General features: G+C 35.7%; 2 protein-coding genes, 1 non-coding gene and 1 pseudogene across 3 annotated transcripts; all 4 read left to right on the forward strand.

Annotated features, from left to right (window-relative positions):
- Nucleotides 1-11,709: 11,709 nt before the first annotated feature.
- On the forward strand, nucleotides 11,710-11,817 carry LOC148561729 (small nucleolar RNA R71). Its single transcript, XR_015886976.1, has one exon. It is a non-coding gene; the product is annotated as a small nucleolar RNA R71 (small nucleolar RNA).
- Nucleotides 11,818-28,779: 16,962 nt separating this feature from the next.
- LOC148561730 (uncharacterized) lies at nucleotides 28,780-30,431 on the forward strand (annotated as a pseudogene).
- A 546-nt stretch (nucleotides 30,432-30,977) lies between these two features.
- On the forward strand, nucleotides 30,978-32,312 carry LOC148561731 (uncharacterized). The gene is made up of 3 exons (XM_088489738.1): nucleotides 30,978-31,369; nucleotides 31,462-31,525; nucleotides 31,611-32,312. The coding sequence occupies exons 1-3, from the start codon at nucleotides 30,978-30,980 to the stop codon at nucleotides 32,310-32,312; spliced, it is 1,158 nt and encodes a 385-aa protein (XP_088345864.1).
- Nucleotides 32,313-32,783: 471 nt separating this feature from the next.
- On the forward strand, nucleotides 32,784-35,859 carry LOC107646995 (uncharacterized). The gene is made up of 7 exons (XM_088490785.1): nucleotides 32,784-32,791; nucleotides 32,885-33,271; nucleotides 33,353-33,479; nucleotides 33,932-34,216; nucleotides 34,302-34,419; nucleotides 34,530-34,555; nucleotides 35,662-35,859. The coding sequence occupies exons 1-7, from the start codon at nucleotides 32,784-32,786 to the stop codon at nucleotides 35,857-35,859; spliced, it is 1,149 nt and encodes a 382-aa protein (XP_088346911.1).
- Nucleotides 35,860-72,089: the final 36,230 nt, after the last annotated feature.

Genomic DNA, 72,089 nt, shown 5'->3' on the forward strand with positions numbered 1-72,089 from the left:
GTCATCAAACTTGGGAGTCATAGCACATGTACAAAAGAAATCTAAACTACAATTAAGTATTGAAAGCAAGTAAACTATCTACACTATTCACATATTCACATAACCAATATCAAGGCATACGTTGCAACCATTCCCCGGCAACGGCGCCAAAAATTTGATGGGTTGACTACTGTCGGTAAGAAATTTCACAAAATATTCACGTTGCAAGTATAGCTCTCAACCGACAAATAATCCTCGAATCAAATTTTAAGGAATTGGTTGTCACAAATTCAACCCCAATAAAAGTAACCAAAGTATTTAAACTCCGGGTCGTCTCACAAGGAATTGGCAAACATGTTCATCAACATTGGTTAGAATTCTGGGGTTGCAAGTCATGAGTAAGAAATTAAACTGAGAGGCTTAACAAGTAAGAAATCTTAAGGTGCAAGAAACTAATTCAAGTAACTAAAGCAAGGTATGAGCAAGTCCGAACTAATAAGAGAACATCCAATATGATTCTACTCTAAAACTAAACAAGTAACTATAACTAAGACAAAGCAATTGGAATTTTGGGTTTCAAATATGAATAATAAAAGCAACTCTTGGCTGGGCATGGAAATTGGGATCACCATCCTTGTCTAATAACCATATCTTGACAATTATGAGGAACTAAACTCACTAGGTCTACCTCCAAGAGCTTTAAGTACGTAATATTTACTCCTAAGCTTGAGGTACGTCAATTGGCTTGATCAATCTCAACTCATAAGTCCCAATCCAACTACCAATTGACTTAGTAGTGGGTTAGTGTCAATGGGTATCAACTTGACCACTAAGGGTTCTCAAATCACCAAACTAATTAGACCCAATGACTCAAATTTATCCAATTCCCTTAGCCTAGGCCAAGAGTAAAGAAAACTACTCCATAATTAAAGGAAACATTTCATCAAATACATGGTAAGCATTACTAAAAGACATATTCAAAATGCAATTAAATTGAAATCAAAAGGTACCCACTAACAATTATCAAGGGAAAATCACTCAAACAACACAATTAATCATGGAAATCATCAATGTAACATTAACAATTCAAAATCCACAAGATTCGCAAAATGGGTAGAAAATGACAATTGACAAGAAGACATAAATCTAACACAAGATCTAAGCAAAATTATACTAAGGAATTCAAATTAAGTCATCAAAACTAGAAATCAACAAGATCCAATTCAGAATTCAACAAGGGAAGATCAAATCAAACTAGATCTAGAGAGGAACAAGGGTTTCTCCCTCTAGAAGAACAAAAGCCAAAAAAACTAGCTAAAATTGTGCCTAAGTGTGTAATGAATGATCCCCCCTTTTCCTCCTAGAATTCTTGGGTCTTTTCCATGCAGAACCAGCTTGAATTTGGGCCTGTTGAGCCTCAGAAATCACCAGGCACGATTTCTTTTAATGAGGTCACGTGCAGCTCGTCACGCGTACGCGCCATGCACGCGTGCGCGTCGATTGAATTTCGTGATCCACGCGTGTGCGTCCAGCACGCGTGCGCGCTGATGGAGATTTTGCTAGTCTACGCGGATGCGCCAATCTTTGTGCACTGTTCCCAACATTCTGCACCCACGCGTGCGCGTGAGGTGCGCGTGCGCGTCGATGCGGAATTCCCAAAATCTAATTCTTCATGTTCCTTCCGCTTGTGCATGCTTTCTTTCTCTCTTCTAGGACATTCTTGCCCTATAACTCTGAAATTACTCAACAAACACATCACGGCATTGAATGGTGATAAAAGAAGATCAAAATATGGCAATTATAAGGCAAAAGAAGCATGTTTTCCATCATGAAGCAATATTAGGAAGAGAACACAAAACCATGCAATTCTTGTGAATAAGTGTGGAAAATATTGACAAAACCCTCAAATTCTACACAATATAAACCACAAAATTGGGGTTTATCACCCGGTGCTGTGCGAGAGAAAGTGAAAATGGTCAAAAACCTTAGAAAAATGCAAAACCGGGCATTAATTTTAAAGGTTTGGCCCAAAGTTGGGCCGAACGGGCTAAAAACGCTAACAGGTTGGGCCGGACCCAAGTTAGGTCGAAGCCCAACACCTAAATAGGTTCATTTAGTGAACCCATTCAACAACAACACTTAAAACATAACACTCGCACACAGATGAGAAGAGAAGAAGGAGAAACCCCCATGAACAGTATTCACTCTCATCTTCTCAAGCTCATATCTTGAGCTACGGAGCTCCGATCGCTGCACCGTCTATGGCCACGCGTTCCTTGCGAAGAGCTCTACAGAACCCATACAAGAAACTATTAAGAAAATCATAGAATCTTTTCAGTTCTTCTATCCAAAATTTCGAATCCTATGTTGTTTGATTAAGTGAAATTTTGTGATTTTGGGTGTTTAGGTGCGCTCTAGCCTTTGATTAGCTTTGGATTTGGCATCCAAAACTGTTGGGTAAGGTGAGTTATTCTTGAACCCTTGTAAATTGATTTATGGTGAGTATTAGGTTTTGATTTATGTGAAATATGTGATATTAGCTTGAATATTTGAGCTTGTTGGTGATTGTTGGTGCTTGTGGGAGTTATATTGGTAGCTTGGATTGTGGTTGGAAGCTAGCTTGTGCTCATTTGGGGTTTTGGTTCATATTGAGAATCGACCAAGGTATGGTTGCAGTTTTCTATATCTAGTATATAATATTCATGGACACTTAGGCTAGTGACCCATAAGATATGTTTGAATTAAAATGGTTGTTGAGTTGTTGAATGATGATGTATGATGATTTATGATGGGTTGATGATTTTTGAGTTTAATTATGATGATTGATAATGATATGATGATGATGAATGATTGTGTGGATTGAAAAGTGGTTTGGTATGATATATGTGGTATTGAGGTTGATGAAATGGTAATGTGGATGGAAAATTTGAATGAAGATTGATTATAGTGTTATACATTTGATGTTGAGGTTGAGAATAATGCAATGTGAAGGAAAATTTGGTAAGAATAGTGTAATATGATACAAGGGGTAGACTTTGATGTAAAATAGAGTTTGGAATGATTTTATTTGGTTTTGGTTGAGTATTGCAAGGAATTGAGAAATTTGTAGAAATTGGTAAAAACTGGTTTTTAGTGAACTTTGACAGGTCATAACTTGTATCTCAATTTTCAAAATTGGTTCAAATTTGTTTGGAATTAAAGTTTATTGAACGGTCTTCAAATTGATATAAAGTTTGTAAAATTTGGATTTTCATAGAGGAAGTTATGATCATTCAAAGTTTGGTGTCAAAATCTGAGATTCTACAAAGTTGCAGAATTTTGTGATTTCTGTTATGTGCGGATGCACAGCCTTGTGCGTACGCACACCCTTGTGAAATTTAAACATGTGCGCACGTATAGCCCTGTGCGTACGCACAGGCAGGGGAAGGCTTCTTATTTAGAGCGCTAGCACAGCTTGTGCGCGAACATAACCAATGAAGAATTAAAGCCCTATGCACATGCACAGGTTGGGAAAGGCAGTCTGTTGAAGGCGCTAGCATAGCTTGTGTGACCGAACAAAATTGTGAAAATTTGTACTTGTGCGTACGCACACCCCTATGCGTATGTACACGTTTAAAAATTCTCTTGGGCGTGCGCATGCATAGCCCTGTGCGTACGCACACGCCCTGTTTTATAACTTAAACTTTGTTTTTAAACTATTTCACTTTCCTAACAAGCTTGTAAGCTTCTGTGACACCATTTTAAGACTCTTGGGATTATTTTTGGGAATTGAAACATGGGAAAGGTCTTAGGAGAAATGATTTGGTTTTTTCTTTGAAAATTAGAGAATGGAGGCTTAGGTTTCTGGTATACTGAGGATGGGTTTGGTGGATTGAGAAGGGCAAAAGATGTATGAATTGAGAAAGTAACGAACTAATAAGTTTGGAATGGAAATGTTGAATTGACAATGGTTGAGATGAGTCGAGGACTCAAAATGAGATGATGGATCCACGATATACTGAAAATGTTTTCTGAAAACCACTGATGTATCATTTTATATTGAGATTGTTGAGACGCTATGTGCCCGGCAGGGACGGTGGTTAATCCCGCCTGTCGAGGTAGCGGCGGTAGCGTAAGGACCGTGGTTAATCCCACTTACATTGAGATGTGAGGTCTGTGGCAAGAGTATCCCGCTTGCATCCCTTCGGATCAATAGAGTGTGCAGGCACAAAATTCTAGATGGTGATCCGAGCACCATATCTCGGGGGTTCCCAATGATGATTCCGAAGGGCGACATCTCCATGGAGATGTGTCGGGTTGGCAGTTGAACCGACAATGTGATATCACAGCCAATAGGACAGGCATTCATCATGTGCATCTTCTACCTGTTTGTTTGCTTTGCCGACTTGTAATTGTATACCTAATTGTATAATATGCCTAATTGCTTACTTGAATTACTTGTCTTATATACTTCTACCTGTGTTTTACTTGCATTGAAATTATCTGTGTTTTTTACTGGGATTGAGGAGGTTCGAATGGCGGTGGCGATGGGATCGCATGGAGGATAGGTTGGTGAAGGCTGTGGGACAGCGGAGAACTGTTAGACTAGAAAATCCTCTAAGTTAGACTAACCTTTTAATATGTTAAAGTTTAAGTTATGTTAAGGTTTTGTATATACTTTACTATTTTTAGTTATGTCTTAAGATTGAATCTTGGGATGGATATGAAGTCTAGGATTGCCTTTGGCATCCCGGGGTCTTATATCTTACATCAATGGGTACTGTTACCATACTGAGAACCTCCGGTTCTCATACCATATTTCTGTTGTGTTTTTTAGATGCAGGTCGTAACCCACCTCGGTGAGTTGCTCAGATGGCGACAGACACGGAGGATCATGGATTCTTTTTGGAGTCTTTTTGATTATTTTATTTACATATCTCTCACTTTTGTATTTTGTTTTTGCCTAGAAGCTTAATTTGAGAGAGAAAAACTTGTATAAGCTATTTTTAAACTTCAGTTTCTGTTTGGTCTGTGTATATGGCTAGCTGGCTTAAACTCCGTGAGCCGTGGCTAGATTCTTATGATATTAGGCTCTTATCTTTGTTATATTATATCTATATCATGTGCTTTAAGTTAATAGCTCCGTTAGTATGTTTTGCGCTTTTCAAATTCTGTTTTTGAGCTATACCCTTCATCGGACTTCTAGAATATATTATTTCTTTCTATATATTATATGTCTGATCGTAGAACTGTCGTAACCTTTGATTAACCTTTGCTTTACGACGCGAGGTAAAGCTTATGCTAATTAGGGTGTTACAGTTGGAATGGAGTAAATGCTCTAAGTGTAACCTCTGTTAATGCGTTAATTTCAAGTTTTATTTACACTATAAGTTTCATATCCATACTTATCTCTCCCCTGAACACTTTTAATTCAGTTTGGTTTGTGTTTCCTCAGGTATCGACTTAATGTTGTAGTCACGGATGGGACTGGATGCATTAATATAATGCTTTGGAATCAAGAGGCAAAAATCATTCTCGGGAAATCTGCTAATGACATAAGGGATCTAATGGTAAACTATTATGCATTTTACGGAGCGTATTTGGTTATTTATCAATACTTGGACTATCGGTGTGTTAACCAACTAATGAATCCTTTTTTTCATGTGGAGAAAGATGCTAATGAGAATCCCTGCTTAAAAGTTTTTGAACCTATAATTGATAGGAAGTTCCTTTTTAAATTGTCTATTTCACACAAAAATTTGACCTCTATGGACCAAGCTTATAATGCTGTTAAGAGTAGTGATGATGAGGCATTGATTGGTCTCTATTCATCCCACAGTTCTTCTATAGATATTGGAGTTCGTATTTAAATTATGACTCATTATTAAAATGTCCATTGCAGTTTGCATACTCTTAAAGGGTGTATTCATAACTAAAATAGGAATTTATGTGGTGTAGGGTGTTGAACAAGGCCTTTCAAATGTAGTGCCTACAACTGGAAATAATGACCTCGACTCAAATGGGAATGGAGCGTGGTGTGCGAAATCGTGATCATTCCATTCCTTGGTAACGGCGCTAAAAACTCAATACGCACGTTCATGATCTTATATCTGTTTCACAACTTCGTACAACTAACCAGCAAGTGCACTGGGTCGTCCAAGTAATAAACCTTACGTGAGTAAGGGTCGATCCCACGGAGATTGTCGGCTTGAAGCAAGCTATGGTCACCTTGTAAATCTCAGTCAGGCGGATTAAATTGTATTAAGAAATTATAGTGGATGAAAATAAATAAAATATAAAATAGGATAGTGGTACTTATGTAATTCATTGGTGAGAATTTCAAATAAGCGTATAGAGATGCTTTTGTTCCTCTGATCTCTGATTTTCTGCTGTCTTCATCCAATCAATCCTACTCCTTTCCATGGCAAGATTTATGTAGGGCATCACCGTTCTCAATGGCTACATCTCATCCTCCTGTGAAAATGGTCCAATGCGCTGTCACTGCATGGCTAATCATCTGTCGATTCTCGATCATACTGGAATAGGATTTACTATCCTTTTGCGTCTGTCACTACGCCCAGCACTCGCAAGTTTGAAGCTCGTCACAGCCATCCCTTCCCAGATCCTACTCAGAATACCACAGACAAGGTTTAGACTTTCCGGATCTCAGGAATGGCCACCATGGGTTCTAACTTATACCACGAAGACACTAATATGTCGGACTCGGTCCCCTGTATTAGATATCCAAGAGATACTCATTCTAGCTTGTTTGCATGTAGAACAGAAGTGTTTGTCAGGAACGCGTTCATAAGTGAGAATGATGATGAGCATCACATAATCATCACATTCATCATGTTTTTGGGTGCGAATGGATATCTTAGAAGCGGAATAAGTTGAATTGAATATAAAACAGTAGTACTTTGCATTAAATCATGAGGAACAGCAAAGCTCCACACCTTAATCTATGGAGTGCAGAAACTCTACCGTTGAAAATACATAAGTGATGAAGGTCCAGGCATGGCCGAATGGCCAGCCCCCATGTTCTAAGAACTAGACGTCCCAAGATGAAAATACAATAGTAAAAAGTCCTATTTATACTAAACTAGTTACTAGGGTTTACAGAAGTAAGTAATTGATGCAGAAATCCACTTCCGGGGCCCACTTGGTGTGTGCTTGGGCTGAGCTTGAAGTTTACACGTGCAGAGGCTTCTTTTGGAGTTGAACGCCAAGTTGTAACGTGTTTTTGGCATTCAACTCTGGTTCGTGACGTGTTTCTGGCGTTTAACTCAGACTGCAGCGTAGAACTGGCGTTCAATGCCCTTTTACGTCATCTAAACTCGGCCAAAGTATGGACTATTATATATTGCTGGAAAGCCCTGGATGTATAATTTCCAACGCAGTTAGAAGCGCGCCATTTTGAGTTCTGTAGCTCCAGAAAATCCACTTTGAGTGCAGGGAGGTCAGAATCCAACAGCATCAGCAGTCCTTCTTCAACCTCTGAATCTGATTTTTGCTCAAGTCCCTCAATTTCAGCCAGAAAATACCTGAAATCATAGAAAAACACACAAACTCATAGTAAAGTCCAGAAATGTGAATTTAACATAAAAACTAATAAAAACATCCCTAAAAGTAACTAGATCCTACTAAAAACATACTAAAAACAATGCCAAAAAGCGTATAAATTATCCGCTCATCACAACACCAAACTTAAATTGTTGCTTGTCCCCAAGCAACTGAAAATAAAATAGGATAAAAAGAAGAGAATATACTATAAATTCCAAAATATCAATGAAACATAGCTCCAATCAGATGAGCGGGACTTGTAGCTTTTTGCCTCTTGAATAGTTTTGGCATCTCACTTTATCCATTGAAGTTCAGAATGATTGGCATCTATAGGAACTCAGAGTTCAGATAGTATTATTGATTCTCCTAGTTCAGTATGTTGATTCTTGAACACAGCTACTTTATGAGTCTTGGCCGTGGCCCTAAGCACTTTGTTTTCCAGTATTACCACCGGATACATAAATGCCACAGACACAAAACTGGGTGAACCTTTTCAAATTGTGAATCAGCTTTGCTAAAGTCCCCAATTAGAGGTGTCCAGGGTTCTTAAGCACACTCTTCTTTTGCTTTGGACCTTGACTTTAACCGCTCAGTCTCAAGTTTTCACTTGACACCTTCACGCCACAAGCACATGGTTAGGAACAGCTTGGTTTAGCCGCTTAGGCCAGGATTTTATTCCTTTAGGCCCTCCTATCCACTGATGCTCAAAGCCTTGGGATCCTTTTTATTACCCTTGCCTTTTGGTTTTAATGGCTATTGGCTTTTTGCTCTTGCCTTTTGGTTTTAAGAGCTTTTGGCTTTTTCTGCTTGCTTTTTCTCTTTCTTTCTATTTTTTCGCCATTTTTTTTCTTTTTTTTTCTGCAAGCTTTCTGTATTCACTGCTTTTTCTTGCTTCAAGAATCAATTTTATGATTTTTTAGATTATCAAATAACATTTGTCCTTATCGTCATTCTTTCAAGAGCCAACATATTTAACATTCTTAAACAACAACTTCAAAAGACATATGCACTGTTCAAGCATTCATTCAGAAAACAAAAAGTATTGTCACCACATCAAAATAATTAAACTAGTTTCAAGGATGAATTCGAAACCATGTACTTCTTGTTCTTTTGTTTTTTAAAACATTTTTCATTTAAGAGAAGTGATGGATTCATATTCACTACTTTAAGGCATAGACACTTAGACACCAATGATCATGTAATAAAGACACAAACATAGATAAACATTTAACATAGGAAAATGAAAAACAGAAAATTTAAGAACAAGGAATGAGTCCACCTTAGTGATGGTGGCGTTTCCTTCTTGAGGAACCAATGATGTTCTTGAGCTCTTATATGTCTCTTCCTTGTCTTTGTTGCTCCTCCCTCATTGCTCTTTGATCTTCTCTAATTTCATGAAGAATGATGGAGTGCTCTTGATGTTCCACCCTTAGTTGCTTCCAATAATTGTGTGGAGGAAAATGTATCCCCTGAGGTATCTCAGGGATCTCTTGATTTGCAGTCAAATGTTCTACCACTGAGCTATAGACCCTTGAGATGAATTTCTCCATCTCCTATGACTTGGAGGTGGAAGCTTTTGTCTTTCCTTTCCTCTTTCTAGAGGTTTTTCTGGCCTTAGGTGCCATCAATGGTTATGGAAAAACAAAAAGCTATGATTTTACCACACCAAACTTATAATGTTGCTCGCCCTCGAGCAAAAGAAGAAAGAATAGAAGAAGAAGAAGGAGATATGGAGGAGAGGGAGAGAGGTTGTGTTTCGGCCAAGAAGAGGAAGAGAGGGTTGTGTTGTGTGAAAATGAAGAAGAATGGAGAGGTTTATATAGTGGAGGAAGAGGGGTTAAGGTTCGGCCATATGGGGATGAGTGTTTATTGGGAAGAGAGGATGAACATTGAGAAGAGGGAAGAGTATGAGTGGAGGTAGGTGGGGATCCTGTGGGGTCCACAGATGCTGAGATGATCCTGTGGGGTCCACAGATCCTGAGGTGTCAAGGAATTGCATCCCTGCACCAATTAGGCATGTAAAATGCCATTGCATGCAATTCTGGCATTTAAATGCCGAATTGATGCTTGTTCTGGGCGTTCAGCGCCCAGATGCAGCATGTTTCTGGCGTTGAATGCCAGTTCTATGCTTGTTTCTGGCGTTCAGTGCCAGCTTTCCTCAGTGTGCATTCCTGGCGTCTGAACGCCAGGATGCTGCTTGTTTTGGGTGTTCAGCACCAGATCCATGCTCTGTTCTGGCGTTGAACGCCAGCCAGATGCTTCTTATTGGCGTTTAAACGCCAGTAAGTCCTTCCTTCAGGGTGTGATTTTTCTTCTGCTATTTTTGATTCTGTTTTTAATTTTTTGATTTATTTTGTGACTCCACATGATCATGAACCTAATAAAACATGAAAGAACAATAAAAATAAAAATAAAATTAGATAAATAAAAATTGGATTGACTTCCAACAAGTGCTTTTTAATGTCAATAGCTTGAGAGTGGGCTCTCATGGAGCCACACAGGTGATCAGGTCAATTTTGTAGACTTCCCAACACCAAACTTAGTGTTTGGATATGGGAGTTCAACACCAAACTTAGAGTTTGGTTGTAGCCTCCCAACACCAAACTTAGAGTTTGACTGTGGGGGCTTTGGTTGACTCTGCAGTGAGAGAAGCTTTTCATGCTTTCTCTCCATGGTTACAGAGAGAGATCCTTGAGTTTTAAACATAAGGTTGTCCTCATTTAGTTGAAGGGTCAATTCTTCTCTGTCCACATCAATCACAGCTCTTGCTGTGGCTAGGAAAGGTCTTCCAAGGATGATGGATTCATTCTCATCCTTCCCAGTATCTAGGATTATGAAATCAGCAGGGATGTAAAGGCCTTTAACCTTTACTAACATGTCATCTACTTGTCCATAAGCCTGTTTTCTGGAATTGTCTGCCATCTCTAATGTGATTCTAGCAACTTGTACCTCAGAGATTCCCAGTTTCTCCATTACAGAGAGTGGCATGAGGTTTATTCCTGACCCAAGGTCACATAGAGCCTTCTCAAAGGTCATGGTGCCTATGGTACAAGGTATTAGGAACTTTCCAGGATCCCATTTCTTCTGAGGCAATCTCAGTTGATCCAATGTATTTAGTTCATTGGTGAACAGGGGAGGTTCATCTCCCCAAGTCTCATTACCAAATAAATTGGCATTTAGCTTCATGATTGAACCAAGGAACTTGGCAACTTGCTCTTCAGTAACATCCTCATTCTCTTCAGAAGATGAATACTCATCAGAGCTCATGAAGGGCGTAAGGAGGTTTAATGGAATCTCTATGGTCTCTAGATGAGCCTCAGATTCTTTTGATTCCTCAAAGGAAAACTCCTTGTTGATCACTGGACGTCCCAGGAGGTCTTCCTCCTTGGTATTCACGTCCTCCCCTTCCTCCTTGGATTCGGCCATGATGGTCATTTCAATGGCCTTGCACTCTCCTTTTGGATTTTCTTCTGTATTGTTTGGGAGAGTACTAGGAGGGGTTTCAGTGATCCTTTTACTCAGCTGGCCCACTTGTGCTTCCAGATTTCTAATGGAGGACCTTGTTTCATTCATAAAACTTAGAGTGGCCTTAGATAGATCAGAGACTAAATTTGCTAAGCTAAATGGATTCTGCTCAGAATTCTCTGTCTGTTGCTGAGTGGATGATGGAAAAGGTTTACTACTGTTAAACTTGTTTCTTCCACCATTATTAAAGCCTTGTTGAGGCTTTTGTTGATCCTTCCATGAGAAATTTGGGTGATTTCTCCATGAGGGGTTATAGGTGTTTCCATAAGGTTCACCCATATAATCTACCTCTGCTATTGCAGGGTTCTCAGGATCATAAGCTTCTTCTTCAGAAGATGCCTCTTGAGTATCGTTGGATGCAGCTTGCATTCCATTTAGACTCTGAGAAATCATATTGACCTGCTGAGTCAAGAGTTTGTTCTGAGCCAATATGGCATTCAGAGCATCAATTTCAAGAACTCCCTTCTTCATAGGCATCCCATTACTCACAGGATTCCTCTCAGAAGTGTACATGAACTGGTTATTAGCAACCATGTCAATAAGTTCTTGAGCTTCTGCAGGCATTTTCTTTAGGTGAATGGATCCACCTGCAGAAGTATCCAATGACATCTTAGCTAATTCGGACAAACCATCATAGAATATATCCAGGATGGTCCATTCTGAAAGCATGTCAGAAGGACACTTTTTGGTCAGTTGCTTGTATCTCTCCCAAGCTTCATAGAGGGATTCACCTTCTTTCTGTCTAAAGGTTTGAACATCCACTCTAAGCTTACTCAGCTTTTGAGGAGGAAAGAACTTGGCTAAGAAAGCCGTGACCAGCTTATCCCAAGAGTTCAGGCTATCTTTAGGTTGAGAATCCAACCATATTCTAGCTCTGTCTCTCACAACAAAAGGGAAAAGCATGAGCCTGTAGACTTCAGGATCTACTCCATTAGTCTTAACAGTATCACAGATCTGCAAGAATTTAGTTAAGAACTGAAAGGGATCTTCAGATGGAAGTCCATGAAACTTGCAGTTTTGTTGCATTAGAGAAACTAATTGAGGTTTAAGCTCAAAATTGTTTGCTCCAATAGTAGGGATGGAGATGCTTCTTCCATGTGAATTAGAATTTGGTGCAGTAAAGTCACCAAGCATCCTCCTTGCATTATTATTATTTTCGGCTGCCATATCCTCTTCTTGTTCGAAAATTCCTGTAAGCACTACAAGAAAAATACCCATTCAGCCACACTTTTTTTAAGCTACATTTGAAAAGCGTAGCCTATTCATAGAATAGGCTACGCTTTTCTCCGTGTTGCCTTTTTATAAGAGAAAAAGATACACAAATGCGGTATCATTTAAAAAGCGTAGCCTTAGGTATTATAGAAATCACTTATAAAGCGTAGCCGTAGGTTGATATCTATAGGTTCACTTTTCGTATCAAAGGAGACGCTTTTAAAAGGTAGCCTATTTGTTAAATTTTAGGTGCGTTTTAAAAGTGATGCCTAATGTATTTAGAGCAAAAAACTTAACACTTAGTAAATTTTTTCCCTCTTTTTCCTGAAAGCAAACTGATGACACATAGTAAAATTTTTACTAAGTAAATTTTTTTATCCATTATTCCCTCCAAATCTCACTCAAGCCAAAGCACCTTCATCGTCCCCTTTCAGAAACCCTGGAAAGGTCACTCACTACTGCACCGTCGCAAGGAAGAAACCCTGCCTCCAAAGCTCACTATCGTCGCCCCCCACTCACTCTCTTCACTCTCGCCATTGACCCTCTTACTATCGCTCTCATCATTGACCCTCTCACTCTCGCCATTGACCGCCGTCGCCCCCACGCACCACTCACCCACACTCACCACTCTCCACATTGCTGCACTACTGACCGTCGCTGCGCCGCCATCACCATCGTCGCTGCGCCGCCCTCACCACCGTTATCACCCCCAAATCAGAGAAAAGCGTTTGCCATCACCACTCACCACTGACGGCATCACCACTCACCACTCCAGGAAGACTTTGCGCTCACTCATCTTCCCCACTCATCTTCATCGTCGCTTCTCTTCGCTGCGCGGTCACATCACGAAGACTCTGCGCTCAACTAAAAGCTTTCTTCATTCGTGAGGTTAGGGTTCTGATTTTAGGTTTCAATTTGGGGGTTTTGGTACAATAATCTGTGACATCGTGAATTTAGGGGTTTTATTCCATAAACACAGGTGAGTTTGTCCATGATTAGTTGCTGCGCAGGAATACCAAGATGAGTTGCTTATTATGTTTGTTGCTTATTATTAGTTTTCTTTTTCTTTCAATTCTATTAATTAATGGTTTCAAGTATTGTGTAGTTTCAATTCTTATTATTAGGTCTCAAGCTAAATTTGTTGGATTCTTGATGAACTCAAATAAAATAAAATATAGCTGTGAAAGTCTGATCCCTTAAATAATGTGTGACATTTGTATTGTTGTATTTAGTTAATTAGATTCGAGTAATTTGTTTGGTGTTTTGTTCACGGCATCTGAGGCCAATTCTGCATAGTTTTGATTCCATCCAAACTGCATAAAACACTTGAATAGTTTTGATTCCATCCAATACCCAATTCTGCATGCAAAATTATTGTCTTACTGTTAAAAGTTCTAATCTTTATGGATTAATTGAAATGAGTTTTGGTGCTGTTGCTATGTTAATTTTAATTTTTGCTTGATTCTAGCTCATTGTTAGTTCGGAAAATTGATTCTGGGTTTGGAAATTTGAGCTTTTTGCTATAAAAATACTAGATTTGAATCCCTAGAATCGCCTAAATTCCATGTAAGTTAGGTTTTGTGTGTGACCCATTGGTCCGAGTTGTGTATCTTGTACTTTCTTGCTTTTGTTGTGTATCTTGGTCTGAGTTTCAATTTATCTTATACTTTCTTGCTTTTGTTGTGTATCTTGGTCCGAGTTTCAACTAGTCCACCTGCTATTCCACTGTTGTGATGGTTTATAATAGGTTATATACTTAAATATTTTATATTTATGGTCTGTGAGTGATTGATCAACACATCAAGAATCAGTTTTTCATCCATGAACATTTTTTTATATATTTTTAGTAAAAAATAACAAATTGGTTAATGTTAGTTTGACTGATATTTATTTAAAAATATGATTTTTTTCCTTGATCGACTTATGGAGAGAAATACTTGGGTGACTTTGTTATTTTATACTGTTCCAAGTTTTGTCGTTTTTAGTAATTTCTGAATTCACGATAATTAACTTTACTTGATTGATCTGCTATACTCTTTGTTGACGCCACCATATCTTAACCCATCGTTTCGTCTCTTTCTGAATTCACGATAATCACTTTTTGAGCAGTACCCTTCTCAGGAATTTGGAAAAGATGATGACTTTGATGGGATTCACTGGTCACACTTTAGAATTCTGGAAGAGTTTCCAATGCCTAGTTACTCATCAAGCTTGACTGGTTTAGGATATGGTACTGGTATCAGTGGTAATGAAGTTGATAGTTCAGTTGATGATGGGATCATGCTTCAGAAAGGTAATTTTTTTTTCTTCTTGAATGGTTTGGGGCCTGCCCCAAACTTCTGCAATTTTGATAAATTCTGATGATTATCTTTCACTTGTATAGTAAGTTGGTTATGCTTTTCTTATCTTATTGATCTTCCAGCCCTTACTTCTGAGGGAAGTACCTTTAGTTAGTTGTGTGCTATAATTTCTATCACATTAAGCCTTTTACTACATATAGTGAGGATAGTTTCTTTCATACTCAGTCAATTGTAGACTTGAGCCTTGTGTTTCTATGGTTACTAATATGGAGTATACGTATAAGATTTAACTGTTAAGTAGCATGTGGTTAACAAAGGGAATTTCTGAGTCGTTATTGTTGGTGAAAATGGTAATTTGCAGCTTGCACAATTTCTAAGCAATGCTAAGAGTTGAGATTTCAATTTAGTTCACCTACAAATGTTAGGAATTACATGCACTGAAAAGCAACTCACTAGTTATGCTGTTGCCTTCATAATTAAAATTTCAAAATCACTCATATGTCACTTGTATGCAAAGAATAACCATAAATTTTGTGGGTTGAACAAAGTAATGAAGGTTTCTCCCAGGCCTTTGTAAATACTGCATATTAGAATTTTTAATACTTGAAAGACAAGAAACTTGTGCATCTCTGCTTTTTAAAAATTTTGGTGCTTAAAAGACAAGCAATTTATTTGTTTCAGTGTATTTTTATGTTCTTTAGACTGCTTAAAGATAAGCTACGTTCTGAGTGTGTTTGTGTCTATAAAGTGGTAGATTAGTATTTCTCTACTACTATATAGTGAAGAAACATTTGATTTTTCATATCAAGTAGCAATATTATTGATTGTGTTTTAGGAACAAGACTTGCACTCCTATTTATACATTAATAATATGAGTAACTAACAGCTTTGCCTAATATGAAAAATCTATTAGATTCTTAATTGCCTTAACAGTTTTATTAAGTCACAAGCTAATTAACCATTCTCTACACTACTATCCTTTACAAGGCTCAATTTCATCCCTCCAATATAAAATTCTAAACTCCAAAATGAAAAACCACATTCATCTTCATCTTCTATTCCGTTTCTGTTAACTGCTACTGCTACTCTTGTACTTGTTTTGCTTTTTGAGTAATGATGGGCGAGTTATTCCATCATTCATAAGTCAACTGCTTTCTTTTAACATTTCCCTATACTTTGCCAATACTTTGCCAACTTAGTTTATTGAAATTTGATTGTTTTTAGCTTTTTTTATACTACAATATCTAGGAATATCAATATGTATCACTTCTCCTTTTGTTCATGGTTGGTTTTTTCATTAGTTTATTCATTGATACTGAATCCAAATGCATGTTGAGGATTAATAATTTTCTTCGTCCGAAATTGTATTTCCTTTTCAGGAGCAAAATTTGGTGGCTGCCATGAGCTTTAGATTGTTTTGATCACTCTCTCTCTGGCTCTTTGATCTCAACAGGAAACGCAGTGTTTGAGTAGGCACACCCGTGTCAATAAACTTGCTCATTCTGGTAAACCTTTTTTTTTAAATTTTCCCCACTTAAATCACCTCAAGTGAAGATATTTCTGGTGCTTTTTCCAATTTTAATCTGTACCCCGGACTGGGTATTTCAATTTGATTAATTTATTTATTTTTCTTATATTAATATAATAATAATAGTAGTTTTTTTTATTATGGTTATGAAATCTGGGTTCTGATTTTCTGGTCTTCTGAAGGATATGTGTGTGTGTGTGGCTTTTTTCCCTTTTTTCTGAATTACTTAAAATGCACAAGTGTTAGCTTGGATTTTTGTCTTTTGGTTGGTCATCCTAATGCACAAGTATTAACTATTAAGTCATTTTAGCTAATATAACAAGAAGTTATTTTCTTGCAATGTTTTAGAGTGAAACTGTTTCTATTATGGTAAATTGGATTAGTGGTTGAACTACTCCTTAACTTTTGATTTTAGGCAAGGTTGGAGTTCCCTGGCAATTGTTTGTAACAAAAAATCCATCTACTATCCCTTATGAAATCACTAAGGCTGGGATGAAGTTACCATTAGGTACCTATCTTTATTTTCTCATTGAGGTCTGTACTTTCTTTTGATTAGGGTGATGATTATTTAGAACGTGATATGTTTTATTAACTGAGATATATGTAGCATTTCAGAAACAAGCCAATCAACCAGGGTAAACAGAATCTATACATAGACATTTTTTTATTGTTGTTATGTTCCCATATAATTCTCATATAGTTTTTTTCTGGTCTTCTGAAGGATATGTGTGTGTGTGGCTTTTTTTCCTTTTTTCTGAATTACTTAAAATGCACAAGTGTTAGCTTGGATCTGTCTTTTGGTTGGTCATCCTAATAAATGGGGTTTGCTTGGTGGTTTAGTATTGAGGGTTGTTCTACCTGCTCTGTTTAACTGTTTTGAGGGTACGGTTTATAATATTAGGAGTATGTACGGTCTATTCCAAAGAAATTTTCTTATTATGATTTTGCCCATGAAATTTTCTAACTCCAGTTTCTTTTCATTGGTTTAGGTGGATACCTTTTTGGATTATGATAATTTATCAAAGGGAATTGTCTTTACTACAGATCGGCCGTATCAACCAGGTGAGCAGGTAAACATAGATTGAAAGATTGGAATTTGTTATCTAGGATAAAGTTAGCACAAAGCAAACAAGTTCCAAACAAAATGATAAGCTATTAATTGATTAAAGGTTTATTTGATCGTGATATTTTTCACCAGTATGGCATCATCGGAGTAGTTTAAGCGCATCATACTACCTAGGTGTTCATTTCATATGGAAAAAAATCAAATGGGGAGCTTCTATTATCGTATGGGTTTGTTCCAAGGGAAGGCGCCAATCCTTGTGATTCAGTTGAGTTGTCAGTGTCACTCAAGAAATCTGATCAATCCTACAAGGAGAAATTAGAACTCTTGAAGAAGTATGGATTATCAGGGTGACTAATGATTTTATTAGAAGATACTTTTATTGGCTAAGTGATATTATGGTTTTGATATGGCTATGCTTACTTTAGTTTGAGATGTATGAAATTTTCCGGTTAACTTCATTCATGTACTTTTGGATCAATATTATAAATATATTTTGGTTAGAGATAATTTTTATTTTGTAATATTCAACTCATTTAAATAAAAATGCAGAATTGTTACACATGTAATCATATTAACTATTATGTTGTATTAATAATTATTAGATAATTATATATATATATATAGAAAAAAAAAGACCTAAAGCTACACTTATATACAATAGCTATAATATACAAAAAAAAAAAACGAGACCTAAGGCTACACTTATATACAGTAGCTATAGTATACAAAAAAAAAAAGAGGGACCTAAGGCTACGCTTATAAAAAGTAGCTATGGTATACAATGTGGCTACGCTTTACAAGTGATGCATTAGTGTTGAAAAGCGTAGCCTATTCTGGAAAAATGAAAGCTGAAAAGCGTAGCCTTTGGTCCTGGACAGCATCACTTGAAAAGCGTAGCCTATTCTCAAAGGCCAAAAGCGTAGCCCTTGGTGCAGAAAAGCGTAGCCTTTGAGAATAGGCAACGGCCGAATAGGAATCACTCCAAAAAGCGTAGCCGTAGCCCAAAAAGCGTAGCCGTAGCCTAAGGCATCATTTTTTTTTACTTTTGGCTACACTTTTCAAGTGTACCTGAATGGGTGTTTTTCTTGTAGTGAAGGTTGTCTCTGGATTGTTGTATTTTAGCTTCTCTTAGTTTCCTCTTTAGAGTCCTTTCAGGTTCTGGATCAGCTTCAACAAGAATGTTCTTGTCCTTGCTCCTGCTCATATGAAAAAGAAGGGAACAGAAAAATAATAATAGGGATCCTTTTTACCACAGTATAGAGGTCCCCTTGTTGTTAGTAGAAGAAGAAAGGGAATAAGAGTGAAGAAGAATGGATAATCTAAACACAAGGGTGAGGATAGTAGCAGTGATTTGAGATGAAGAGAAGTGTTAGTAAATGAATAAATAAATAGAATAAGATGAGAGAGAAAGGTTTTCGAAAATAAATTTTGAAAAGGAGTTAATGATTTTCGAAAATTAAAGGAAGAATACAATTAAAATTAAAATTTAAAATAATTAATTAATTAAAAAGAATTTTTGAAAAAGAGGGAGGAATTTTCGAAAATTATAGAAGGATAGTTAGTTAGGTAGTATTGAAAGAGATAAGAAACAAACAAAAAGTTAATTAGTTAGTTGAAACAAATTTTGAAAATCAATTTTTTTAAAAGATAAGAAAATAAGAAGTTAGAAAAGATATTTGAAAAATATATGATATGAAGAGGTATGATTAAAAAGATATGATTTTGAAAAAGATAAGATAAAAAGATATTTTTGAAAAAGAATATGATTTAAAAAAGATATGATAGAAAGATATGATTAAAATTAGTTTTGAAAAAGATTTGATTTTAAAAATCAAAATTAATGACTTGACTCACAAGTAATCACAAGATATGATTCTAGAACTTAAAGTTTGAATCTTTCTTAACAAGCAAGTAACAAACTTGAAATTTTTGAATCAAAACATTAATTTTTGATGATATTTTCGAAAATTATGAGATAAAATTAAGAAAGAGATTTTTTTTTGAAAAATATTTTTAAAATTTTCGAAAATAAATAAGAAAAATAAAAAAGATTTGATTTTTGAAAATGATTTTGAAAAAGATAAGATTTTTAAATTGAAAATTTGATTTGACTCATAAGAAACAATTGAATTTTAAAAATTTTTTTGAAAAAGTCAATCCAAATTTTCGAAATTTATGAGAGAAAAAAGGAAAGATATTTTTTTTATTTTTGAATTTTTAATGATGAAAGAGAAAAACAAAAAAAAATGACCCACAACATGAAAATTATGAATCAAAACAAATGATGCATGCAAGAACACTATGAATGTCAAGATGAACACCAAGAACACTTTGAAGATCATGATGAACATCAAGAACATATTTTTGAAAAATTTTTTATGCAAAGAAAACATGCAAGACACCAAACTTAGAAATCTTTAATGCTTGGACTCTAACAAATGAAAAATGCATATGAAAAACAAGAAAAGACTCAAAACAAGAAAATTTAAAGATCAAACAAGAAGACTTACCAAGAACAACTTGAAGATCATGAAGAACACTATGAATGCATGAATTTTCGAAAAATGCATAAATTTTTAGAAAAAATGCAATTGACACCAAACTTGAAATTGACTCAAGACTCAAACAAGAAACACAAAATATTTTTTATTTTATGATTTTATGATTTTTTTGTATTTTCTTTTAAATTTTTTTCAAAAAACATATAGGAAAAAGAAAATAAGAAATTCAAATTTTTTTTATAAGAATCCCAGGAATCTTTCAATGTTGGCCTAAAGCTCCAATCCAAGGGTTGGGCATGGCTTAATAGCCAGCCAGCTTTAGGCTATAAATCAGGCATGCAACAGCTGATATTCCAATTAACTTGCCTCTATGCTGATGGTTGGAAGCCACTATCCAAAAGAATTAGACCCGGCTTTACAGCCAGCCAGGTTTCAACATGCTTCATGAAACACTAGAATTCATTCTTAAAAATTTAGAATAATTTTTGAAAACAGATGAGAAATTTTTGAAAGATTTTTGAAAAATTTTTTTTTTTGAAAATAAAACAACAAGAAAATTACCTAATTTGAGCAACAAGATGAACCGTCAGTTGTCCAAACTCGAACAATCCCCGGCAACGGCGCCAAAAACTTGGTGTGCAAAATTGTGATCATTCCATTCCTTGGTAACGGCGCTAAAAACTCAATACGCACGTTCATGATCTTATATCTGTTTCACAACTTTGTACAACTAACCAGCAAGTGCACTTGGTCGTCCAAGTAATAAACCTTACGTGAGTAAAGGTCGATCCCACGGAGATTGTCGGCTTGAAGCAAGCTATGGCCACCTTGTAAATCTCAGTCAGGCGGATTAAATTGTATTAAGAAATTATAGTGGATGAAAATAAATAAAATATAAAATAGGATAGTGGTACTTATGTAATTCATTGGTGAGAATTTCAGATAAGCGTATAGAGATGCTTTCGTTCCTCTGATCTCTGCTTTCCTGCTATCTTCATCCAATCAATCCTACTCCTTTCCATGGAAAGCTTTATGTAGGGCATCACCGTTGTCAATGGCTACATCCCATCCTCCTGTAAAAATGGTCCAATGCGCTGTCAATGCATGGCTAATCATCTGTCGGTTCTCGATCATACTGGAATAGGATTTACTATCCTTTTGCGTCTGTCACTACGCCCATCACTCGCGAGTTTGAAGCTCGTCACAGCCATCCCTTCCCAGATCCTACTCGGAATACCACAGACAAGGTTTAGACTTTCTAGATCTCAGGAATGGCCATCCATGGGTTCTAACTTATACCACGAAGACACTAATATGTCAGACTCGGTCCCCTGTATTAGATATCCAAGAGATACTCATTCTAGCTTGTTTGCATGTAGAACGGAAGTGTTTGTCAGGCACGCGTTCATAAGTGAGAATGATGATGAGCGTCACATAATCAACACATTCATCATGTTCTTGGGTGCGAATGGATATCTTAGAAGCTGAATAAGTTGAATTGAATATAAAACAGTAGTACTTTGTATTAAATCATGAGGAACAGCAGAGCTCCACACCTTAATCTATGGAGTGCAGAAACTCTACCGTTGAAAATACATAAGTGATGAAGGTCCAGGCATGGCCGAATGGCCAGCCCCCATGATCTAAGAACTAGACATCCCAAGATGAAAATACAATAGTAAAAAGTCCTATTTATACTAAACTAGTTACTAGGGTTTACAGAAGTAAGTAATTGATGCATAAATCCACTTCCGGGGCCCACTTGGTGTGTGCTTGGGCTGAGCTTGAAGTTTACACGTGAAGAGGCTTCTTTTGGAGTTGAACGCCAAGTTGTAACGTGTTTTTGGCATTCAACTCTGGTTCGTGACGTGTTTCTGGCGTTTAACTCAGACTACAGCGTAGAACTGGCGTTCAATGCCCTTTTATGTCATCTAAACTCGGCCAAAGTATGGACTATTATATATTGCTGGAAAGCCCTGGATGTATAATTTCCAACGCAGTTGGAAGCGCACCATTTTGAGTTCTGTAGCTCCAGAAATTCCACTTTGAGTGCAGGGAGGTCAGAATCCAACAGCATCAGCAGTCCTTCTTCAACCTCTGAATCTGATTTTTGCTCAAGTCCCTCAATTTCAGCCAGAAAATACCTGAAATCATAGAAAAATACATAAACTCATAGTAAAGTCCAGAAATGTGAATTTAACATAAAAACTAATAAAAACATCCCTAAAAGTAACTAGATCCTACTAAAAACATGCTAAAAATAATGCCAAAAAGCGTATAAATTATCCGCTCATCAAAGCGGCTATTGTTTCACTATCAAAGGTCATGATTCCATTAGAACCCAATAATTGATATTTCAAATTCTATTGCATTGTAGAACCCAATATTTGATATTGCAAATTCTGTTGCACTCATGCAGGATTCTGGCACTGAGAGCATCTTTGAGAGCGGCTTAGATACTCCTGGTAAATATGTTATAGCAGATTCTGCTCCAAGCTTGGGTGTTAGTGGACTTACCAATCCGGAAGGCCAGGGATCCAGTAACAAGACTTTCAAACGTGGTTCTACTAAGAGGAAAATTGAGTGATTCACTCAATTTGGGATATGTAATGTGATTGTACACATTTGTTGGCTTTAGTTTAGTTACTATGCTGTAATGACCTTGGGTTTCCATGAACGTTACATATAAAAATTTTAACATTTTTTAGTTTACTTTTTCTCCAATTCTTCTTCTTTTAATCGAGTTTCATAACGCAGTAAACAAAATGTAACTCCTTGGTCTAAGTCAAATCTACAGTTGGACTCATTTGTTTATATAACTTTTTATGTCTTCTATTCTAAAGCATCAACTCTCCGAATATTATTTTCGGTTTAGTGAATATCGACCTTGCTAATCAGAAATAACCCTTCACCTCTTATACTAGATGTCGCTTCACCTTTTTTTTTATCCCATGCTAATACTATGTTATTTGCTTATGCCTTTTGCAAACTGTTTTGCACATTAAAAAACCTACAATTTGGAGTCAAGTTGAAGTAAAAAGGAAAATTAAAATAGAAATTTTATGAATCTTGAGTTTATGGTTTTGCAATTTGATCAGAAAAAAAGATTTTTAAACTACTTACATGAAAATTTATACACATATTAGATACAAAAAAAAATTGTTACTATGTAATTTTTGTTCAGTTGGATTAAGAAGTACCAACTACTATTGTTATGATGCTTTATTTTAAATGTTTAATACTTTTTATTAATTTTTTTTAGTTAACTTTTGTATTCCAAATCTCACAAATTGAAAAAAAATCTTTTTGTTTGACTTCTAAATTTAATATTTTTTAGTCAAACTTTTTAGAAATATTACAAATAATACATGAAAACAAAAATTAATTTAGTAATTCAGTTTTTAAAGTTCAATTTATTTTGTACTCAATTATTTATGTTTATTATCAACAAGATATACAAAATCAGCTACTTTTTTAAAGTGTACACTATTTGAACTATTATTATTATGTAGCTTGATTTTAAGTTTTTAATCTTTTTTGGTAATTTATGGAGTTAATTCTGTATACCAAATCTCAGAAACATACAAAAAAATATAATATTTTTTTACTTTTTAACATAATATTATTTAATCAACTTTTTTATAAACATTATCAACAATGCATGAAAAGAAAAAAAAAATCTTTATTCACTTTTTAAAGAAAAAAAAATATTTCGTACTCAATTATTTGTTTGCTAAATAGAAAATATACAAAATAACTAATTTTTTAAAGTACAAAATATAAAGTGCAACTTTAGATCATAAAATTAGGTGTACAGAAAGATTAAGCTAATTGGTCTATTATTCGATAAGAAAAGCAAATTTCGAATACATTTCAACCAAATCTGTATAGACTTTTGAGACATAATATGTTATTAAGCTATATAAAAATGTGGTGAATATCTGGGTAATTGCTCTGCTATTTACTATTTGATAAGAAAAAGGGTTGTTGAAAACACATACATAAACCTTTATATAAAAGAATAAGAGATTCAGAAAACCCTTACATATACCCTGAGTTTTATCCATTTAGTATTTTTCCTTAAAAATAAATAGAACTTTGTAACAAAATAATATCATCACTATAAATTACACATCCTCTCTAATTACACTACATTGATAATTAGAAAAAGTAAGATTTGCAGTAAGGATTCTTTCATGGAGTGAGGTGTATACAAATATTAATGAATCTTGGGCTAATTGGTCTATTATTTGATAAAAAAAGAATTTTGAATACATTTTATAAAAAAAATATATAATTTATACAAAAAAATTATTATTCAATATTTATCGTGAGCATTTTTTATGATTCTTTATTAAAAAATGTTTAATTCTTTTACTCGGTTTTCTTTAAAGTTACCTTTTTATATTCAACTCTCTTATATATATGAAAACATAATTTTTACCTACTGAACTATTTTAGTATTTCTGCTAACTTTGTTTGGAAGTACGGTCACTTTCGGGAAGATTTACTTCGGTCGAACCAATCAAATCTTAATTACAGGGGATGAGATCAAGTTCCTAAAAAACAATTAGCCCAAATCTTCAATTTATGACTGAATTCAGACAAAAAAACACTACTAGAAAACTAGTTATTACAGACAGATATTTCTGATGGATTTTATCCCACGGAAATACAGACGGAATTTCAGAGGAATTTTTTGTCGGAAAATAAAAAAAATAAATTAGCATAAATTACAGACGGAAAAGAAAATCCGTCGATAATTCTGTCGGAAAAATTAATTTTTTTCGTGGGAAATGGTTACGGACGAAAAATCCGTCTGTAATTTAAAAATTTCCATTGGTAATATTGACTTAAACCTAAACTCTACTTCTATACCCTCGAGCTCCACAGTTACACTCCAAACGAGTTTCACAATCATCTTCAGACTCCATTCACACTCCAAATCTTGCTCCTCAGCGCCGCATTCTTCCATCACCGCTGTTCCATAACCACACTCATCCACCGCATTCTTCCATCATCAACACCTTTGGGACTTCCATCACTCTCGTCGTTGTCAATCATCACTCTCGGTAAACCTAACTCTACTTTTATGAGTATAAATTTTAATCCTCCTTCAGTGACTTTTTCTTTTCTTCAAACCCAACATCGATGGTGAGTATTTGAATTTTCTACTATATTTTCTTCCAGTTTGTTTAATTGCTGCTTGATTTCATTTCCGATTTGGGATTAAGCTAGGGTTTGCTTTTGATTTTGTAATTTATTTGTTTGCTGTGATGAATTTTTTATTTAATCAAAACATTTCAAATGATGCATGTAAGCTATTTGATGAAAAGCCTCAGAATGGTGTTTTGGTACTACGTATGTATACCCTTCCTTGCAAATAAAATGGCAAGTGGGACACTAAGCTCTGAATACCAAACATTAATGAAGTCAACAACAGAAGGAAAACGAAACATGTTTATCAAAGCTTATCCACCTGTTACCCTAAAGGCATGCTCTATAAGTAAACTCATAAAATTTTAATTGTTGTTTCATGTGTTAGTGTTGAATCCAGCCGTAGAAAGAAGTGAGCTAGTTCCTTTTATTTATTTGGTAGTCTAGATCACTTTAAGTACATTACTTTTCTTCAATTTTAAATGTTAACACAAATGGATAGTGATGAGTATTGGTTTATTATGTGCTAATGCCTAATGGTTAGTAAACTCATGGAACATGGATAATGTATAAGATATGCTAGACATGTTCATATTCTACATTACAATGTTGATTCTTGCAGTTTGAAGATGTTATATATGAAACCAAAACAAGTAAAAGGGATGGCTTGTTTTGCAAGAAAGAGAATAGTTGTAATGAGGATGGTAAACTAATCTTGAAAGGGGTTAGCGGTTTTGTTTTTCCTAGAGAATTATTAGCCATTTTAGGTCCTTCTTGTAGTGGAAAAATAACTCTGATAAATGCATTGGGAGGTATACTAAAAAATGGAATCACAAACAATGTTGAAGAAGAGAAAGAAGTGTTTGTTTGAAATTGGGAGTGGTTGGTGGGCTGAATAATAATAATAATAATAATAATAATAATAATAATAATAATAATAATAATAATAATAATAATAATAATGTTGACAAGAAAAAAGGGTGTGTTAATGAGGTTGTGGAAGCAAAGGGGAGCATAATAGCAGATCTAATAGAAAAAGAAGAATTGCAATTTGGAAAATATTGGAGTGTGTGTATTTTATTTAACTGCTTCCTGGAATAAACTTATGTTCATATATGCAATCGAATCACACACATACACCCCCCTCCCCTCCAATGAGATTAATTTTGTGACTATTATTATACTTGTAAATGTGACTTAACATGTGTTAGAGTGAGATCCTAAGGGCAGCATGAGTCCTGAGGTATCTAGAACAGAAGAATTAAAAATAAAGATGCAACATCTCTAGTTCTGCTAGTGCGTGTCAATGGTTTTGTTTCAGGTTAGTTCTTGAATGTGTTGATCTACAATAGTTTATGAAATGAAGATCTTATTAGTGTCCTAATCATTCCAGGACATGAGAGTGAGGAATGGTTATGGGAACAATTGAAGGATCCATGTAATGAGATGAGAAGCCAACCTTCTTTTTTGATAATGATAATTGTAATTATTCTTCCCCTTCTTTTGTATTTTGCTTCCTTCTTCCTCTTTATTTCTTCTTTTGTCGTTAAAATTAAACCCCACTTCTATAATAGTATAATACCAACTTTTATAACATTTCATCATGTGTCTTTGCTTCTTATGAATAGTAGTGACGCAGAACTATCTAACTGATCAGCACAGTAACCACCACCTATCACTTTCATAATTCTTCCTAATCCATCAGAACATCACAACTCAGAGTATTCAGGTATTGTTTTTTCTTGTATTGTCGTCTTGCATTGCTTTAAACTACTGTGACCACATTTTCAATTACATATATGAAGTTCAATCATGTCATTTAAAACTTAACTATATAGGAGATTTTAAGAACTTGGAGGTTAATTACTTGCAATTATCTGACCATTCTTGTCCATGCTTGGCTTTGTGTGTCAGGAACATTCTTGATCACATATTAATTTCTTGTTGCTATTTCATTTGGATTAATTTCTTGACAGCTTGCAGATATGTGTTGCTTTTTGCCATAATTAACACAGTTAAATATTAAAGCCATGTCTCCCTAAGGTCCCCAACTATAACTTTTGTCCACCCCCATCCAATAATTTGAACTCATCTTAAAATCTGATGACAAAACTATCCCTGAAAAATGTGAGGTAGTCAGAGAAGCTCCTTTGCATTGATCCAACCACATAGGCATATAATCACATACAGGGACTTGAACACAAATATTGAAATGACAAAACAAACCCTATGTGGGTAATTGCTAATAGATAATGAAAATTATTTACACTCAGATTTTGAAATGAAATGAAAATGTCATTCTAGATAATGTTATATAATTATTCACCTATGAAATTTATTATGACTTTTTTGCATGTCCTTCATACATATATATTATCCTGAATGGGTTGAATAAGTAATGATAATATGCGATTCTTGATTTGAGAATATTGAATGCTATGGCCATCTCCATGTTGGTACATGCATAGTGCCATTCTTCTAAGGTTCATAGCAATTTCTTTGAAGCGCTTAGACAAAGGAGAATCATGAGCTTCTTTGTTCATCTTCTTCCATATTATGCTTAACATGGATTTTATGCACTCACGTGCATCTGTTTCAGAAGCTTCATTTTCGTTCATCATACATTGAATTGACTTAATGAAGTCACCAATCTCATTCTCACGCTGTCAAGGAAAACAAAACATAGAATTTATTGGCGTAATTTAAAAGAAAATTTTCTAAAACGAATTAAAAAAATTATTTTTTAAAATAAATAAAAATAATCATTCAATTCTATTTCTTTTCATTTTAGGTTAGAGACAAATTGAGTGTGCCAAGTCCAATTTAAAAATAGCTCGGTCCAGCCTCTCGCGATGGGCAGCAGTTCGGGAACTACCAACCCGTGAACCCGATGTGCAAACTAAAGTACAATAGTGTTCGAAAAGTGCATTTGGTTTACTAATAAAACGTGGTGGGTGGGTAATTGCTTTAATTTTGTTTTAATTTCAATAATAATTTGAGATATTTTTAATTATAATTTTTTGTAATGATATTATATTTTACTTCTGCTTTACTGCTGCTATAGTACTTAATTAATTTATTGTTAGATTGTTTAATTAAATGATGAACTGTTATGTCAGAATTCTACAAAAAATGCTTGTATTATATGATCTTCTGAGTTTGGTACTATGTCTATTTACAATTTAAATTCTACACTACTGTAACATGTTTTTAGCCTCAGCTAACTGCTTATTTATACTTAATAGAAGTAGCACTATCTATCAAAAAATGTGCATAACCGAAGTGCTTTCTTTCATTGGAAAATTCCAAACTAAATGATATCATTAGCTTTTTTCATAGATAAATAAAGAATTAAATTAAAATATTTGAAATCATATCACCGTGATGAAAAAATGTTCGATACTCAATAAAGAGACACTCACTTCAGGACTTTCTTTAAACATTATTAAAATTTCTTTTTTTTATTATTTTATGTCAAATTCTTTTAAAGTATTTTGGAGGCTTGGACAACATTGTCTCTTAGTTAATTAGCATTGATATATATTTTAAGGTAGATGGAATAAATTTAAAAGATGGGGAAGATGAGACAGATGAGCTTGATGATGCTACAAATGCTACAATTTAACTTATGAACTGTTCATGTTCCCATAGCAATACCCTAACTCTCTCTCTCTCTTATTGCACAGTAATTAATTGTTAGAAGACTAATTTGTGTGTTTGCTTAGAGATTTTTGGTCCAATCTCTTCAACTTTTTGCTTGGATTTCAGGTTAGTGCAATTTTTGTATTGTAAACTTCATTGAATTCCTGGATATTGTATGATAAAAGAAATATTGCTTATGTTGTGTTGTTGCTTGTGTTGCATTGAAAACATTGATATGGTTAAATATTGATAGGGTGTTGTATGAGAGATGAAATATTACTTGTGTTGGATGATTTATAGGTACTAAAAACATCGAATTCGTAAGATATGTCTTGGCACCATCGAGTGTGGATGTATGATAGGTTGAATCCAACAAGAGAGGGGTATTAAACTTGAGTTTTATGACAAGGTTTAGTAGTTTATAGAAACGATTACTAAGTTAGATGTTGTGAAGTCGGAAGGAAAGTGTAGATGCCCATGCGTTAAGTGTAGATGCACAAACTATAAAGAGCTGAACATTATTAAGATGCATTTGTGGGAAAAGGGGTTTATGCCAAATTATTGGATTTGGACAGAAGATGCAGAGATTGATAACATAAGGATTATTCAGACAGGATTCAATAATTGTGGGAAGGTGGTTCAGGAAGTGGTGCAAATGTGGAAGAATGTGATATGTATGACATTAGCTGGGAAGACAACTCCAGAAGGTATCATGAAATGGTTTTCGATTCTGCTGGTCCAGAGGATCCTCATGTAGAGGCTAAAAACTTTTTTGATCTTCTTGAGGCAGCTCAAAAGCCTTTGTGGGAAGGTTGTGTGCACTCTCAACTATCGATAGCTGTTAGAATGCTATGCATTAAGGCCGAGGGAAACCAATCGCAAGAGTCATTTAAGCAATGGGCGACCTTAATTAGGGAAATTGCTCCTGAGGGTAGTGCCATACCTAGGGATTACTATGAGGCTAAGAAGTTAGTGCAAAAGCTTGGATTGAAGGCAATCAAAATAGATTGTTGCTCAAATAATTGCATATTGTATCGAAAAGACGATGCTGTTCTAACTAGTTGCAAGTTTTGTGAAGCACCTAGATTCAAGCCTATTTCTGATGGTGGTTGTAAGTCCAAGAGAGTTCCTATCAGACGGATGCACTATTTACCCTTAATCCCTAGACTTCGAAGACTTTATGCATCAATGAGTTCAGCTCCGCACATGACGTGGCACATCAAAAACCAACGTGATGATGGCGTGATGACCCATCCGTCACATGGGGAGGCATGGAAAATCTTTGACCATATCCACTCTGATTTTGCTTTGGAGCCTAGAAACATTAGGTTAGGTCTTTGCTCTGATGGCTTTACCCCAAATATCCAATTTAGCAAGCCTTATTCTTGTTGGCCCGTAATTGTTATTCCATACAATCCACCTTTTGGGATGTGTATGAAAGATCCTTATTTGTTCTTGACTTGCTTAATACCTGGTCCTAATAACCCTAAAGCCAACATTGATTTATTCTTGGGACCCCTGATTGACAAATTAAATGAGTTGTAGAATCCTGGTGTTTTGACATATGATATTGTAGAAAAGAAGAATTTTGTCTTAAAGGCGGCATTGATGTGGACTATCAATGATTTTTTGGTTATGGGATGTTGTCTGGGTGGATGACACAAGGAAGATTGTCATGTCCCATTTGCATGGAGGATACCAAGTCTTTTACACTATCACATGGAGGCAAGGCATCATGGTTTGATTGTCATTGGAGGTTTTTGCCAATAGACCACCCTTATAGTCGCAATAAGAATGATTTTCGGAAGAATAAAATAGAAAGTGAAGAGGCTCCTACCAGATTAAGTGGTTTGGAGATTTGGCAAAGGGTTAAATGACTTGGGAAGATATCAGATAATGGAAAGTGGATCAAATCACGAGAGTATGGTATTACTCACAATTGGACTAAGCAAAGTGTGTTTTGGGAGTTATCTTATTAGAAGGATAACCTGGTTCGTCACTGTCTTGATGTAATGCACATAGAGAAGAATGTGCTTGATAACATAATGAATACTATTATGGACACTGATAGAACTAGAGACAATGAAAAGGCTAGGTTAGATCTGGCTGAACTGTGCAAGCGTCCAGATTTACATTTGCGGCATGTCGGTGATAATTGTTGGTCCAAACCTAAGGCAACTTATACTTTAACTTCTGAACAGCAACAAGACGTGTATAAGTGGGTGCAACAACTTAGATTTCCAGATGGTTATGAATCTAACCTTGCTAGATGTGTAAGTCTTTCCCAGGGGAGGTTTATTGGTATGAAGAGCCATGATTGTCACATTTTTATGCATTGCTTGCTTCCAACTGCATTCAGAGAACTACCTACAAATATATGGAAGCCTCTTACCGAGTTAAGCCAGTTTTTCAAAGACTTGTGCTCAACCACCTTCAAAGTTCATGATTTATAGGTTATGGAGCAGAATATTCTCATTATCCTTTGCAAGTTAGAAAGGATATTTCCCCCGGGATTCTTTAATGTGATGGAGCATTTGCCAATTCATCTAGTATATGAGGCACGTGTGTGTGGACCTGTCCAATATAGGTGGATGTATCTGTTTGAAAGGGTGATAGGAGCATTCAAGCGAACAGTGAAAAATAGAGCAAGGGTTGAAGGTTCGATTTGTGAGGCTTTCTTGGCAAAGGAGACTTCAAGTTTTGTTTCTTTCTACTTTGAACCACATATCTTATCAAGGCGAACCCGTGTGGGAAGAAATGATAACGGGGGAGACACAATTAAAGCTTCTTTATCAATATTTAATAGACCTGGTCGCAAGGTTGGAAAAGCTAAAGATCATTGGTTAGACGAACGGGACAAGGCCGCAGCTCATTTGCATATTCTACTCAATGAAAGCAAAGTTATCCCTTTCTATATGTAAGTGCACAAATCTTTTATTAAATAGTTAATTACACTTGTTCTACTAACTTATTCCATAGCTTATCAACTCTAGTCCTACTTTCATCAAGGTTTTGGAAAGAAACTTGTCCTGGAGAAAGCGATGACCGATTTTTCCCTTGGTTTGCATCATATGTAAGTGCATAGATTCGTATCATAGATGCATTACATAGTAATCATATATCTTTTATTAAATAGTTTGATGCATGTTTTTAACTAGGTTCAAAATCAATGCAACGAAATTGTTGATCCCGGTTTGCAATCACTTTCTTGGGTTCCTTCAAACAAAGCAACAAGTTATCCAATTTATAAAGTAAATGGATATACATTTCATACTCTTGCAAGAACAAAAGGAAAGAAAATCGATAACACCGGTGTGTATGTCAAAGGTGATGCAGGTAATGGGGAAAGTGATTGGTTTGGATTATTAGAAGATATACTCGAGCTTGAATACACTGGTGATGACTCTAATCGAGTTGTTTTGTTCAAATGTCAATGGTATGATCCAAGTCATCCAAATGGAACACGTATTCATAATGACTACAAAATAACTAAAGTCAACCATAGCAAAAGATATCGCCACTATGATCCTTTCATTGTCGCCCAAAAAGCTAAACAAGTTTACTTCTTACCTTATCCTGGAAATTACAAGTCTATGTGGCATATTGTTGTAAAAACTAAACCAAGAGGTCGAATTGAAACCAATCATGTACATGTAGATGAGGATGAGGATGAGAATAATGTAGCTTATCAAGTGGATGAGAGCAATCCTTCTAGGATTTCAGACACTGAGCCTCCTATTAGTCTTAAGTCTCCATTTGGAGAGGACCGCATTGTCGAATTATCCATCGGCTCTAGTTCTGGAGCTAATAAAAATGAATATGATGATGTTGCAGACTTTGATGATGATATCGATTTTTAATAGGGTAACATTCTTTTCTATCTTTCTCTCTAAATCTAAATATATAGTAAAGAGTGCAGGTAGCTGAAACATAAAAGCTGCAGGTTGAGTAAGGAAATAGCTTTACATATTTTATAATCTATTATACTACTGAATCAGTTAATAGTAAAAAGGGTAATTAAAATAAATTATTAGGTTTTATTATTGTAGAATTTGCAGTGATGCAAAGTTAGTAGGTAGTCTTTTTATTTTTTTATTTTTTATTTTTTGAATAATGGGTGGTTTAAATTGTTTACATTACAGAATGCTATATGGTAGTGGCTATAAGATTAACTTAGGCATTCAAAAGTTAGACATTATTAACCAATTTAAGTTAGATATTAAATATATTTCTGCTCACAAATCTGAGGCTACTTTACTGTTGCTACTTTACTTAATTGTTGCTGATTTGCACTGAACAATGTTATATATAACATAATTTAGCTTGTGTTGATGGAATTGTTAGTGCAGCAGTTGATGGAATGCATGCTGGTTTCATCTTTAATATTATTTTAGCTTGTGTTGTTTTAATTTTGTCTTTAATATATATCTAGATCATGGCTCCTCGGGGTCAAGGGTAAAGGTGTCAAGGGTCATAGAGGTTCTCGAACCACCACCGCAGCCACTATTACCACCACCTCCACCTCTTCTGGGACTTCAGTTGTGCCAGATTTTCAGTCAGGACCACTTACCCAGCAACTGTATTTGATGGTGCCTAATCCAGGCTACACTGGTCTTCCTCCACTAACTTGGCCTACTCCAGGATGTATGGGCCCTCTACCACCCCCTCTTCCAATTTCGATTCCTTCTCTGTCTCACAATTCCAGCATATTAGTTGATTCAGAGACACTTGGAAGCTCTAGTACATCTCCTCCATCAGAGACTGCATCGGTTCCTAATGTTGTCATAAAACAAATATTGGTTCCAGATGGAAAAACAAGGTAAAATTTGATTGCTTGAATTAGAGAAATAATTGCTTTTTTTTAGTTTCCTAACTTGTCAATTCTTTATGAAATTATCAGTTGGTTATCTTTCCCTCCTGGTTCACAAAAGATTACAGAGATCATCAAGAAACGGTATGATAAACCATCTAAAAAGTTTGGGGATGTCCCTCTTCTGACAAAGAAGCTTTGGTTTAAGGAGTGGAAGGTAAAAATAACATATATATCAATGATCATATATGATTTATGTATATATTTGTCATCTATACTATAATTCTATCCTTTCTTTTTTGCTAATGTGCTGATTAATGTCCTGCAAGAAAAATATCATGAGAATATATGTTTCACTTAGCTTTATAAATGTCCTGTATATAAATTGCTAAGTTTTGTTTACCTATTTCAATCAGTTTTGAATAATCATAATAATCATGTTAATATACCATAATTCATGATATATAGTTATATAGCTAAAATAGGAATATACAGGATCCAAAAAGAGGTAACAATGAATCATGAACTGGAGAAAAATGGGAGCAAACATGAAGTAGGTTAACATCCAGGGTCTTAATTACGATAGAGAGCTCTTGTATCCAAAAAGAGCTTAATACTGGGTTATTTTCTTGTCTTATCTTATATTATAGTATCATTTTTTATGTGCAGAGCCATTTTTTTATTGATGATGATGATGAGGAGTTTTTTTGGAGGGCTTTCAAATATAGGACAAGTAAGCGATTTAGCCAAATGATGTCGGATATCCGTGAGGGTGTGGATACAACCCACGAATGGCTAATTCCTGCTTACAAAAAGGTGTTGGAAAAGTACTGGAAAACGGATGAGAAATGGAAAAATATAAGAAAAAAAGCGAGGGAGAATCGAGCGTCACTCTTAGGTGGTTCTGTCCATTGTGGTGGTTCTATTCCACTGAGCTCAACTATAGAGAGGATGGTAACATAATTTAAATGGCTTTAGATCTTATTTAATAGACATTTATTTATATAAAATTTTTTTATTTTGTGTTTATGTGAAACAGAAGAAGCAGTTGGACCGTACACCAACTCATGAGGAAGTCTTCAAGGAAACCCACACACTTAAAAGTGACAAGTCTAAATGGGTGGACAAATGCTCTCAAGACACTCATGTGAGATATAGTATAAATATTAAGTAGATAGATTTTTCACTACTACTATTTAGTTTCTTCTTTGTTACTTATTATTAGTAGTAGTAGTAATAGTGTTTTTTAACTTTGTTTTTTTAACAGAATTACATCCAAAAACCAGAGTTATAGTACCTTTGTTTTTTAACATTTCAAGCAAAATGAGACTCTAATTTCTTCCAAATCTGAGCAAAATAACATGTGTTTTAATTTACATATCTGAAAAAGATGGATTCACTGTTCCTTTTGCTGCATTTTCAGTGAGATGTTGGAGTAATTCATGACCTTTATTTTGTTGGTTTAGCGAAGCAAAATCTTGTGTCATTGATGCCATTTTGGCTTGACTTTGATTAATAATTATACTAATTCATTTTTTTCAAATAATTGTTTATTTTGAACAAAATAGTATATTAGAAATTGAACAATGTGGAACTATGCATGAATACAAGAATATTGAATTGGCTCACCTAATTATAGATTATATATATATATATATATATATATATATATATATATATATATATATATATATATATATATATATATATATATATATATATTATAGATTCTAATCAATGAGTATTTGATATGTTAATGAATTGAGTTTTTGTGTGGCAAACAAATGCTGTTAATAATGCATGCCACCTAATTGGGATATTCTCTGTTTGATGTCTTGATTTATGTCATTTATTCTTCTACTTTAGTTAATTGTTCCTTTCGCCAATTGTTCCTGTTGCTTCTTGTGAGAATATTATTTTGTATTTTGTAATGAGAATCATGAATATTTTAGAGCTTATTCTATTTGAATTATTGGGAAAGGATGAAAATTTGTTGGTATTTTGTAATCATTGTGCAACAGGAGAAGTTTATAAAAAAGTTAGCAGAAGTTCAGGCCTAACATGTCGAAGCTCAAGCACAAGGAATGGAGCTACCACCAATTGATGAAGACTTGATTTGGGAGGAAGTGTGTGGTGGGCAAAAGAAGAATTGAGTTTATGGAAAAGGAGCATTCTTTTATAGATTTATTAAGTCTAGAACCACTTCTGCCAACTCTGTATTTGGAAGAGCATCTACAAATCAAAATTTTGTTCCTGATTTGCGAGAACAGATTCATAATCTCAATGAAGAGCTTTTTCAACATGTTACTCAACAGACAGATGAGCATATTAGTAAGTTGTTAGATACACGCTTGGCTCCTTTGGAAAAGACTCAAAAGAAGTTAGAAAAGTTAGAATAGGCAATTGGAAAGGCTAAGAAGGAAAAGCTGAAACGGAAGAGATGGAATGAGGCTTATGTTAGCTATTACAAGAAGGTTAGAGCGTCAAGTAGTTCCACTACTGCTCCACTGCCACCGCCACCGCCGCCACCTTCAATCTCTTCGGATGAAGACTATGATGATGATGGGGATGAAGATGACACTGAGGACTATAGTTGATAAATTTAGTATGGTTAAACAATATACTGAGGATTATAGTTGATAATACACTTTGTTTATGTCTTGAATTATATTGACTTGCTTGTTTATAATACTTTTCTTTTAGCTTTATAATATGATGAAGTTGTTTATTTTTTGTAATATTATAAATATTTGAATACTAATTAGATAAAAAATTGTAATTATTAAATTTATATTATTTTGTATAAAACAGGTTTATTTTACAATGAAAAAATCTAAAAAAAATTCCATTTTATCTTACCGACAGATTTACAGACGGATTTTCTATCTGTATTCAGAGTTTGGAATGGTATTCCAAGGCTCAAATTACCGACAGAAAATCTGTCGAAAAATTCGTCTGTAATTACCGACAAAAAATCTGTCGAAAAATTCGTAGTAATTACCGATGGAAAATCCATCTGAAAATCCGTCGGAAAGTTCGTCGTCTTCAGGAAATGGGTGGAGAATTTACAGAGGAAAAATCCGTCGGTAACTGGTAAAAATCCGTCGATAAATAATTTCTGACGAAGCTTTTACAGAAGGACAAAATCCGTCGGTAACCGAAAATCCGTCTGTAATATAGACCAAATCTGTTTGTAAATCTGTCTTTATTAAGCCATTTTCTAGTAGTGAAAGGCCGGCAAAAAGATAGATACATCGCAGCTTTGTTTATGATTTGATGGGAAAAAGAAGTAGCTTGCTCTTAAATTGGGAAATATTTATGTATGTGATATTCAACTCTAACAAAATGGGATAGGTAACTCTTTATGTCTAACAAATAGGGACAGCAATTCCTATGTGTGTGTTTATTGTTATCAGATATGAGAAGCTTTTTTGTCCAATAAAAAAGCCGCAGTAGTTTACCAGAAGTGTGCCTTTTATAGTTGCATTGCCTGACTAATTTTAAGCCAAGTCAGAACTCAGACTGAAAGAAAGAACTGCCATTTTCATTAGTGGTGCTTTATCTGACCCGTACTTAAACCATGCATTAATATCAATTAAGTGAACCTGATTACTTATGGTTTTTGGGAAGTTGTTGTATATATATATATATATATATATATACACACTTCTCAATCTCTTTATTAAATATAAGTACTAAGTTGAAATAACCAAACCGGGTTAGTACTACTATAACTAAACTTGAACAGTTGTTTAATAATGAAATTTTTTTCTGCAACTATTATTGTTACCTAACTCATAATATTTGGATATGGAAAAAAACTGGAAAGTATAACCCCAAGTAATTATGCCCTGTGTAACATACCATTTATGTAGTTTATATAAGGTTAGCGTCTCTTTCTTAATATGATAAATAGCCATATACATTCTACTATATTGGAGTTATACATATAATTGACCGTGGTTATTAGCTTCTTTTCTTCATTCAAGCAAAGCAAATTTTAGAATGGCTAGTCCACCTTCCAAACCTCAGACATTATTGCCAGACGACCTCATATTGGAGATTTTTTCTAGAGCCGATGTCAATACGGTTGGTTGTAGCAGAACCCTGTGCAGCTATTGGAACTAGGAGATAGAGACCGAGGAGTTTGTCTTCAAGCATCTGCATGTTGCTAAGAAGAGGCCAGCTTCCATTTATGTTCACTTTGGTATCAAGGGACGAAGATCATTGAGGAAGTGGGTTTCTAGATTTAATGTGGATATCGGGGAGAATGAACGCCTGTGCATCCCATTCTTGAGGAACTCTCAGGGCCAATTCGAAGTGATCAGTACTGATAATGGCTGCATGGCCATTAGGTATTCATGCATTAGTCACCCAAGTAATCTCATCGTGTGGAATCCTAATACTGATCAGGTAACACAAATTCCGAATCCTACGCAACATCATTGTTGTATTTGTACCTCCACTTATGCAATCCTGTACTTTACTGATTCGGTTGGGTATGTGTGGATAAACATTTATAAGAAGAAAATTTTTGACTCACAATCATGGTTGACTTCATACTCATCAATGACTGGCCGTTGGGATAGTAGTTTCTCCTGCCCTCCATATGTTCAGGGTCTTGATTCTAGGTATGTTGTTAACCATGGCATCGTTTATTGGTTTAATTGGAACAATCATGCACAAATAAGCCCACGGTGTATTGTTCACTTTTCAATTTTTACCAATAAGTTTGGATTCATTTTGATCCCTGTGGAAGCTAGAGCTATGATTCAGCGGCTTTTAATCTGTGAAGGTTGTTTGTATTATGCTGCTGTTCATGCTAAATAAGACAGTTATAGGTGGCTCATCTGGAAAATTGAAGAAAGCAATCAAGGCTACTCTTGGGATTTGTCGTCTCAGATTCGGGGTCATGGATCAATAGAATCACCAGAGTATTTGACTCATGATTATTTGATAATAGTTAAAGATACTTCTTAACCAACTAGAGGAACTCAGTTCACCATCACCAAGTTAGATTTAATAACAGTTAAATCACTGAATGTGAATTTCAACACCATTGTCCCAGTTTAGTATATATACATGGTCTAACAATTATTGTATGTTATTCTAAAGTCTCTATGGGAAACTATATATCATTATTTATATGTATTGCCTAACTGATATAGCATATATGCTGAAATTAGCTTCAAAAAGTGGGATCCATTTGTATCAGCAATGTTATAGTTTACATCCTTAATGTTTTCTTTAAGTTTGTCATTTTCTATTATTTCTGTGATATTGTAATCTAATTAAGTGCCTTTTTTTTATATACTATGAAGTACTGTAATAAGTAAGTTGTAAAAGAAACTAACCTATTTACTTAGTTGTATAAATTTATTGGGTTAACAGATATCTTAACTTGGCTAGCATTTTTATTGCCAACTTAATGTTAATTTTCTTGCTTAATATAGCTATGTTTTCTCATATGGAAGTCTCTTTATTAATGAATAAAGCTCAACACAAATCTAACATTTTATTGGCTATTGCAATTTATATGTTTCACAAACTTACTTTCAAAGTATTTATTTAGAACACTTTCTAATCAGATTGATAATCGAGAATATAGGTATATAATTCCTATACATTCTATTGCTTTGACATTTTATATGTCTTGAGAGTTCTTGAATCATGGTTTGGAAGTTTATGGTGAACATTGTAATACCCGGTCTAACCGAAATTTAGTAAATAATAAGTTAAATAGGAGCGAATATGGTTGGAAGATTTGACAATTGGAATTTGATAATTTAAATATGATATTTGGATTCATTGAATTTTTCCGAGTCGGAAAATATAGTTTTCTGCGTAAAAGTGCGCAGTGGAATTTTGACCGGCAGTACCGGCTGAGATCTGTCTGGTACTACAACTGAGGAAATTGATTATGGGTAAATAAGATTAAGAAATGAGGAATTATAATTAAGGAAGGTAGAAATATTTAAAGTGCGATTTAGAGCGCTAATCTTAAAGGTTTTGGCCCAAAATTGGGCCAATGGGCAAAAATAAGTGAACCGTGCCTAAGTGGGCCCAAGTCCCAACATATATAAACATTAGTTGTGAGCATTTCAGCTCATTTTACCCTAAAAAGAAGGGTTGGGGCGCTGATTTGAGAAGAGAGAAGAGAAGAGAGAAAACCTAACTCTCTTTGATCTTCAAACCACCATAACTTGAGCTACGGAGCTCCGATTGACGAGCCGTTTGCAGCCACGCGTTGCTCTTCTCATCCTCTACAATTCTATCTAAGTTTGGTGGTGATTATTTCATTCATCTCTGCCCAGTTTTCGAAATTCCCCACTGTTACACGTTTTTGGGTAGTTAGTGTTGAAATCTTGTGATTTTGGGTGTTTAGGGATACTCCAACATGGATTCTAAGTGGGTTCTATCCCTACTTCATATGGGCTGAGGTAAGAAGTGCTCAAACCCTTGTGATTTGTCATTTTTATGAGCCCTAGGTTGATGTATGTATGTGACATTGGTTATGTTAGTGTATTTGGTGATGTTGGTGCACAATTGGGAGATGGGTATTGCTTGAGGAGCTTTGGTAAGGCTTGGAGCTAAGGTTGTGAAGAATTCCAAAGAAGAGGCTCAATTGGTTTAGCTACAAGAGGTACGGTTTAAGTTTCATTTAAGTACCGTGTGTTGTGATGAGAATTCCTAGGCTAGATGCCCCTAGGATTAAGTTTGGATTATGTAAATGGTTGGTGCTAATATGCATAGTTGATATGTAATGTGAATTAATGATTGGGTTGAGAATTGTGTGACCTTGTATGCTTGGTGTATTGAGAATTTGATGTACTGGGTAATGAGTATTGATTTGTGGTTTATGCATTTAAATTGTGAAAATTGGGCCGGAGGCCGTGAATTTTGGGCCGGAGGCCGGAAAGAGGTAAGAAAGGTAAGTCGATGTGTGCATTGTATGATGGCACAAGTGATTGGATGAATTTCAGATAATGAATATATGAATGATTAGGTTGGTTATTGAATAATAAGGTTTGAGAAGTTGAAGTATGGAATTTGGTAATTTTGGGTGAAATTATGTAGACGAGGTATGTTTGGTTCGGTTGAGATATATTATGTGATCATATATGTGATTATGATTATTGATGCCTTGATGGTATGATGATGCATTAGAGATATGTATGTTGTGATATATGCTTGGGGAATGATTAAGGTTGATTTGTGGGTGAAATCACGTGATAGTGAGTATGATATTGATTACGTATAATGATGGTTGATTGGAAATGGTATTATTGGAAATTGGGATGAGGAAGGATGTATGACATGATATTGTGTTTGTCCTTTAGCCATTTGATTGAGAAGTGTTAAAATGGTTAGATGTGGTTTTGGGAATTTTTGGTAAAGTGTCAATGTGTGAGTTGAGGATGGCTTGATGTGGATTTTGGTGCATTTTGATTGATTTCAAAAAGGGTTGAAATTGGCATATTTTGGTTGATTTTGAAAAGAGTTGAAAATGGCTTGTTTTGAAAATGGCACCTAGTGGTTTTGTATGAAAATATGGTTTTTGGGTATACTTTGACGGGACATAACTTGGACTACGGATCTCTGTTTTATGCCAAATCTGTTTAGAAATGAAATTGGATCCGGGATGTCCATGCCGTTTGAAGAACGGGTGAAAAATGATTTAAAATGAGAAAGTTATGTCCGTCGGAAGATTGGGGGTTGAATCTGTAAATTCTGCAGCTTTTAACTTAGAAAATTTTTAGCAGAATGACCCTCCACGCGTAGGCGCACTTGGCGCGTACGCGTCGTTCTTCAAGAAGGCACTATCCACGTGTGCGCGTGGTGTGTGCGGGCGCGTCGATGCGCTGCACCAAATGCCCAGCTATTTTCCCAAGAGTTGTGCCAGAGTTGTGCCAGAGTTGTGCCAGTTTTGTGCCTGGGGCGCAAGAGCACCCACGCGTACGCGTGGCTGACGCTTGCGCGTCGTTTGGCTATTTTTCAACCTGCGCGTCCGCGCGTATGACACTTGCGCGTCGATGATTTTTGTGGCCATCCACGCGTGCGCGTGGAGTGCGCATACGCGTGGCCCTATTTTCATGCCAAAGTTGATTTTTGAGTTTTAAAAGCCAAATCTCATACTTCTAAGCCTCCGATCTCACCTCTTATGTATTAAATCATTCTGATATGCCTAGCAATGAGCTAGGGGATGTCGTAACTTGCGAGTGAAGCAAGGGGAAAAGTTATGATCAATGATGATCAAAGATGATTATATGAGATATGGAGGATGACGGTGGAAGTACCGTGTATGCCATGACCCGGAGGGCTATATTTATTGATAAATGGCCCGTTCTTGATTGGACCATAAGCCGGATGGCTGAGTTATTGCCGGGTTACGGCAAAGCCATTATTGTTTATGGCTGAGCATAAATGCATATATGATTAATGAATGAATATGTTAAATGGATAATAATGAAAAAATATTGAAATATGATGTGCAACCCCGGGTAGTAGGCAGTGGCGTTGTCCACTTGCTCCGGGTATGAGACGGGAAAGGAGGATTATGATAAACGAGTTTAATCGTGGGGTTTTGAATAAATGTGTATTTTTGATACCTGGGTAGTAGCAAGGGTCGTGGTTGGTCCCGCTTGCTCCGGGTCATTGTCTGAGGATTGATAATAATGAAGGGTGATTATGAATAAATGTTTATTTGTGATACTTCGGTAGTAGCAAGGGTTGTGGTTCGTCCCACTTGCTCCAAGTTAATGTTTGAGATTTGGTAACAATGAATGTTGATAATATGAATTGAGATTGAATGAATATATGTTTGAGATGCCTGGGTAGTAGCAAGGGTTGTGGTTCGTCCCACTTGCTCCGGGCCAATGCTTGAGATACCTGGGTAGTAGCAAGGGTTGTGGTTCGTCCCACTTGCTCCAGGTCAGAGATTGCGACGCCTGGGTAGTAGCGGCAGTAATGGTGAATCCACTCGCTCCAGGTTGAGCTTTTAGACACCCGCCTGGGTAGTAGCCGCAGTAGTGATTATTTCACTGGCTCTGGGTTGAGCGGGCAGTAGCAAGGGGGTTGTAGCTCAAACCTACTTGCTCCGCAAGGGGTGTTTCTGTCCAATGGTTAGCTACCAGGACATGTCGGGTTGGCTATATAACCGACAGATGATATCATCAGCCATAGGGCAGGCATTCATCATTTGCATATGTTTGAATTGTTTGGGTTTGCCATTTGTCTTGGATTTCTACATCATATATGCCATGTTACCTGACTATATGCTACTTGTTCTACTTGTATCATGTTTGTGTATTACTTGCCTGTATTGCTTGTGTTTGTACAACTGAGAGGCCCCTCATGCTGGTGTCGGTGGGTGTGAGGGCTGTTCTTGATGGGATGAATTGATGATGCGATTGCATGATGATGTATTGATATAGAACTGCTGAGGCAGAACAACTGGTGATGGTTTTGCTTATGATTCTGAGTCTGATTCGTGGAAGAGTCAGCGAGTTGGAAAACATGTGAAACATGAATTGAATTTAGCACTCCCTTATGACAGTTGCCTATTCATGGATTAGCGAGAACCTAGGATGAATAATTGGTGAAGAAGTTTAGGATGCTTAGTGAGTTTTTGTTGCAGTACATTGAATTTATTTGGCACTTTTACCGTACTGGGAACCCATGGGCCCGGGGTTCTCATTCCGTATATATCTCTTGTTTTTCAGATACAGGTCCAGGTGCTCAGAAGTGAGTTGTGGGTCGTCTGAGAGACGGCGAAGATCTTTATTTCCTCTACTTTGTGTTTTGATTAGAATCTCTCCAGCTTTGTTTTGGAAAGTTTATATTATGTATTGAACTCTTTGAATTTGCCTATAGAGGCTCTCATGTTTCCTTCGGGAGAGATTAGGATATACTGTTGTCAACTAATTTCATAATGTACTCTAGCCGACCTAAACTTCGCGGGTCGCGACTAGTAGCTATTTACTTATGTTATATATATCTATCTGTTATCTATCTCTTAATCTCCTCTACGCCTTGTCCGTATATCGTTTTCGGCTTCACGGTTTATCTTTTGTTGACGAAACGTGAGAGATACGTCTTCGCGATTTTATTTCTACTCTTTTCAGGCTTCTCGATTAATACTCCTTTCGAAATTACCTATATTTATTTATTAAAAATCCACCTGAGAGTCGTACCACCGTAATATCATTGACTTATGACTCGAGCATAAGGATTTGAATATTAGGGTGTTACAAACATGTTTGTAAGCGCATCTCCATGCTTATTAATAACATATCACTTAGTCTTTTGAGTGTCTAATATAGTTAAATCTAATTACCTATGAAAAGATCAGTGTAAAGAAAACTTTTGACTATAAAAAAATCCAATGAGAAGCATTGTAACAATTAGAATTGAATCTATAAAAGTATAGAATATGCATATATATTTACAGCGCCAAAAAAAAGATGCCCTGCAAGGGATTTTCTTACACACTTACTTTAATATTACGAGAGCTTATATAAAGGTAGTGTCTACTATGATATTAAGAAATTTTGCACACATAATAAGTTCATGCATATTATAAAAGACAATGGAAAATTGTCAATAAATTTAACAGCATATGTATGACCAAAAATGTTTAAGTTGTTATTAACATGATAATTGAGAAAAAAATACACAATTATTACAGTTTGGACATATTAATAAAATACAGTTGATAAAATATTTCTTTAGAGCTATGCTATAGTAACCTTCAAATTGAGGTCATATCATCTTAGGCAATCAATTATGTACTCCACCTAATCAATATTATTTTATTTATTTAAAAAGATGTTGTGTAATTAATATCTCTTAATATTAATGTCAAGTTCTCTATTTCCTGTCAATTTGAAGATAAAGTTATATTGTTATAGTAAATTCCATACAAATAAGACAAGATTATTTTCCCCTACTAAGTTAAATATTAACTATTCCAAATATCTTAGTTCGAAATAGTCTCACCTTGGGAAAGACTTATTGAACAATAGAACCAAACAAACCTTAGTTAAAGAGATGAGATAAAGTATTTAGAAAATGATTTCTTTTCTATCTTCTGCAAAACTAATTAATGAGTGGTTTCATATCAACATGAGAGACTTTATCTCTTTCAATGTGTGTCAGTGGTTTGAAGTTTATTGAAGTAAACCAAATAATCAATGAAAATTGCATTAGGGATTTTCCCAATTTAGTAATGGACGAGCCTATTGTAATATTGTAGTCATATAAATGAATAAAGAAAGTTTGTCTATTTACTAGAAAAACAAAGTTAAAATGTAGTATATATCTGCAGCAGCAGAGGATATAAGTAGAATTAAGTCGAGGAACACACATGCAATGCTTTAACTTATATAGTCATTTTCACAACTTAATTGCATTTCAAAAAATAATTTGAGGTAAAAACAATCTCCAACATTGACATGTCTTCACCAAATAGCACCAAGCATTCTCTTTTTCATTAATTAATTGGTAACATTAAACTGAAAATCAAGGAATATTTTTTTTCTATTTCTTGACAGCATTTTTTTTTCATATTTAGTTTATTCAAAGGCACTAGGCGGGTGACCTTAATATTCTTCTCCTACAAGTGATACATACATCATTCTATAAATACCAAGGTTCTGAAATCAGACCAGACCAGTCGGTTCAACTGGATTAACCGAAAATCGGTCACCTGGCTGATCCGGATGAATTCCAGAACCGTCCTGCAAAAAACCGACAAAAAACTCGGTCAAACCGGTAGTTAACCTGAACGACTAGAGCGGTCAATTTTTTAAAGGTACCCTAAACGGCGTCCTAAACGGCATCGTTTTGAGACACGAAAAAAAAAGAAACCCGCATAGATGGCCTGACACAGTAACCCAACCCAACCCTTTATGTAAACTGAAGACCCAGTCCCCTCATTCACCAGCCACCACACCTCAACCCTAATTTCACTTCCAATCTTCATCCAACAACAAAGGCCGCCGTCCTTCCCGGTCAACCACAATCGACGCTGTCACCAGACAAAAGCACCTCCAACGGGCGGATGGAAGGAAGCTGGTCTGGTCTGGTCTAGTCGTGGATTGCAGTTGTAGCAGCGGCATCGTCGTTTGAACTCTAAAGCTGGTCTGGTCATCTGGTCGGTGTCTTCTGCTCGTCTGGTCGGCAGAAGCTGTTCTGTCAACGTCACGGAAGCTTCTTTGTTCTGCGGCCATGACCTAGACGCCTTCTCTGCTCTCTGCCGCGGTGAGTTTGTATTGGTTTTCAACCAAATTTTTTTTATTTTGTTAATGAATTATATGAATTGATGCAGAGTTTTTTATTTGGTTCATTATATATATTGATGTAGAGTTCTGTTTCTGTATTTAATAGCTACTGTAATTATTTAGTTACTTTTGGTTAATTATATGGATTGATGCAGAGTTCTGCTTCTTTATTTGGTCAATTTTGGATTATTTGGTAAATTAATTAATCATAGCTGCTGTAATTATTTGGTTAATTATATTATACAGAGCTCTGCTTCTGTATGTATTATCTAATTCTCTGAATTTTGCTGTAATTCACTAATTTCAGTAATTTGTAATGGCTCGCCTGCTGTATGTAAATTCAATTTCGATTCCTGAATTTTGCTGTAAATGACTAATTATTATAATGGCTGCCATATATATAGAATGTATATTTGTTTAATATTGTTTCTTTGGGTGGTAGAACATCTTGTTATTGTTATTTATGTTCCTTTTGATTTTCTTTGGTTATAAATTTTGATATTTGAAGTTGTTTATGAAGTTTTAGTGATAAATTATGGATAATTTATTATGTGAAATTGTCAAATTTTGAATTTTATTATTTTAAAAATTGTTGAATTTAAATATATAAAATTATATATTGAATTTTTTTATAACTTTACTTTATATTTAATTAAACCGGTTCAACTACAGTTCAACCCTGGTTGAACCATTGAACCAATCACTCAACCGATTCGATGACCGGTCCGGTTCTCCCAACCTTGATAAATACTATATCAGAACTTAAATAAGTCTTCACATTTAAATTAAAACACTCAAATAAGTCTTCTACTGACCCTTCTTCCCGCCTCTACAACAAGCCAGTATTTCATTACCAAAAATACCACCATGAGTGATGTTTTTCGTAAACAGGTTAACATTCCAGATCTTCCGATGGAGATTATGCTGAAAATTTTTTATCTGTGTGATGTTTCTACCATTCTCAATACTCAAGCAACATGCAGGTTTCGGAGAAAAAACCTCAGCTCATATACTTTTTTAGAAGAGATTGCAAGAAGGTGTAAGAGCAAGAGTTGTTCCCTCTTTGCTCACTTTGGCTACTCTTTTGATTGGACAAAGTTACTAGACTGGGTCATGAATATGAGTGCCTTAACTGGTGAGACTTCTCCACTTTACTTCCCATTCCTGTTAACTACTAAAGGTTGGTTCCAGATAGTTGGAGTTGAAAATGGCATTGTTTGTATACGCTACTCTTCTATAGGTAACAAACGCTACTTGCTCACTTGGAATCCCATTTCTCGTTACTCTAAAATAATTTCTAACCCTAATAAATATTACTGTGAAGGTTGTGCTTTTCTTTAGTCTTTTTCGTACTATCCAAACACGCCTGACTATGCTCTACTGCATGTGTACATGGAAAATCCAGATAGTTCTACATGTGTTTTAACCATGTACATAAGTTTTAGAAGAAACTAGAATGTTAGAGTTTCATGCCCAGAGAATGCACATAGTTTCTTTCAATATTATCACTTACTCCTTTGATCAGATTTCACTTCCAGAAGAAGGACTTCAACGTTCCCATACTCTTTTAGTCTGAAGTGGGCACCTATGTGTTGCTGCTAATATTGGTGATGATTACTCATATAACTCAGTCATTTGGCAACTTAACCAAAATAGTTCTAGCTTTAACTGGACTAAACTATTTTCCTACAGTGGTATTGGGCCGTCTTACATACCTTCTATCATTGTTGATGATGATATTATTCAAATTAAGGAAAGACATCTAGAAATTATGACAATGTAGTCAAACTATGGACACTACACAAATTCTACCCAGGATTATTCCCTGTGTGATATGCAAGTTTGGTTCTTTAATGATAGTATTTTGTTAGGTGTATGCATTTGGTGTCATTTTAATTGTTTTTTCCTTCTTTTTAGCTTTGTAATGGAATGTGAGTCTGTTGTTGCTATGTCATGTTGTACGTGTGAGATGTTTTAGACATTTCTACTTATGTATTTTACGTTTATGTTTTTGCTCTTGAGTAAGCATGTTCGTATAGTCATCGTGTGATGTTTGTCAGCACAATTAAGTGATCAACATGTGAGATAACTGAGCTCAAAGCTTTCATAACAAGTGATAATATTATTTTTCAAACTTTTAACTGAGAAAAAAGGAGTTACCTACTAGAAATAAGCCAAATTCATAATAAATACTGTGGCATTAAGAAAGAAGCAAGCATTATATAATCTTATAAAAAAACTTTTATTTCTATTCATCGAAATAACAAATTAAGGAGTGAGATAAGAAATATTATGCATGAAATTATCATTATACAAATAAAATATTATTATGAAATTGACATCCTAAACTACTATAAACAGTAAAAATTAATAAAGATTATAAAATTATTATTATGAAATTAATAATTTAAAAACACATGCATGAAAAAAATTAATAAAGATTATACGATAAAAATAAAACGGCTACTAAATATTTGTGATTCAATTAGGTTGAGTACTAGCAAGTTATAACTACCATAAGTGTTATGAATCTTTATTTTAACAATTTAATATTTTTTTGCCAAATTCTTTATTAAACTAAACCCTTTTATACTAAATATTAGAAATCTAACAAAATATCTTTTTTTGCTTTTAAATTCAATATTACTTAATGAACCTTTTCAGAAATATTATAAATAATACATGAAAATTAAAAGATATTTAATAATTTCCTTTGTAAGGTAAAATTTATTTTGTACTCAACCATTTATATGCCTCATATGAGCAAGTATAGAAAATAAGCTACATGTTAAAATTTTTTAGTATAAAATATTAATTTCAACATCTTTGGTAATTATCAAAGTTTTGTGAAAATTTTCTTTACCATTGTAATAAAAGAAGAATTTAACTAAATTCAAGATAAATAAGGCTTGGTAGGATATCAGAGAAAATTATTCTCTTTTCATATAAATCAAGTATTAATTAATCAACTTTTTAAAAATATTATAAACTATATATGAAAACTATTAGGAAGTTAATAATTCTCCTTTTCAAGTGAAAATTAATTTGTACTCAATTTTTAATGCTTTATAAGAGAAAATGCAAAAATAATAAGAAATGTCACTATTTTAAACTTTTTTTTAAAACAAAATTTAAGGGAGTATTTGGTTAATTAAATAAATTAACTAGCTATGACAGCTTACAATTTAAAGTAGAAACAGAGTTAATGCATTGTGATTAACTAATGACTACTTTAGAATAAAATACAAATGGTTGATAGGATTATAAACTTCAAAACTTTTGGTATACTAATGAAGTAAAAAAGATAAAAAAAACATAATAAGTCATGATATGTGTAGTTTAATTAATAAAAGCTTTCATTACTATCATAATAAAACATTGATTAAGTGATTTAAACAAAAGAAATCCTTAATATAGTATAAGATATAAAATTTATTTAACTTAAAAAAATTACAAATAATAAAATTCAAAACTCTGAAAACATCATACACTATTAGGGTATATACAAATATCATGCATCTTCCGATAATTAATCTATTGTTTGATAACAAAAAAGAATTTCGGAAATACCTACACAAAACTATATAAAAATGATACAAAAAATAAAATTGTTACTAAATATTTATTGTACACTATTAAGGTTTATATAAATATGATCAATATTTCGATAATTAATTTGTTGTTTGATAACAAAAAAGCTTTTCGTAAATACTTACACAAAAACTATATAAAAATGATACAAAAAATAAAATTATTACTAAATATATTATTAAATAACTATTGTTTAATTTATTGTCAATCTTTATTTAAAATGTTTAATATTTTTTAGTTGTGAAGTTACCTTTCTATATATATATATATATATATATATATATATATATATATATATACTTCCGCTAACTTAGTTTGAAATAGTAGAAGATTTAGTTCAGGACAACTAAACAAATTTTATATAAGGAAAGAGATAAAGTAACTAAATTTTCATCTTTTTCTATTTCCTTTGCAAAACTGAATTAGGCTAATTAATGAGTGATTGTATTGGGTATTACCCACTAAGACCTATATAGCCCATGACATCATGTTTTCACAAAACGGTGACCTTATCTACTCGGAGAACAATCACCTCACCGTCTGGATATCTTTAAATGCAACTTTTATTAAAAATAATTTTCTAACAGCTATACGATTTTCATATATGACTTACTTACATGATAAAATAAGGCCAAAATAAGCTACATCCACCCAGCCGTTCTAGTGGTTTTCTTCCAATTGACCTGAACCCTCTCTTTTTAGTTATTTCGATACACTCAGCCCTTTCACAGTTGGAAGAAAAAACTTATGATATTCTCTTTGTAAGATAGAAAACTATGATGTAGCTCACAAACTTGCAATACCTTCATTACCTAAAGATTTAATCATCTATATTTTATACAAAACTGACCCTGCTACAGTGTGCAGGTGCAAATTGTTGTCACATGACTAAAGAAAAATGCTATCAGCTTTTGAGTTTGTCTCAAAGTATTATCAACTGTTCTCAAAGTCTCATCCTTCCATTCTAATTCATGTTTTCTTTCCAACCTGGAGAGGGAAAAAATTGTTTCATTAGACTCGATCCAAAACGAGTTAATCGACTGTTTTTCCCACTATTAGCAGAGTTGGGTGATGCTAACAAATTAATGGTAATAGGCATAGAGAATGGAAATATATATCTTTCTTATAACATGTTGCAACATGAAACAAAGATAATAGTTTGAAATTCATTTACTAGATCAAAGAGATAAATTCCTCCACCAAAATTCTTGGGGTTCAAGTTTTTTTTCCAGCTTTTACTTTTGCTTACTTTCCAAAAAGCATGCATTATTGCATACTTCACACCTTCAAAAGGAATTTGCAGGAAAATTTCATACTTTATAGTGTCTATCCCTCTGAAGATCAACAATGGACAAAAATAAGTGCATGTGAAGGTATGAAAGGAAAGGTAGGGCCTGATTATGTTGCTGAAAATGGTCAGATCTTTTGGATTCATTTCACTGGTGATGATTATCTGTTTGTAGATTCTATATTGATTTATTATATCATAAAGAAAACCTTCTACATCCTTCCCATACGTGACAAATATATATATCAAAATGTCAATTTCTACTAAGATACCAAGGGTTTGTTTCCTTTTTATCTCACCGAAAAGATGAAAATAATTATACTATGTGCATATGAAGCATTATAAATACAAAGGATGAGTGCTTTAAATGGAAGTCAACTTTGAATCTGAAGGGGCTGAGTACATATGATAATCCCAAGTTATTTATTGATAAAGATCTTATAAGTTTAGCTGATGATACCAAACAAACTGGGATTGATTTGAAGGAAATTTTTTTTATCAAGATTCCATATTGCAAATCAATATGAGAAGCATCATGTTGAATGTGTTCAGTAGTCTTAAGCTATTGAAGTGAAGCTCATCCATAAATATTTCATAGGAATTTTTCCAGTTTAGTTGCCTTATATATAGTTTTATCCTGTCTGTTATTTTATGTTGTAGCAAGAAATATATATGTAATTATATGGATAAAATCATGTGTATAGTAAGGCCAATTAATCCTATTTTGTCTTGGTTAGTTGCACACAAACTTGAATATAATTTCGAAAGGATTCAATGATACTACTCTTTTTTAAATTTGATCAAATTGGAACTGGGCAACTTGGTAAAACCATTTTAATTTCACTAATCTTTTGTAAGTAAGAAATAATTTTTGTAAAAAATAGGACGTTCATTTTGTTTTCCAAATTTACACTTAATAAACAAGATACCTTATGCATGGTATAAAGCTGCATTTTGTGACGGAACCATCATGTCAGTAATTTGAGTGGCTCTATACTGTATTGATGCATCACCAAAATTTTCTTTCCAAATAATATAAACGAAGTAATCAAGTCATATTCTATTTGTTCCATTTTTTCAATAAAATATGTTAAACAAAAATCACTTGAAATTTTGCCAAATGAATTACTAATTTAACTTACAGTAACTTATTTGCTTTTGATACAGTGTTGGGGTCTCACATCTACAAGTATATTGGTATTTTTTAACTATTCTTTTCAAGAAAATATAAAATACAAAATTTGAGTTACTTAATTTTAAGTGGAGAGTGAATTTGCTATTGACTCATAGACTTGGTTGCTGTTAGTCTAAAATAGAACTAAACGTTTGATTCTTTCCTTCTTCACAGTGTGGCTTAGAAACAAATACATGAAAGAAGTAGCTTAGTAGCAACATTACACACCTGTTTTAGTATAAATATTTCCTCTAAATCAATTCTGTAATATGGAACTAGATGATAGGAAGCAAGCAAGACAACATAGATATCACAATCTAGCTCAAAAGAAGAGGAGATTAAACTATGCTCTGCAACAAAGTTCCACCTCATACTACCCTTATTATTTCTTGCCTTAATTGTTTCTCAAAAACACACATTCAGGTAAGCAGTTTTATTGATACTTTGTATTTTTTGTTTTTTAATTTATGTCACATACAAAAAATTCTCCTGCCATTTTACCACCAACCATAGGAGGAAAATCCTCAACGATAGAAAGGATGGGGAAAATTTCTTTTAGGAATCGACAACCATTGATTGAGTTAAAAAATGGTAATATTCATGTTCCAATTGCATTCAACATTTTTTGGCTGTCAACATAATTCATGTGTAGCCTTCATTGTTATGATCAACAATTTATAGACATTACAATTAATCACTTAAATACAATCATAGTAAACGGTTAAGAAAGCAAAAAATTATGTTTATATATAATGTTATTCTTACATAAAAGTCTTCCAAATTGTATAAAAGATTTTCATATCAATTACAATGATCCAAATTTGACGTTTAGGAGAAAATATCTTTGCACCATAAGAAGTATGTATTACAACTAATATCTTGCTTTATGACTAAAATCCTACCACTGGCACCAACTATTATAAAGTAACTCCACTCAAATAGAAATCCAATCATTTTATTAAATCCCCTTCTTCAAATATGACAACGATATTTTTTTTCTCAAATTTCACCATCATGTTTTTATTCACAAGAAGCATTCTGTCAATAACCAAACCAATATTGTAGAATTTTTAGAACATTCAAAAAAATTACACTGCTCATAAAAGGTAAATCTGTGACCGTTTAAATTTAATGTACTGTTAAAATAAATTAATATCTTATTACGATATATTTCTTGGTTTGCAGGTTGCACCCAAATCCACTTCAGTCATTTAGAAACTACAAATGATTACAATAGAATAAATCTCTTGCAATCTCCAACTACAGTTATACGTACCGAGCCTGGTGGCGACGTGTATCATTACATTAAATAAGCAATTCTTACCGTTGCATTTGACCAAAAATTCATTGTTTGTCTCCTGTTTATAAATACTATAAATAACACATGAGAAATATCAGAAATTTAGCTTGAGTCTTCAAGCAAAAATTATTTTGTACTCAATTATTTATACTTTATAATAACAGATATAGAAGATAAATAACAATACTATGTTTCATTTTTGGAGTACAGAGTATAAGTTAGAATTTGGTTAGAAAAATAAAACACTTAGCCATGACACTAACATTTAGGGTACATAGACAAGTAATTCATTGAAATTAAACAAAGAATAAGCTCAGAAAAAAATAGCCAACATTGATTTGAGTATTAATTTCATCACCTTTACTATATCAATGAAGTAAAAAGGATCAAACTTTTAAACAATGATATATGTAGGCTACTAAAAAATGCATCCATTAACAATTTTGTATTTTTTATGTTGAGATAGTATTTTAACTTTGAGAGAGAAAGATTTATTAACAACAGGTCAATAATTTACAATTATATTTTCTGCATAACTATTTACAATTTGAAGGACTGAGACATGGAGCTCTGGCATTAAGTTTGTCTATTGAGAATTTAACTCTCTTTTTTGTCTTTCTTTTTTTTTTTTTGATCCTATGCTCTCTCTGTAACACCCTAATTAGCCTAAGCCTTACCTCGCATCGTAAAGCAAAGGTTAATCAGAGCTTACGACAGTTTTAAGCTCATACATAATATAAGTATATAAGGAATAGTATAATCTGGAAGCCTGATGAAGGATATAACTAAAAAAAATGGATTTGAAAAGTGCAAAACGTACTATCTTAAGGCATAAGAAACATATGAGATACAACAAAAGATAAGTATATAATATCATAGGAAACTAGCCTCGACTCGCGGAGTTTAAGCCGGCTAGCCATATACCGGTATACAGAACCATACAGAATACTGACAGATTAAAAGCAGCTTATACAAGTTTGTTCACTCAAATACAAGACTCTAGGCTAAACAAAATTCAAAAGAGAGATATATAAACAAAGTAAACCAACAAGACTCCAAAAGAATCCAAGATCCTCCGCTTCGGCCACCATCCAAAGCAATTCACCGAGGTGGGTTGCGACCTGCATCTGAAAAACACAATAGAAATATGGTATGAGAACCGGAGGTTCTCAGTATGGTAACAGTGCCCAGTGATATAGGATATAAGACCTTGGGACACCAAAGGTAATCCTAAGCTCCATATCCGTCAGAAGATTCAAACTTAAAGCATTCTAAAACAAATAAACATAATTATTTTCACCTTAACATAAATAAATAGGGTTATCTATCTTATGGGATTTCTAATCTAAACAAACATCGCTGTCCTACAGCCTTCACCAACCTATCCTCCATGCGATCCCATCGCCACCGCCTTCCGAACCTCCTCAATCCCAGTAGAAAACACAGGTAATAGACAATGCAAGTAAAGCACAAATAGAAGCATATAAGGCAATTAATTCAGATAGCAAGTAAGCATGTTATTCAATTAGGCAAGCCATTACAAGTAAACAAAGCATACAAGCAGATAGAAAATGCATATGATGAATGCCTGCCCTACTGGCTGTGATATCACATTGTCGGTTCAACTGCCAACCCGACACATCTTCATGGAGACGTCGCCCTTCGAATTTCTCATATGGGAACCCCCGAGATATAGTGCCCAGATCACTGTCCAGGTACCAGCGCCTGCACGCCCTATAGATCCGAAGGGATGCGAGCGGGATCTATTGCCACCGACCTCACATCTCAACACAAGCGGGACGAACCACCGTCCTTACACCGCCGCCGCTACCTCGAACAAGCGGGATCCAACCTCAGCCACTGCCCAGGAGCATAGCGTCTCATAACCTCAGAAAATCATTATTTTAGTGGTTTTCAAAAAGCATTTTTCAGTATACAGAGATCCATCACTTCAATCCGAGTCCCCGACTCATCTCAACCACTGTCCATTCATAACTCAATTTCCAATTATCAAAACTTCCTCATTCTTCATCTCATATATCAGTCATTTCTTACCGAACGCTAAACCAATCCCAGCATGCTAGAAACCTAGGCCTCTGTTTTCTAATTTATATTAAAATCAAGTACTTAAATCCTTAAGTTATATCCCATGTTCTAATACTCGAAACTAGTCCCAAAAGTCTTAAAATGATGTTTTAGGAACTCACAACCTTGTTGGGAAGGTAGAATAGTTGAAAAACAAGCAAAATTTGAGAAGCAGAACGTGTGTGGCCGCACAAAGGTGTGTGCGTGCGCACGTCCAATAAATTTTTAAGAGTGTGCGTACGTACAGTGGTGTGCGTACGCACAGGTGTCAAAACTCAAATTGGTCTGTTCACTCGCACGACCTGTGCCAGCGCCCCCAACAGACTAACCTTCCCGACGTGTGCGTCCGCACAGATTGAAGTTTTTCCTTATATATGTGCGCGCCCAAGCTGTGCTAGCGCTGTAAACAGAGCGCACTTCCCTGCCTGTGCGTGCGCACAGGTGTGTATGCGTCCGCACAGGTTGAAATTCTTGCAGGGTGTGCGTTCGCACGAGAATGTGCGCCCGCACATATTAGTAATCATGAAATTCTGCAACTTTGCAGAATTTCAGATTTTTAACACTAATTTTGAGTGATCATAACTTCCTCTATAAAATTCCAATTTCCCTATATTTTATATCGATTTAAAGGGTTTTCAAAGACCTTTAATTCTAAACCAATTTCAATCAATTTCAAAAACCAAGGCAAAAGTTATGATCGAACAAAGTTCATCAAAATTCCAAATTTACCAAACTTCACCGTATACACAAATTATTACCATACACATTCCAAATCATACCAAACCATTCACACACCCATCTTTCATGAAAACTAACTTGTTGTGCCATAACACACCAATATTACTACACTTTCCTTCACATAATTATTCTTCTCCTTCTCAACATCAATTTATCACATAGTATACATCCTAATCAATCTTTTCTCACATTTTGCAACCACTTTACCAATACATCCATTCCAACCTCAAACATTTTATCACAATTCACTTATCAAATTTATACAATCAATCATCATCACTAATTCACAATAAATCATCATGCATCAATATTCACAATTCATCAACCATTATTATCTATACCTATCCTATAGGTCACTAGCCTAAATGTCCATGAATATTATATACTACATAGAGAAAACCGAAACCATACCTTGGTTGATTCCTTTTATGCACCCAAATTCTAACTTAGCACAAAGAAGCTTCCAACCACAATCCAAGCTTTCAATTCTACTCCAATAAGCATAAATAAGTTCCAAAAGCTCCCAAAGCCACAATAATCAAACTATATATATATATATAAATCACCTCAAATAAACCTAGGGTTCTAATTAAACATAAATTCACAAGGGTTTAATGGCTCTTGCCTTCACCAACAGATTTAATAGCAAGAATCCAAGGCTAAGCAAGGATTAGAGCAAACCTATACACTAAGAATCACAAAAACTCACTTAGGCACAAGCCCTAAGTACCCGAAATTTTCAAGAGAGAAACTGGGAAGATTTCGTGATTAACTTGAGGTTTTCTTAGGCCGGTTATGTAGAGCTCTTCACAAGGAACGCGCAGCCGCAAATAGTGCAGCGATCGGAGCTCTCTAGCTCAAGATATGAGCTTTGGAAGTTTGAAGTGAATAGTGCTCATGGGGTTTCTCCTTCTATTTCTCAGCTGTGTGAGTGTGTTTGATTATGTGTTATGCTGAAATGGGTTCACTTATGAACCCTTTTATATGTTGGGCTTGGGCCCAACTTGGGCCCGGTCCAACCCGTTAGCGTTTTTAGCCTGTTTGGCCCAACTTCGGGCCAAACCTTTAAAATTAACGCCCGGTTTTCAACTTCTAATATTTTTCTAAGTTTTTTGCCGGTTTTCACTTTTTCTCATGCAGTACCAGGCAGACATGAACCGGTTGAACCAGTTCAACTGCCGGTTTATGATTTTTCACAGTTTTTCGCAGAAAGCACATTTTCTGACTCAGAAAGACCTACCGAGTCTGAAAATCACCTTTAAATCTTCAAATTCTCACTCTAACTTTTCGAAGTCTAATTAGGGCAATTAATCACTTAATTAACCGGTTGATTAGTTACGATTCTTATATTCTCCCCACCAAATAAGAAATTTTGCCCTCAAAATTTGAATTACTTGAGAAAAGCTCGGGATAATCCTTTCGCATCTCAGACTCCAATTCCCAAGTGTGCTCTTCAACTCCTGCTCGCTCCCAAGCAACCTTAACCAATGAAACGTCTTTTCCTCGCAGCTTCTTCACACTAGAGTCATCGATCCTCACTGGTGTCACTTAGAAAGTCAAGTTCTCTCGCAACTCTACCGACTAAGGCTCTAACACATGAGCCGCATCCGACGTGTACTTTCGGAGTTGTGACACATGGAATATGTCATGTAAGTTAGACAGATGAGGTGGCAAAGCTACTTGATATGCCACCAGCCCGAATCTCTTCGAAATCTCAAATTGTCCTATATATCTTGGGTTCAACTTCTTGGTCTTGATTGCTCCTCCGATCCCAGTCGTTGGTGTAACCCTCAGAAAAATATGTTCCCCCACTTCAAACTCTAATGGTTTCCTTCTCTTGTTCGCATAACTCTTCTGTCGACTTTGGGTAGTTAGAATCCTTGCACGAATCTTCCTAATGTTCTCAGTAGTCTCTGCTATCAACTCTGGACCCAAAACACTTGCTTCACCAGATTTATACCAACAAAGTGGAGATTGGCACTTCCGTCCATATAAGGCTTCATATGGAGCCATCCCAATGCTCGCATGAAAACTGTTGTTGTATGCAAACTCCACCAATGGCATGTAACAGTCCCAACTCCCGGGTTGATCCAACATACATGCTCTCAGCATATCTTCCAATGTCTGAATAGTCCTTTTCGATTGTCCATCTGTCTGTGGATGATACGCCGTACTAAGACATAGCTTCGTACCGAAAGCTCTTTGGAAAGCTCCCCAAAACCTTGATGTGAATCAGGGATCACGGTCCGATACTATGCTTGACGGCACACCATGCAACCTTACTATCTCCTTGATGTACAATCTCGCCAACTCCTCCATAGAACAGTTTACTCGAATAGGTAGAAAATGAGCGGATTTGGTTAAGCGATCCACGATCACCCAAATCGCATCAAATCCTGACCAAGTCTTCGGTAAATTGGTCACAAAATCCATCGTTATTCCTTCCCACTTCCACTGAGGAACCTCAAGTGGCTGTAACATTCCCGACGGTTTCTAATGCTCTATCATCACTTTCTGGCAAGTTAAACACTTGGATACCACTGTAGATACATCACCTTTCATCCCAAGCTACCAGAACATCTTCTTCAAGTCATAATACATCTTTGTGCTTCCGGGATGAATAGAAAACCCACTGTTGTGAGCTTTGGACAGCAACTCTCACCTTAAACTCCCCACATCCGGTATGCAAATCCTCCCCTGGTATCTCCATAACCCTTCCTCATCCTTAGTGAATTCTTTGCGCCTCCTATCACCAACAGGTTGAAACAATTGTTGAAGCTTCTGTTCATTTGCTGAGCCCTTTGGATTTCTGATTTAAACGTACTTGAGATTTGTAGCTGGTTCAAACAAGCTCTTCCAGCGACTTCACTAATATCCAGCTTAAGATCAACAAACTTATCTACTAGCTCCTCTTCCTTAATCCTCATCCAAGAAATCGTTAAGGATTTCTGACTCAATACGTCTGCTACAACATTCGCCTTTCCAGGATGATAGCTCAACTCGAAGTCATAATCTTTAAGCAACTCCATCCACCTTCACTGGCGCATATTTAGCTCCTTCTAATGAAAGATGTACTTGAGACTCTTATGATCAGAAAAGACGCTAAACCTTACACTGTACAAGTGGTGTCTCCAAATCTTCAATACAAACACAATCGTCGCTAATTCCAAGTCATGAGTGGGGTAATTCACCTCATGCGGTCTTAGCCGATGGTGCACGAAATCACAATCACACTTTTGCAATTCCGCACAACTAACCAGCAAGTGCACTGGGTCGTCCAAGTAATACCTTACGTGAGTAATGGTCGATCCCACGGAGATTGTCGGCTTGAAGCAAGCTATGGTTATCTTGTAACTTTTAGTCAGGATATCAATAATTCTCAGATTTAATTGTAAAAAGTAAAAGAACATGAAATAAATACTTGTTTTGCAATAATGGAAAATAGGTTGAGGTTTTGGAGATGCTCTATCTTCTGAATCTCTGCTTTTCTACTGCCTTCTTCTTCATGCATGCAAGGCTCCTTCCATGGCAAGCTATATGTTGGTGGATCACCGTTGTCAATGGCTACCATCCGTCCTCTCAGTGAAAATGGTCCAAATGCGCTGTCACCGCACGGCTAATCATCTGTCGGTTCTCACTCATGTTGGAATAGGATCCATTGATCCTTTTGCGTCTATCACTACGCCCAGCACTTGTGAGTTTGAAGCTCATCACAGTCATCCTATCCCAGATCCTACTCAGAATACCACAAACAAGGTTTAGACATTCCAGATCTCAAGAATGCTGCCAATTGATTCTAGCTTATACCACGAAGACTCTGATCTGAACCAGGAGGCTAAGAGATAAGCACTCAGTCTAAGGTAGAACGGAGGTGGTTGTCAGGCATACGTTCATAGCTTGAGAATGGTGATGAGTGTCACAGATCATCACATTCATCAAGTTGAAGTACAAGTGAATATCTTAGAATGGAAGCAAGCGTGATTGAATGGAAAACAATAGTAATTGCATTAATTCATCAAAACACAGCAGAGCTCCTCACCCCCAACCATGGGGTTTAGAGACTCATGCCATAGAAGGTACAATATGAAACATGTAGAGTGTCATGAGGTACAAAATGAATCACTAAAAGTAGTTTTTATAATAAACTAGTGACCTAGGGTTGCAGAAAATGAGTAAGCTAGAATAGTTAGTGTAAAAATCCACTTCCGGGGCCCACTTGGTGTGTGCTTGGGCTGAGCATTGAAGCTTTCACGTGTAGAGACCTTTCTTGGAGTTAAACGCCAGCTTTTGTGCCAGTTTGGGCGTTTAACTCCAGCTTTCATGCCAGTTCTGGCATTTTGACGCCAGAATTTCTATGATGACTTGAAATGCCGGTTTGGGCCATCAAATCTCGGACAAAGTATGGACTATTATATATTGCTGGAAAGCCCCGGATGTCTAATTTCCAATTGAGAGCTCGCCAATTGGGCTTCTGTAGCTCCAAAAAATCCACTTCGAGTGCAGGAAGTTCAGAATCCAACAGCTTCTGCAGTTCTTTTTCAGCCTTTGAATCAGATTTTTGCTCATGTCCCTCAATTTCAGCCAGAAAATACCTGAAATCACAGAAAAACACACAAACTCATAGTAAAGTCCAGAAATATGATTTTTGAATAAAAACTAATAAAAACATAATAAAAACTAACTAAAATATACTAAAAACATACTAAAAATAATGCCAAAAAGCGTATAAATTATCCGCTCATCACAATACCAAACTTAAATTGTTGCTTGTCCTAAAAAATATGCACTGTTCAAGCATTCATTCAGAAAGACAAAAAGCATTGCCACCACATCAAAATAATTAAACTGTTTTAAAATTCAAAATTCACGTACTTCTTTTTCTTTTTCAGAAAACATTTTTCATTTTAAGAAAGGTGATGGATTCATAGGACATTCATAGCTTTAAGTCATAAACACTAAGATACTAATGATCATGTAGTAAAGACACAAACATAGATAGAACATCAAGCATAGAAATCAAAAAATAGAAAAATAAGAGCAAGGAAATTAAAGAACGGGTCCACCTTAGTGATGGCGCTTGTTCTTCCTCTTGAAGATCTTATGACGTACTTTAGCTCCTCTATATCTCGTCCTTGGCTTTGTTGCTTCTCTCCCATGACTCGGAGGTGGAAGCTTTTGCCTTTCCTTTCCTCTTTCTAGAGGTTTCTCCGGCCTTAGGTGTCATAAATGGTTATGAAAACACAAAAAGCAATGCTTTTTCCACACCAAACTTAGAAGGCTTTCTCGTCCTCAAGAAAAAGAAGAAAGAAGGGAGGAGAAGAGGAAGAAAATAGAGGATATGGAGATGTGTGAGTGGTTAAGAGGTGATGGGAAAGAGTATTTGGGGAAGGGTGTTATGGGAAGGTGTAAAGTAGAGAGAGAGAGATGAGGTAGGTGGGGATTCTGTGGGGTCCACAGATCCTGAAGTGTCAAGGATTTCTCATCTCTGCACCATATTGGCATGTAAATGCCTCTTGCTTGCCAATCCTGGCGTTAAACGCCAGGTTGCTGCCTATTTCTGGCGTTTAACGCTAGCTCTATGCCCCTTTCTGGCGTTAAACACCCAGAATGGTGCCAGACTGGGCGTTTAACGCCCATCCTGCTACCCTTACTGGCGTTTAAACGCCAGTAAGCTTTTCCTCTAGGGTATGCTGTTTTTAATACTGTTTTTCATTCTGTTTTTGCTTTTTCAGTTGTTTTTGTGACTTCACATGATCATCAACCTACAGAAAACATAAAATAACAATAGAAAATAAATAGATATAATAAAATTGGGTTGCCTCCCAACAAGCGCTTCTTTATTGTCTTTAGCTGGACCTTGACTGAGTTTTATTCTAGTCTCAGTTTTGAGCATTCTTGCTCAAAATTGCTTTCAAGATAGTGTTTAATTATCCGTCCATTAACAATAAACTTTTTGTCAGAGTCAATATCCTGAAGCTCAACATATCCATATGGTGACACACTTGTAATCACATATGGTCCCCTCCACCGGGATTTCAATTTCCCGGGAAATAGTCTGAACCTAGAGTTAAAGAGCAGAACCTTCTGTCCTGGTTCAAAGACTCTAGATGACAGCTTCTTGTCATGCCACCTTTTTTGCTTTTTCCTTATAAATTTTTGCATTTTCAAAAGCATTGAGTCTGAATTCCTCTAGCTCATTTAGCTGGAGCAATCTTTTCTCTCTAGCTAACTTAGCATCCAGGTTTAGGAATCTGGTTGTCCGGTAGGCTTTATGTTCCAGTTCCATGGGCAGATGACAGGCCTTGCCATACACAAGCTGGTATGGAGAGGTTCTTATAGGAGTCTTGAATGCTGTTCTGTATGCCCACAGAGCATCATCCAAGCTTTTTGCCCAATCCTTTCTATGGGCAATTACAGTCCATTCCAGGATTCTTTTTAGTTCTCTATTAGAGACTTCAGCCTGCCCATTTGTCTGTGGGTGATATGGAGTTGCTACTTTGTGGCTAATTCCATATCGGACCATAGCAGAGTATAGCTGTTTATTACAGAAATGAGTGCCTCCGTCACTGATTAGTACTCTGGGGACGCCAAATCTGCTGAAGATATGTTTCTGGAGGAACTTTAGCATGGTCTTAGTATCATTAGTGGGTGTGGCAATTGCTTCTACCCATTTAGATACGTAGTCTACTGCCACCAGAATGTAAGTGTTTGAGAATGATGGTGGGAAAGGACCCATGAAGTCAATACCCCAAACATCAAACAACTCAATATCTAAGATCCCTTGTTGAGACATGGCATAACCATGAGGCAAGTTGCCAGCTCTTTGGCAACTGTCACAGTTACGCACAAACTCTCGGGCATCTCTGTGGAGGGTAGGCCAGTAGAACCCACATTGGAGGACCTTAGTGGCTGTTCGCTCACCTCCGAAATGTCCTCCATACTGTGATTCATGGGAATGCCATAGGATCTTCTGTGCCTCCTCTCTAGATATTCATCTGTGGATCATTCCGTCTGCACATATCTTAAAGAGATATGGTTCATCCCATAAGTAGTACTTTGCATCAGAAATTAGTTTTTTTGTTTGCACCCTGCTGTACTCCTTGGGTATGAACCTCACAGCTTTATAATATGCAATGTCTACAAACCATGGTGCTTCCTGAATGGCCAAGAGTTGCTCATCTGGAAAGGTCTCAGAGATCTCAGTAGGAGGGAGAGACGCCCCTGCTACTGGTTCAATTCGGGACAGGTGATCAGCTACCTGGTTCTCTGTCCCTTTTCTGTCTCTTATTTCTATATCAAACTCTTGCAGAAGAAACACCCATCTTATGAGCCTGGGTTTTGAATCCTGCTTTGTGAGTAGGTATTTAAGAGTAGCATGGTCAGTATACACAATCACTTTTGAACCTAATAAATAGGATCTAAACTTGTCAATGGCATAAACCACTGCAAGTAACTCTTTTTCTGTGGTTGTGTAATTCTTCTGTGCATCATTTAAAATACGGCTAGCATAATAAATGATGTGCAGAAGCTTGTTATGCCTCTGTCCCAACACTGCACCAATGGCATGGTCACTGGCATCATACATTAGTTTGAATGGTAATGTCCAGTCTGGTGCAGAGATAACTGGTGCTGTGACCAGCTTAGCTTTCAAGGTTTCAAACGCTTGCAGACACTCTGTGTCAAACACAAATAGCGTGTTAGCAGCTAGCAGATTGCTCAGAGGTTTTACAATTTTTGAAAAATCTTTTATAAACTTCCTGTAGAATCCTGCATGTCCTAGAAAGCTTCTGATTGCCTTTACATTGGCAGGTGGTGGTAATTTTTCAATTACCTCTACCTTAGCTTGATCCACCTCTATTCCCTTGTTTGAAATTTTATGCCTAAGGACAATTCCTTCAGTCACCATAAAGTGACATTTTTTCCAGTTTAAAACTAGGTTGGTCTCTTGGCATCTTTTCAGAACAAGTGCTAAATAGTCAAGACAGGAGCTGAATGAGTCTCTAAATACTGAAAAGTCATCCATGAAGACTTCCAGAAATTTCTCTACCATATCAGAGAAGATAGAGAGCATGCATCTTTGAAAGGTTGCAGGTGTATTGCATAGACCAAAGGGCATCCTTCTGTAGGCAAATACTCCAGAAGGACATGTGAATGCTATTTTCTCTTGGTCCTGAGGATCTACTGCAATTTGGTTGTAACCCGAATAGCCATCCAAAAAGCAGTAGTATTTATGACCTGCTAGTCTCTCTAGAATCTAGTCTATGAATGGTAAAGAAAAATGATCCTTTCTGGTGGCTGTATTGAGCCTTCTGTAGTCAATACACATACGCCACCCTATAACTGTTCTTGTAGGAACCAGTTCATTCTTTTCATTATGAACCACTGTCATGCCTCCCTTCTTGGGGACAACGTGGATAGGGCTCACCCAGGGGCTATCAGAAATAGGATAAATAATCCCAGCCTCTAGTAACATAGTGACCTCTTTCTGCACCACCTCCTTCATGGCTGGATTTAGACGCCTCTGTGGTTGAACCACTAGCTTAGCATCATCCTCCAATAGGATCTTGTGCATGCATCTTACTGGGCTAATGCCCTTAAGATCACTTATGGACCACCCAAGAGCTGTCTTGTGTGTCCTCAGCACCTGAATTAGTGTAACGACCCAATTTTCAGTACACCTAGGACATACCAGAAACTGAGTGATACCAATTTGTCATCCTAATTATTATCTATTATTTATTATATGAGCCTGATTCATTGTTAGAGGTACTTTTTTTTAAATATATTTGGATTAATAAACAGAATCATTTATAATTAATTCACAAATAATAACAGATAAAACAGTTATAAACAACTACACATAAATGCATCACAAGTAGTTGACAACATTTGGTGATTCAGCCTTTATTAGAATATAGACTGTTAGTTAGAACACCCCAAGATATAGCTAAATAATATCTATATACATATATATACATACAACATCCCAGGTCCTGACCTGTTCAAGAGGTCCTTAAGCTGGCACCTAGGCTAGCCTAGACTCTATACTCACCTAGTCCCTCTAAACTACTAAAGCGAGGGAAAGTACGTTCTAGGTCTTCAAAACTCAAATCAGGTGAAACATCACCAAAAGGTAGAACAACATCTGCTACTCCTCTGCATGATCAGACATTGCCATAGGACGTCTCTCTGGTACCTCATCAAGTAGTCACACAACAGGAGTCTCGTACACATTATTTAAGTTAAAGTTCGCATACAAACGGGGTGCAGACATTGGTTGGTCTCACAGTATATACATATAAACAGAGAACGGGATTCACCCTAGACTCAGAAAACTACCTAGAGCGGAATCCTTTTTACAAACGGTTGTCAGGGAACTACAGAAAGGAACTTTTGCTTCCATCTGAAGGGGAAAGGAAGAGAGAAGGGGTAAGAACTAGGGAGTTCTTAGTAGGGTCGGGGTTATTAGTTAAGTACATTAATTATATGTTGTTTTGCAAACGAATGGCAAAATACAGAAAGCAGTAAATAGAAGATAAAGATAAATAGAGGAAATAGAGAAATAGAAAACAGAACACAAACAGAAGGATACAAGAAAATAAAAAACAGACACAGAGAATAGAATACAACAAGGAAAGAATACATTCATACCACAATCATAACAAAGAAAATGCACAACCAAGTATGATGCATGTCTAGCCCTAGCGCACGTAATGAGCTCATTTGTCGGTTATATACCCGCTCCCAACGTTACCCGGAGTCCTCTGACCAGGTAAGGCTTCCCTGTTGGCAATGCCCCTCACAAGAGTCCTTTGACTTGTGAGGCAAACCACTGCAAGAGTCCTTTGACTTGCATGGCGGAGCTAGTTAACTTATATCTGCCCAACACACAATCTGTAAGAGTCCTTTGACTTACAGGAGCATACACACACTCTCACTGTAAGAGTCCTTTGACTTACAGGAGTATATGCTAGTCGTGTGTTCTCGATACATCTGTAAGAGTCCTCTGACTTACAGAATAGAATTATAGCTAAGTATCCAAGGAAAGCACTCTCAGTGGTCGTACCACCATCTATCTGACTGCCTTCATGCAGCAGATCATCACATAATCATTCTCATTATCATCATTCATTATCATTCTCATTATTCATCATCACTTTCACATTCTTATGCAGTACCTCTTTCTTTCTCTGTTCAATCATGCTATACAAACTTTACAGCTCTTACTTTTACAACATCGTAACTCAAACCATTTCTCTCTATCACATTACTCTTTTCTTTTTGTCTTTTTACTCTGCTCTGATTACTCTTTTCTCTGTATCTGTTTACTTTTCTTTGGTTACTCTGTTCTCTGTGTTTCTTTACTCTACTTTGATTTCTCTTCATAACATATGTATTTAAAGCTTATGTACATTTCGATATGAATAGTTAGCCTATCCCAAGTATAGGTTCATTAAGTCTATACTGAAACAGTTTAACTTTTCATATTATACCTAACCCTGGGTGCAACTCAAGAACTAACTATGTTACTCCTAGTTCATTTACTAATCTCTCTTTGTTTTTCGGTCATTAAAACTTTACAGACTTTTCTTTGGTGTTTATCTTTTCTTTAACTTTTTATCTTTCATTTATCTTTGCCTCACTAACATGTTATTACCGCTCCCGAACTTTTTTATGAAGGTAATTATGAGATTCTGCCCTTAAAGTTGTCTTTCTAAAGCTTTTACAGAAAACTGCATTTTCTGTATTATTTTATTATTTTATTAATTATTATTTTTAATTAAATATTATTATTTAATATTTTATTATTATTTAATATTTTATTACTAAATTTTCAAAAATTACCTTGCCTTTACCTTTTAACCTTTAAAATTAACTTTTTACCCCGGTAACTTTTAAAATTTCTACTTTAACCACCCTAACTTTCAGAAATTATCAAATAACCCCTCAAACACCAAAAATCTTACTTCCTTGCCCTTTTAAAGATCTAAAGCCTATTCTTTATTGTTCTTCATCACACTCAAAGTGTTCTTCATGTTCTTCATAAATTCTTCAGATTCTTTCTCTGTTTTTACCCGTTTTTCAATCTTTTCAGCAACCGATTTTTACTATAATTCATAATAAATTAGCAGCCACTTAAACCCCATCTTTTCTACCTGATTTCAACACAAATTGAACCCTAATTTAAGGATTAGAGTTCGTTTTTCCAGCTGCACTCAAGAACAACATTCATAGCTTAAATATCATCACATTTCATCAAAATTTCAACAAACCTTCTCCAAGAATAACTCATATAAGCAATCAATTTCAAGCATAACCAAACCATATCATAATCACACATCTCAAACACAATCAATCAAGATTAAATTCGTCACACCCTACCTGGTTTTGCTGCTCCTAATTCGGTTATACTTTCAGGTGGTCCTTAAGCACTTTTTCATCCTAAATCACATCAAGAACAACTTTAAATCCAAAAACCCTCAACTAACCAAATCTTGCTCAGCACGTTAGGAAGGGATATCTCACCTTAGACTTGCTGGAAATTAACATTTCTTGGCCCTCAAGTCAAGTTAAGTATGATTCCTAAGGAAGAACATCAAGAAAACACATGTTTAAGCATGTTTCCTTGAAAACCGAATTGAAGAGGGAGGGAGACAGCCATCTCACCTTATTTCCAGCCTTGATAAGTCACATGGTTATGTAGAGGAAGAAGAGAGGATCATTTTGGTGAAATCAGAGTTTTGATTTGAGTTTTGGTTCAGAAGAAATCAAGCTTTGAAGATTAAGTGTTCATGAACTTTTCTCTCTTTTCTCTCCTTTCAATTTCGGCCAAAGGGAGTAAATGACCAGCCTTGGAGTGTCTTGGGGGTGTAAGGTGACTTGTGATTGGTTGGCTTGGAGATGGGTTAAAATAATATTAAAATATCTCAGGTGTATGACTACTAAAACTAGATGTATCGGAACACTTGTAAAAACATCTCTAAAAATTATTTTCTGAGCTACTAGCATAAATGACACTAGTAACATATTTATTATGAGAATAAAACATGTATAATGAGGCCTTAGCATTGCTAAAGTCATCAGAGAGTGCTGGTGCTAAGCTGCACCAGTAAACTGCGAACCCGATTAAGCCGATTTCCTGTTTTTAACTAAAATAGACCAGGTAACCATATAATATCATTCAAGCATCTTCTAATACTAATATAATGATAATATTATACTATTATATCTCTTCTCTCATGAGTCGAGTCCGGTTCGTTAAACTGAGACTATTTACGAAAACTACAATCAGAACTCCTAACCGATACGGTTCAAAAACTAGGTTCTTTGCGATTGCGTTGTCGGGCTTGTCTCAACTAAGGTCCTGAGTTAAATATAATATAATGACAATGAGGATTGAGATGCTTGATGATACATCAGAGGTGTTCCCTTTACTAATCTTCTGGAGAAATCCGTACTTTCAGAAAACATCTCGCGTACTCGAAAATTAGGGTTGTTACATTATACCATCCTAAAAGAAAATTTTGCCTTCAAAATTTCAGCCACGTGCAAGAATCCTTCTTCAAGCGGTCTATTTCCTTCAAGCCATCCTGACGAAGAGATCGGTCCGTTCCTTACAGCATCCAAATCTAACATAGTCATTGCCACGTATATCATAACAGCTATTAGAATAGCTGGTCTCACATCGATTCGTCGTTTGGATCTCGATTAAACCATGCCTATTCGCAGTCATTGAGGTCTTATCTGCACCAAACAATCAATATTAAGGTGATCAGTCTTAATATCTCAAGTTAAGCACGAACATTCCCAAAATGAGCACTCATAGACATTCATGCCAAATGTATTTTAAAGATAGCCTAATAGTGTGAGACACACAAGCAGAGTATGCAATGAAGCATAGTCAGTCCACTCCCCAGGCTCTACTGGGAACGAACTGCTCTGATACCAAATTGTAACGACCCAATTTTCAGTACACCTAGGACATACCAGAAACTGAGTGCTACCAATTTGTCATCCTAATTATTATCTATTATTTATTATATGAGCCTGATTCGTTGTTAGAAGCGTAGTTAGTTAGCGAGGTACTTTTATTTTAAATATATTTGGATTAATAAACAAAATCATTTATAATCAATTCACAAATAATAACAGATAAAACAGTTATAAACAACTACACATAAATGCATCACAAGTAGTTGACAACATTCGGTGATTCAGCCTTTATTAGAATATAGACTGTTAGTTAGAACACCCCTAGATATAGCTAAATAATATCTATATACATATATATACATACAACATCCCAGGTCCTGACCTGTTCAAGAGGTCCTTAAGCTAGCACCTAGGCTAGCCTAGACTCTATACTCACCTAGTCCCTCTAAACTACTAAAGCGAGGGAAAGTACGTTCTAGGTCTTCAAAACTCAAATCAGGTGGAACATCACCAAAAGGTAGAACATCATCTGCTACTCCTCTGCATGATCAGACATTGCCATAGGACGTCTCTCTGGTACCTCATCGAGTAGCCACACAACAGGAGTTTCGTACACATTATTTAAGTTAAAGTTTGCATACAAACGGGGTACAGACATTGGCTGGTCTCACAGTATATACATATACACAGAGAACGGGATTCACCCTAGACTCAGAAGACTACCTAGAGCGGAATCCTTTATACAAACGGTCGTTAGCGAACTACGGAAAGGAACTCTTGCTTCCATCTGAAGGGGGAAGGAAGAGAGAAGGGGTAAGAACTGGGGAGTTCTTAGTAGGGTCGGGGTTATTAGTTAAGTTCATTAATTATATGTTGTTTTGAACACGAATGGCAAAATACAAAAAGCAGTAAATAGAAGATGAAGATAAATAGAGGAAATAGAGAAATAGAAAACAGAACACAAACAGAAGGATACAAGAAAATACAAAACAGACACAGAGAATAGAATACAACAAGGAAAGCATACATTCATACCACAATCATAACAAAGGAAATGCACAACCAAGTATGATGCATGTCTAGCCCTAGCGCAGGTAATGAGCTCATTTGTCGGTTACATACCCGCTCCCGACGTTACCCGGAATCCTCTAACCAGGTAAGGCTTCCCTGTTGGCAATGCCCCTCGCAAGAGTCCTTTGACTTGTGAGGCAAACCACTGCAAGAGTCCTTTGACTTGCATGGCGGAGCTAGTTAACTTATATCTACCCAACACACTCTCTGTTAGAGTCCTTTGACTTACAGGAGCATACACACACTCTCACTGTAAGAGTCCTTTGACTTACAGGAGTATATGCTAGTCGTGTGTTCTCGATACCTCTGTAAGAGTCCTCTGACTTACAGAATAGCATTATAGCTAAGTATCCCAGGAAAGCACTCTCAGTGGTCGTACCACCATCTATCTGACTGCCTTCACGCAGCAGATCATCACATAATCATTCTTATTATCATTGATGACATGTCATCATGTCATGTTTTTCTATACTTTTTCATACAAGAAATTTATGATTAGTGCTTAAATATTGCATTCTTTGGTGCTTAAATGGTATATTTCTTTGATCTTTTGATTTGATAAACTTTGTAGGAAATAAGAAGAAAAAGAAGCAAAAAGAGCACAAAATAAGCTAAAAAGAAGAAAAGAGGAATTTTGGGCACACTTTGAAGTTGGAGCACACTTTGGAGGCTTAGGCCACGCTTCTAAAAGCGTAAACCATGACCAAATCAAGGAAGAGAAGCGTGGCCCAAAGGAAGAAAAGCGTGGCTCAAAACAAAGAGCAAGTGAGGACAAAAAGTTTGAGCCAAAGTTTGCCTCAAACTTTAGCTCAAACTTTTGGGAGAAAAGCTTGAGCCAACGTTTGCCTCAAACTTTTTGGCAAACGTTGGCATCACAAAACAAACACCCTGGAGGAAAAAGCTTGCGCCAACGTTTGCCTCAAGCTTTTTGGCAAACGTTGGCGCCACACCACAACAGCCTGAAGGGGTATACTTCCAACAAGAATAACTTGAGCTACAGAGCTCCAAATGAGGTGATTCAAAAAGCAATGGAAAGTAGGAATCGAGAGCTTTCCAAGCATATATGGCACTGTATGGTGGACACTAAAATTGAGGGAGAAAACTGCCCCGCAATGAGCATAAATGAACATGGTGGCAACCTGCAGTGAGGCCAACTGACCTCTGCACCTTCGACGGAGTATAACTCGAGCTGTAGAGCTCCAAATGATGCGTTTCTAAAGGCATTGGAAAGTAGACACTCAGGGCTTTCCAACAATGTATAATAGTATGGGGTGAACAATGCGTTTGAGCCTCCAGAACTGGCGTTTTCGACCACGTTTGAGGCAAACTTTACCTCAAACGCTGCACACCAAAGCCAGCGACCTTGTCCTCTTCAAAGGGGCATAACTTGAGTTGTAGATGTCCAATTGAGATGATTCTAATTAGGTTAGAAAGCTGACATTCAGAGCTTTCCAACCATATATAATAGTCTATAGTTGGCATGAAATTTACAACGTTGACAAGCAGACAAAGTAGTACCCCAACATGCATGCAAGAAGGCCCAACGTTTGGCTAAAAGTTTGACCTCAAACTTTAGCCCAAACGTTGGTAGCAGCAAATAAGGGCAGCTGGTATAAAAAGTTTGAGTAAAAGTTTACCTCAAACTTTTACTCAAACTTTTACTCAAACTTTTATGATTCATGGCCCGGTTCACAATGGGTTTCTCTCCAACTCCAAGAGCAATCAACAGAGGCTTTTGTCAACCCAATTCCATCAAGAGCAAAGGCCCAATTGACACCACTCAAAGGCACAAGAGATAGTTAGAATAGAAATTTCATTTTAATTTTAATTTGTTTTGAATTTCATTTTCATTTTGTAAAAAGGCCTATAAATAGGCATCTGTTTCATTTTTATGGGGGAGGCGAGCTCCACTAGGGAGCATTAGGAATATAGAACTCTCTCTCTTTAGTTTTTCTTTTTGTTTTAAATCTTGGGTTGAGAATTGAAGAAATTCTGTTTCAATCTCACCTTGAGAATTCTCTCTGTTTTCTTCTTCTGCAATTTTAATTTCTCCTCTACTACAAGTTCCTTTGCTGCAAGTTTACAATTTAATTTACATTGAGCTTGATTTTGATCTTTGGTTCTCATTGCTTTCTGTTCTCACTGAATTCAATTTACATTCAAGCAATTTAATTCTTCTGCAAGTGCTCTGCATTTTACATTTCTGTTCATGATCTGATTTACTTTTCCTGCAAGTTTAATTTTCTCTAAGCTTTGATCTATTGCTCTCTTTAATTTCCAGCACCCACTCCCCTTTACATTTAATGCCATTTTACTTTTCTTGCAATTTAAGATTCTTGCAATTTACATTTCTTGCTCTTCAAGTT

Source organism: Arachis ipaensis, chromosome B6 (genome assembly GCF_059453495.1).
Source record: "Arachis ipaensis isolate K30076 ecotype BB chromosome B6, ASM5945349v1, whole genome shotgun sequence".
NCBI classification, from domain to species: Eukaryota; Viridiplantae; Streptophyta; class Magnoliopsida; order Fabales; family Fabaceae; genus Arachis; species Arachis ipaensis.

Coding starts and splice junctions, on each gene's coding strand:
- LOC148561731 (XM_088489738.1), top strand. CDS start 30,978: ATGGAGCATTTGCCAATTCATCTAGTATATGAGGCACGTGTGTGTGGA. Junction 31,370..31,461: donor AAAGTTATCCCTTTCTATAT/GTAAGTGCACAA, acceptor ACTTTCATCAAG/GTTTTGGAAAGAAACTTGTC. Junction 31,526..31,610: donor TCCCTTGGTTTGCATCATAT/GTAAGTGCATAG, acceptor GTTTTTAACTAG/GTTCAAAATCAATGCAACGA.
- LOC107646995 (XM_088490785.1), top strand. Junction 33,272..33,352: donor GTTCCAGATGGAAAAACAAG/GTAAAATTTGAT, acceptor TGAAATTATCAG/TTGGTTATCTTTCCCTCCTG. Junction 34,420..34,529: donor AGACACTCATGTGAGATATA/GTATAAATATTA, acceptor TTTTTTTAACAG/AATTACATCCAAAAACCAGA.